Source organism: Vigna umbellata, chromosome 7 (assembly GCF_029865625.1).
Source record: "Vigna umbellata cultivar VRB3 chromosome 7, Vumbellata_1.0, whole genome shotgun sequence".
Classification (NCBI taxonomy): Eukaryota; Viridiplantae; Streptophyta; class Magnoliopsida; order Fabales; family Fabaceae; genus Vigna; species Vigna umbellata.
Window position 1 is genome coordinate 20,964,568 of NC_142171.1, and position 72,089 is coordinate 21,036,656.

The following is a 72,089-nucleotide window of genomic DNA, read 5'->3' on the forward strand; positions in this document are numbered from 1 at the left end:
AAAAATATAAATTTTACAGTCATCCAAAATAACCTTAGAATTTAAAACCTTATCTACAAAAGAGTCTTCCCAAACTATGCACCAAAACAAACAACCTAACTAGACTAAACAACATCATCCTCGCCCTCTAAAGCCTGCTCCAGAGGCACCTCATCTCCCGCTGCTCACATCCATCGGATGATCATTGCAAAGAAAGAACACCAAACATACAAAATAAAAACACGAGCAGAAGGGTAAGCTAAATATAAAATAAAACATACAATTCAATATCACAGAACATACACAAGATAATTCAAGCAAAGTAACTAAATCAAATATCCTAACATGTTATACTCTAGACTTGACTTGTCCGGACTTAGAATGATTGTTGAGCTATGGTGGGTCATGCACTCATGATGGCCTATACTACTTTGCAAAGCCACTGCCAATGGTTCTCACCCTACCACACTCATGAGGTTAGTTTGTACCACACCTTGAAGCATACTGAAAGCCTCTAAGACTAAGACCTCCTGCTACTCCTCACGACATGGTTCAATCCTCTCTACTTGAGAATGAAAGACCATTGGAGTTTCAAGATAACCCCCAAGACTGAGCTCCTGCATTCATTCTAAACAACCTAGAATCTCACCAAGAGATTCTACACTAAAGCTTACATTCACCACTTTGAATCACATACTTTTACTTGTAAATTTACTCATAATAATACTCAATTATATATTATCATACACCATCAAACATACTTCACAATGCATACAACACTTAACTTAATTCAACTCAAGATAAAGAAATAAAGAGTAGACTAACTCAGACTTGTCACTCCGTGCACCGTATTCACAAGGCGAAACCAGGAGTTTCTTGCACAGCGACCCAACTTGAAGTGCGAAATAACTCACAGAGGTAATAGACCTCAACCTGTCGCATAACGCCCCCAGGTCACTAGGTGACAGTCCAGACAGAGACCAAACTCCCCAAACACTCGTTGTGCGCCCCTTTTCGCTATTCGTATAAACCTGGCATTAATTATAGACGAACATCAGTCGCTCAGCGCCCAGATGCGCTATGCAAATCACTAGGCAGAGAGCAACCCTCTCCAACCATTTGCACAACACACCAATGAGAACGGTTGAATTTACCGTTATTTGATACTTAATTTTGATACTAAAAACACCCTTTTTGACTTAGAAACTAGCTTCAAATCATAGTTTTGTGTGAATAAGAGAGTTGAAGGTGAATTTAATGATTTAATGCTAGATTTCCTTGTTTTTAATAAGGAGTTGGAAGTTAGGAAGAGCTGGAAAAGCATCAGAAAGGAGGATCGCAGCAACGCTAAGCACCATTTTAGGGGCCCTAAGCGCCGGAGTACACTTTCTCACGCTTCGTTGCCCTTTTTCTGAAGCCCTCAGCGTAGGAAGTCCCTGGCTCGTGCCTGAGCGCCCATTTTGGGGCGCTGGGTGCCACTTCCTCAAGTCGCAGCATGCTTGCTTGCCTTTTGACCTGACCCTGAGCGCCATATGATTCAGCACGTCGTTTTGGCGCCCTAAGTGGGGCGTTGAGCGAGAGTTTCGTGGGCTTGGACCCATTTTTTGTTATTTTTATGTTCTATTTAAGGACTTGGATGTTCTAGAGATTGGATCTTTTGAGAGAAGAGGTGTAGAAACACACCATTTGACCCCTCGGAGGCGGATTTGGATGCAGAAGGTCTTATCTTCAACTTCTAGGGTTTTATCTTTCATTCTTTTCCATTATTCATCTAGTTTCGTTATGCCACTGGTGAACTAAATTCTATTTCTTGTTGGGGAATGATGTAAACCTTTGTAAACTTTCATGTATTGAATTGATTCTTATGCTCTTTCATTAAGTGTTAGGGTCATTCTTCTTCACTCAATGATTGCTTTGTTTAACTCATTCATTAGCATGATGTATGATTTGCATGAGTACCAGAAGGTATCCTACAATTCAGGTTCTGGAGAATTATTCCCAAAAGCAATATTGCTCAAGATGGGGGTATAAGTTATGGTTGTCTTAAGCTACTAATTGTAATGCAAAATTAATTGACCTAGTAATTAAGGATAGGTTTTCTTCGCCGAAGAATCGGGTTTTAAGTACTTTAGATAATGACATTGACATTAATGAAGAAGTAAAATTTGTATATACATGAGAGTAAACTAGGTGAAATCTAACCCCAACAACATATTCATCCCACAATATCAAATTCATCTGTTAATCTCTGCACTTTTGTCCAATTGATCAAGTTGCATGCATATTTACTTTTTTGTATTTGCATTTTAAACCAAAAGATTTTGTTTTCAAGTCTTATTTAATCAAGAAATCACATAATTGTTTAGGCCGTGAGTCTCTTGGGAAACAATACTTGGTCTTACCATGTTTATTACTTAATATGATTCATTACACTTGTTAGAGTGTTAACAACCAACTTGTTGTGCGAATGCTCAGGGAGAGAGTAAACCTCTCAAGCCATTCGCATAACGCACCAATTCGTTGTACAAATTCCTTTAGTAGAGAGCATCTCGCTAATGCAACTCGCTGTGCGAGTCCATTTGCTCAGCGAGTCTGCATAATCTGCAGAACGAAAATCTGCAGAATTATGCAACTCAGACTCCAATTACCAACTCTATCTATTTTTCCCAACTTCTAACACTCCTAGATTATGTTATATACTTAATTAGACTTGACTAAATGATTCTAAACCTTCCTAACATCAATTTAAAGTGTTTATGGATCAATCCCTACTCTAGAACATCAAATTTATCAACTTAGAGACTCAAATCACAATCTACCACTTTGAACATGTTTTTGACCATTTTGATGACTCAAACAAGTCACCTTTGATATACCTAAATTGTCCCAACAGACCAATTGAGCCCTTAACTTCTAGTTCTCATTTTCACTACCTCACTTCCTCCAAGTTGACTTAAAACAAACATAAACTACTCTAAACCACAACAAGATGACTCAGTTCACAACCAATTCATATTATCACAAATTTCTAACTTCTTACAAAGCCAATCAAACATTAAACATCATTCAATCAAGTTAAATTTATAAGTTCAACGATTGGCACACCATAACATTCAAAATACATCTCAATAATACCTTAAAACAAAAATTTTGTTTAATAGTTCATGCTTCACATGCTGACCATTTATATATACAACAACATTCAAAAATTAAACTACTCTAGCTTCCCTTACCTTAGAGATATATTGCCCAACTCACAGGATTACTCCGAGCTTGCCTTGCACCGCAAGAAAACTCTAGAAACACCTACAAATCACCAATTGGAGATAGAGAACAACTCTTAAAACCTAAATTGAGCTAAGAATTGAAGAAAGAAACTACTAGATACATGCAAATAGAAACAATTGCATGATCAACCATATACAGACCTGATAATGTGCATCTCAATCATCCAATCATTCATCAGAAAAACAATATAACATCTGAATCAACCAATCATCAATAGAACATGTATTTAAAAATGAAACATAAAACAATCTAACATAATGTTCTAACACCCAAATCATCCAATTGATCTAACATCCAAATGATCTAACATCCAAACGTTCTAATATCCAAATGTTTCTATAACAATGATGGGAGTCGCGGCCCATACCAATTTGATGTGCAATAAGAATGCAATATAGACTAGAAAGTGACTCCTAAGTCGTGTCTCAAGGACCAAATGTGGTTCCAGACTTAGGTCAAACAAACTGAACAGTCCTAAAGCAAGGTGTGTAGGAAACCAAAAACTTACTTCAGCCATGGAATCACAAGCATCGAAAATGAACTTCAAAGAAACACATATAAACGCTTCCGCAAATTGAAGCACAATGAAGCGAATTAAATGATCAATGCCAATTGTTTGAACCAATCAGAATGCAACACAATAAATCCGCGAGAACGAAATTTAAATTCAGCTTGCGTAAACCACTTGAATGCTATAGGTGAATAAGGAAACGCATCTACTGCCTTGAGATGCAACGCGTCAGCAAAATGAAGTACTGTGCAACTAGAATAAAAAGAAAATGCAACGCTTAAGCTAAACATGTAAATGCAAACCGAGAATGGAGGCAGCAATTGAAAAGCTGAATGCACCGCTCCAAAATTAATCACCGTATCCACCACTTCTAAAAGAAAGATTCAATTCGTTTTTCTCTTCCAGCATAAATCAAATTGTCCCCCACGTACACATTTCAGGATAGCCCGAAAAATGAATGCCCCGTGCCCTCTGAACGTGACAGTTGCTGGACGTAACCGTGCTCACCGCTTCTTCATCCTTTCCAATCAATACATCACCGCCTATGGTTGTGCTGCTGGAAAAACCAAATTTTCATTGATGAGTCACCGTGCACACCAAACTGGACGTGACAGCCATGTGCCCTCCTCCAAAATAAAAAATCAGTCGTAACCATCCATATCTCCTAAAAGATAAAATCTCCAGGCCGTGACAGCGCTGCTCTCCCATTGAATCATCATGCTACTCTTCTTCCAGCTCCACTTTTCGTGCACACCCTTTCATCCCATAAATCACCGCATCCTATTTTCTAGAAAGCAAAATGGAAGCATTGTCCGCATCTACTCTTTTTAGCTACTCCCATTTGAATGAATCACTGCATGCATCTTTTCTCCAGCAAAGATCAATGACCGAATGAATCATCACGTGCTTCTAAAATTTCCTCATCCGCCGAACAGTGTGCCCCCTTGCCGTCCAAGGGTTTCAATTTTGAAAAAGAAAAATTGTAGCTTCCGGGTGGCGGCTGCACCAAGAAAATAAGGGTGCCAAGTCAGCCACCCTTAAATGGCCTAACCTATACTTTGCCAAAAATTGACTCCAAGTGTAAAAGTTGATCTCAAAAATTCTAAACCGCTAAACTACAATATAATTAATTTTAAAATGTCTATATAGAGAGTCTTGAATTATGTGGTAGTCCTCCAAATGTCCCAAAACATACTTCCAAATAATTTTTCTTGCAATCAATAATGAAAATAATAAGCTCAGATAATTCAAATTAATTAAAATAAGAATTTCTAGTCAAATTAAGCACAATTAGAAAAAATGGGGAAATACTGGACATTCAAACACAATTCCCTAATTAAATCCGGTACAATAAACTAAGTGAAGTCAAGAAAATATTGACTCGTCAACAACTATGTTCAATAACAAAATAAAACTAATAATCTACATAGTTATCAACAGAATGATCTTCATCATCCTACTCCTTTGTAGATAGCTGGACTAATGTGGGCTGGACTGATGTCGTCTGGACTGATGTCGATTACTGAGGGACGGTGGGTGACATGGAGGGTCGTGGCTGGGTCGGAGGGATAATGAATTGATCCTGTGAAGTTTCAAGAAACACTCTCATGATCAGGGCCATAAAGTTTCTAAAATCTGCTCTCAAATCAGTGATTTCCTGGTCACGTTGCTCCAATTCCTGCGTGAGGCGGACAAGGACCACGTCAGCAGTAGTGGTGGAAGAAGAAGGTTGGTGCTTCAGAGTACCTCCTCTCGATGTTGTATGGTTTGCAACAAGTTGTCCTACACCGTACACCCATCCTTTTTTCTTCCCACCAACGATGTTGATCTAGCACTGTGTCCTATGGATGTCGTCGTCTGTAGATAGCTCTTGCAGATGATCACAACACAACATCAAGATTTTCTTTGCCTTGAGTGAATTTTGCCAATGTGCTGGTTAAGTACTCAATTTTCCAAACATGTAGAGGACAACTATCACACTCTATCTCAAAAACTTGTACTTCAGTCTTTACTGTCTTTGCAGATTTCAGAGTTTCTTCAAGATCTTTTTCAAGCTTTTCATTATCCTGCACAAGATTATCAATTATGTATTCATAATCTATTCTCTCATATGATAATCGATTCATTTTGTACTGAAGCCGCATGGCCTCTTGATGAGTGCATATTTATGCCCACATTTATGCTTTAAAATTCAATTTTTTGATGGGATAATTGTGCTTGAATGATTGATTTAAAGAGCATTTGTGATGATTTGATATATTGTGTTTGGAATTAAAAGGGACTTAAAAAGTGATTTTAATTGCATAAATTATTCTTGGAAATTCTTATGTTTATTTGTGCAGCTGAAATTATAAGTTCTATTGGTTGAAATGGCAATTCAAGGCCCAAAATCAGGTTTTATTTGGATAATAATGTACAGATGGGCCAAACAGGCAGACTTTACCCTTGCACCCCCAAAAATCCCTACATACACTCTTATTTCTGAAACAGGCCACAACCAAGCCCAAACACTAAGCCATTTCTACTACACCTCCCTAAGTTTCCTATACACACCCCTCCTAAGCCAAACTCCACCAGATCATGCCACGTGGCAGTCCATCACTAACATATTGAACCACTCAGATGATGCCACAACATTGATCCTTGCACTCACTAGTGAACCAGTCAAAACGCGCCATCTCAGCCCTAACACATGAGCATCATCTTCCACCCACTGAAACCTTAGCCCTAGTCGTCACTGTCGTGCCGCTGTCACCACCACGCTACGACCTCCGTTCATCTTCTCCCTTCTCGGAACCAAATCGCGCCACCATCCTCGCCGCTACCATGACCGAAACCACGCCGCAAGACCGCTGCCACCTTCCTTCTCCTTCGCGCAAGGGTTCGAAGCCACCACGACCGCCATCCGCGAGTTCGTCTTCGCATCACCAGCATCTCGCCGCCGTCTCACAGAGTCACCGTCCTCTTCTCCATCTTTGATCGCAACATCTCTTCGCGGGACACCTTGCCGCCTCCTCTGAAATCACCACCATCAACCACCTTCTTCCACGGCCAATAACCACAGCAATCGCGCAACCACCAAGGCCGCCGCCATCAAACCAGCGAGCTCCTCCTCCATTCGCGAAAGGGCCGCCGCTTTTGAAACCTCCATCTCCAAGTCGCGCCGCAGATCGCAACCTTCAACGCACATCATCATCATCATACCACGCTTCTCGCCATCACCACCATGAACCATCTTCATCTTCTCCATTCTCGGAACCCAATCACGTCTCCATCAACGCCCACCTCCATACACCATCACCGTAACACCATAGGAACCTGCATCAAAGCCAGACCTGCATTCAGAAAACCCAGAGACAAGGTATCATCACTACCGGGAAGGCCGTTGCGCGAGTTAATCTATGCACCATCTCCAAATGGCGGCGCAAATAGAGGCGGAGGGGGAAGCCCTTTCCCCAATTCTGAACCCTAATTTTGGGTAGGGAGGAGCCTGACACGTGTCGACCTCCCATTGGGCGCGTCCTCCTCTAGTCAAAGCTGGTCAATAAGCCTTCTCTGGTCAAAGTCTGGTCAACTGAGGGGCTTTCTTGCAATTTCAGAAATTCAGAAGGGGCTAAAGTGCAGATAGAGACAATTTCAGGGTATTTGTGCAATTTTGGAAAGTCAGAAAAAGCTAAAAGATAAAATTCAGTTGTTGAATTAATTTAATTTGGGAATATCAACAGAAAATATCTTCCACCTAATGTTATAATTATCTAAATCTTTTAGTTATTTGGAAGATATAAGATAAAAGATTTTGTCAACTGAATACTCAGAGTCCAAGCCCAATCAAGCCCTATATAAAGAGATCCGGGGGACTTCACTTAATTCATTCATTCTCTCATACTCCTCTCACTTTTCTTTCATCTTGTATTCAACTCCATTCATGGAGAGCTAAGCATCTAGGGCTATTGTGCTGTAATTCCATGACGGATTTTGAGGTTACGTTCACTTAATGCAATTGTTTACTTTGATTATTGATTTAAGTTGTTCTCTCTATATCTTTCATCTCTCTATCTTGTGAAAAGCAAAGAGTTTTGCATCATAATATGTTTGAATCTACATGCATTTATATGAGTTTTAGGGTTTCTAGGTTTATATTGAGAATCTACTTTGATATAATTTAGGAACTTTCATATGATTAAATGGTTTTTACTATCAATTGAGAATGTACTTTGATTGATTAGTAATAATTTCAATTATAATCAATTGAGAATTTACTTTGATTGATTAACTTTTAATTTGGTTAGGAGATTTAAGAATATACATGATTAAACACAATAGAATTTGATTGAGAATGTACTTTGGTTGAATTTATTGTGAATAATCTAGAAAGGTTTTGCATTTGATTGAGAATTTACTTTGGTTAAATGTATGATTGCCCTCGAATTAATTAAGAATGTACTTTAATTAATTTGAAACTTAAACAATAATCAATTGAACAATTATCCGTGAATAACCGATGATGAATCTATCTTGGAAAAGCAGTGGAATTAGCCTATTTCATCGTAACTATTTTTAAGTTTCATATTTATTCTTTAAACACTCTTCAACCATTACTTTTATTCATAAGCATTGCATAACATTCATAAGAGTCAGATATTCGGAAGCAATTCCGTGTTCATTGGGAGACGACTCAGGGTTACGTTAACCCTATCTACTTTCTTAAATACTACTTGGCAATACTGAAGTTGCCTTGAAAAGTAGTATTAATTTGATAGCTTCAACGACAGCCTATCAAATTTGGCGCCGTTGCCGGGGAATACGGTTAGTATTTTGAATATTTTGATTCTTATTTTTACTTTTATTTTTATTTTTATTTTTATTTTACTTTTTATTTTTATTTTTTTATTTTACGCACATACATTTAATTTAATTTGAGTTATTTTGTAGCCTTTAGTCATTCTTGTTTTAGCAAAAATCTTTTTTCTTGGTTTTAATTAAGAATTTCTCTTGAGAAATACTTGAGGCTAGTTTGAATACACTCTGGCTAGGAAAGACTTGGTACTTAAGTTGTCCATTGTGACGCACCTCTCTTTCCTGGGAGTGGACCCAACAAGTCTCTCTTATCTCTTATTTGAAATCTTTCTCTAAAGTAAGAACAAAAGAAAAAGAGAAGTAACAGAGAAACAACTTCAAGCAGATTGCGTAGTGCATGACCAGAGCTAACCCGGGAGAATTTTATCAAATTAACCCGGAAGTTGAAAGGAATTTGCGTAAGCTACGGAGAAGATTGAAATTTGGGTGTTCTTCAAGTTTGGACAGTCAGGCTTGATATGACCATCATTTCCACATTTATTGCATTGAACATCATTGCTTCTTGAACTCTTCTTTCGTCCTCTTGAGAAACCTGCATTGATAGTAAGTTGACTTTTATTTTTCATAAACCGATTAAACTTTCTTACCATCATATTCATGATTTCTTTTTCTAGTATATTTGCATCTGATTCAGTTTCAGGTTCATGAATCTTTGTAGCTTTCTTGCTTGTGGCTTTTAGAGCAATCAATTTCTTCTCTTCAATTTCTTCTTCCTCCTTTAGCCTTCCAAGCTCCAACTCGTGTTCTTTGAGTTTTCCAAACAATGTGGCCATGATCATGTTGGTCAAGTCTCTTGATTCAGAAATTGCAGTAACCTTGGGTAGCCAGCTTCTATTCAGACTTTTCAATATCTTAATATTGATCTCTTCCTTGTCAAAAACTTTTCCTAGAGCCATGAGGTGATTGACTATATGCATGAATCTTTTATGCACCTCGTAGATAGTCTCACCATCCTTCATTCTGAATAATTTATATTCTTTTATCAGTGAATTTTTTCTGGCTCGTTTGACTTCTTCTATGCCTTCGTGCGTGACCTCCAAAACGTCCCACATTTCCTTTGTTGTCTTGCAAAGTGAAATCCTGAAAAATTCATCCATAGTTAGTGCAGAAGAAATTACATTACGTGCTTTTACATCATATTGTGCTCTATGGTTTTCATCCTGAGTGCACTCAAAAAAAAATTTCAAAACAATTTTTCCATTAATAGCATGAGTTGGCTCAAATGGACCGTTTAATGTTGCATCCCAAACACCTTTATCCACACATTCAAGAAAGATTTACATCAGGATTTTCCAAAATGCATACTTTTCACCAACAAATAATGGTGGTCTATTTGTTGATGCACCTTCACCAAAGGTTAGTGAACTAAAAGCCATTCTCCAGGAATAGTCGACTTAAAGAAAAAAGTAATCGACTTGTTTTTCAAATATCTTATGAAAACCATCTCTGGTGCCAATTCTTGAAAATAGAATGGCTTAGTTTCAATACCAAGAAGAGGGGTGAATTGTTGAAACACAAAAATAATGTTTTCTTTAAATCTTTTTCGCAAAGTAGATGTCTTTAAAAGCTTTCTTGAAACGGAAGGAAAAAGACTTTGTAGTGCAGCGGATTATAATCGAATGAGTAAAATACAAAGTTGACGAATGTAACAGAGTAGGCATAGAAAGATCAAACACTTGTAGAAATCAAATTCGCGTCAATTTATACCAATTCGCAACTCTGACGCATTTTAATCGACTTTTCTACTAATGTAGTCGAATATAACAAAACAGTTATAACAGTTAGCAACAATCAATGCAACTAATTGAATGAAAAATTAATGTAGTCGAATCAGAATAAATGTTTGGTCAACATATTTAAAAATATAGCCATTGTAACATTTAATTCAAGCATTAACAGAATTTCAAAACTGTAACAGACTTAGTCGAATGCAGGTTGCATGTAATCAACTATACAACACAATTAAACAAAGTTTTGAAAAACTTTCTCTTCAAAAATTCTCATAGCACACTTTGAAAGAGTTTGTGCAAAGCCACGAGTTTTAATCGACTTACTTCATAATGAAGTCGACTTAAAACTGTTGTTTTGCCACATATTATAAGTTCAACAAAAGTGCATGTGGTTTTCCTTTTCTCAAATATATGTCATGCATTCACAGATAAGATCTCATGTAAAACACATGAATTGCAGCAATTACAGAATCAACACAAACATGTTCTCAAATAATCATAAACATGAAAGTTATGAACATGTAACATATAAACAACACATGTTGTTATTAATAATGTTGTCATCATCAAAAACCAGAAGTTCTTTGAGATTGTAAGGTTTGGCTAAACCAACACTCCCCTTATCAACAATCTCAACACTCTTCAAGTTGATTGAGCAGGTTCTTACGTTCGTTTGTCGAAGGAAGGTGTTTTCTGTTCTTTATATTCATCTGATTGTAATTGTAACAACAATATTTTAGTGAAAAAGTTAATTACTATTTAAAGTCATTAACGACTGGATGTAGAATCTTCTTATTCGAACCAGGATAAAATTCCTGGAGTTAATCTTCTTTAACTCTATCTCTTTAGCACTCAAACTGTTTGATAAAAGTCTTAGAAGAAAATCAAGATTTTAAAAAGAACCATTTTATCTTTTCTATTGACCGTAACACGCTTTCCACTGTACTAAAACATTCCGCTGCGCGAGACGCTAGTACCAACAGGTCAATCCACTTGCAAAGTTAAAGATAACCACATACAGTTCGGCCAAATGGCCAATCTACAAACTCAAAGATGACCACCCAAAACTTAGTCAAGAATGACCTAATTTAACAACTAGTTTAGCACGGTCAGAGACAAATGATAGGTTCCCAATATTAGTTAATTTCAATGTTGAATATTAACACTTATCTTGCTAGAAATCTATGTAAAATCCATGATAATCACCCAAAATTTACTTGTTTTGCATATATAGAAGAAATTAGAGAGTTAAAGTTGAATTATGAAGAAAAACAGATAAATTCAAGCACTTTTCAAGCAATCTGACACAACATGGCTATAGTGCTAAATGAGGGCTTGAGCTACAAAAAGATATCTGAACATGGAAGATTTTCTCAAGTCCTAACCTGAGGCTTAATATCCACATAAATTCCTTCATCATGAAGTAATCTCAAGAAGGCTTTAGCCAAGGAACGCACAACTTAAGCCTTGGAGAAAACCCACCTAGGGAGGAAACCTCGTGGTTAGAGCCATGAACCATCACTTGAGCCATTATGTCAGAGTCTATAAATACTAGAGTTTCATATATTTTTAGGAGACTTTGGACAAAGCTTTTGGAAACACTTTTTTTAGAGAACTTTTAGAGAGACTCTAGAGAGTCATCTTACTAACTTCCTCTATAATTAATAGAACATCTTTAGAGGATTAAGAGATGGATTATCTTCCTTGTTGATACTTCCACTATAATGATTTATACTTAACATTATATGAAATGATCATTCGTCTTAAGATTATGTGGGAACTACTCTTAGGTTACACTACTGCAATTAAACGAATTGGCACCGATTATTTTTGGCCATAGACCTTGGTTTGGCAACCGAGGCATATGTAGACGAGGTAAAAAGTCATTGCGATTCGCCTCGATTTTCTTTAACAGAAGCAATATCTAGGATTCGACTCAATTCTCTTTGAACCGAGTCATATCAGTTCTTCTTGGTTTCAGATTGGGTATCCTTTCAGATTGGTTCTTCCAAGAGCCTTCAGATTAGTTTCAGATTGGGTATCCTTTCAGATTGGGTATCTAATGTGAATGTCATCCTTTGAACAAGAACATTGTTCACTTTCTCATACCAATTCTCCTTTCCCCCTTCAAGCTCTTTCACTACAAAATACAAAAATCTGAACATAAGTCAGAAGAACACACAATTAACTAAAATAACAACAACCATTTCAACCTGAGAATCCGAACTCAAAAACTGAAAATTCTTCTTCAAAGAAGAAAGGACAAAGCATAGTGGAATTCAGAAGAAAGATGAAGGGAAAATATAAACAGAGGTAGGAATGAAAAAGCTTCAGGCAAGAAATGGCTTTAACACCTTTCTCAAATGCCTTAGTGTTGAGAGTAACGCCGTCACCGACCCCACCAAACTCAGTCAAACAGAAAACCACCGGTCGCAGCTTCGACGGCGGTTGCACCGGAACACCACCCAGCACCAAAAAGTTATTGATTGTATTCCTCTGCCAGACGAAAAGCGAGGCCAACGCCGCCACCCACAGGATCGCGAAGAGGGTCTTGTGAGAAGCGAAAGGTGGCATTTTGGGGTTGAGGAGGAACCACCCGAGAACCACCCGAGTACCCGAAGAGGAGCCCTTGTGCCCCTTGCGCCTCCGCCACAAGAACAAGAACGACCATCTCGCCTTTTTCCCCGTCGCGTCTCCGACGCGCCTCCCTTTCGACGACGCAAAAGAGAAATCCCTCTTTGTGCTAATACAAACGCCTCCCTTAATTTGGGTTTTCTGATACAAAAATCAGAAGAAAAAAAATTAAAAGTTGTTTGTGCTGTGGAGATGAAGAAAGCTCGTGGAGAAGGAAGAAGAAAGCTCACGATGCTTGAGGAGGAGGAAAAACCCTTATTCACGAGGCGTGAGAAGATGAAGATGGTGGTCACGACGTCCATGGAGTTTGGACGAGAACGAAGGCGCTGTGGTGGCGGCTTGCGGGTTTGCGCGTGGTGGCCAGCGGCGTGGTTGAACGGTGGTGCTTGCGACGACCCTAATGGCTGGTGATGGTGGCGGCCTGATGATGGAGTTTGGTGGAGAGGAGAAATCGTGAGGCGGAGGGAGGCAAAGATGAGAGTGAGAGTGCGATAGAGGTTTTTTGATTTTAACCTAAGGGTATTGCCTCAGTTATATTTAAAACAGGTGCCTAAACCCTTTAATGCATCAATTACACAGCGAACCGGTGCCTAAACCTTTTAAAATTTATATTATATGCCTCGATTGGCCTTCTACTCGAGACAGTAACATCTATAGGCATCGGTTCATATATAACTGAGGCATATAACTGCTCAATATTTACCGAAATGCCACCACACTTTTATACGCTTCGATTTTAGTAGAATCGAGGCGTATATAGCGCTTTAAAAAAGTCTTTTTTTACTAGTGTTATGGTCTAATAAGTTATCCTGTGACTTTTAAATTCTAGGAATAGATCTAGGGTTATAGTTAGAGATAGAGTCTTAATCTTAATGCAGGTGATTTATTCAAGGAGTAACTAAGGAATCATACTGAAGGGTGGTGATCCTAGGCTTTAGGTACTAAGGGATAGACCTAAAGTTACACCTAAGTAAATTCCCAAGACTTGATCATTTCCAGTTTCAGATCACCTAAGTAGATCTGACACAAGAGAGGGAAAAGTAGTGAAGTCAAACTCTAACAAAGTTATATCATTTAAAAGTCACTCATGTAGTAATCCAAATTATTTTCCAACTTATTTTATAACATTGTCACCAATAGAAATATGTTTTCAACATATTTCAAACACAAATACTATTTTATAAAGATCAAGATAATTAAAACATTGTGTTTTTTTACCAAATCCTATGGATACGACACTTGTTATGCTACAAAAAGCTAATATACTTTTTGTTTTATTTCGGATTGTACACCACGAGATGCACAATGACTACATATAGTCGAACCAAACAATCAATCCACCTGCAAACATAAAGTTGGCTACGACTCGGCCAAAGGGTCAACAATCCTTATATGTTAATCAATCTTCTAAGCTTAGAGGGCTTATGTACATACTCTACCCAACAAATATGTTAAGTGAGTGGCCTAACAAGGCACGTTCAACTTTACTGACCTAAAGTTGTTGGAAGATATTATAAGATTTATTTCTTGGTACAAATATTTATATATTAGAAGTATATGTGACCAAATATTAGTAGTTTGATTACGTCATTATATTCTTTAATATCACATATTTATAGAATATTTTCTATATTAAGTAAGGTATCACATTATTGCTATCCCACTAATTATCATATATAGAGTAAGTTGTTATATTGGCTGATGTTATCTTGATTTTATCAGTTTACAACAAACCTCATAGGGCCTAGAACACTATAAATACACATGGTATTTCACCAGAAAACACACACACTCATTCTCATTCCCTTTTACTCAAAAGATTCAAACTCTCTTACTGACTTGAGTATCGAATCTTCCCATGTTCAAACCCTCAAGAGCATAAATCAGGATTTTTCAATTCATAGAGATCTTCCCACATGTTTGAAGGTCCACACTTTGGATCTCGTATGAACAATACTAAATCATCCAAAGCAAAACTTTCTAAAAATTAAAAGTCTTTTTTTGGAAAGTGAGAGGATTGACTAATGATAAAAATTTACTATGATGATAAATTTTTTGTTTCTAGTATATGGAGTTCAAAGTATCACTACAAGAAATGTGGGTTTTTCCGGCGGCATTTTACCGAGGGCCTATGACCCCTCGGTAATGCAGTGGTGAAATAAATTACGGACGGACTATGGGCCCTCGGTAATGTCTTCGAAGTATTTTGGCCAAAATCAAGCTATTCCCTCTCTGAATTTCATTTTCCAGTACATTGTGTTTCGTCGTCCAAAACCCTTCCTCAGAAACCCTTCCTCTTTGCTCCTCCAAAACGTCATCTTCCTCTCCTCTCCAACGAGAACACCAAACCCCAAGACCTAATCTTCCTCTCCTCTGCCCAAATTTGGAATCCCTCTGTCCCCAAATTACCAAAATTTTATCCCGCGGTTGCCTTGAGCCAAGCATAAGAAGGTGGAGGTCCATTTCTGGTCACCCTAAGAAGTTCTCCCGCAGAGCTGTGGTCGTTGGTGGCTGGTGTTTTGCGGTTTGTGTGGGTGGGTTCGTGGTGTTTCCGGTAGGGTGGTGGGTCGTGGTAGTTGGCGTTTGCGGTAGTGGTAGGGAGTCATCGAGTTGGCTTGACGACGACGTTGGGGTGAAGTGGACTTGTTAAGTTCGTAGCGGTCGTGGTCTGTAAAGGCTGGCATCGTCGACCATTTTGCTTTCGAGGTAAGTTTTGTTTTCAAAATTGAATGGTTCTCGAGAAGAAGTTGTACTTCAATGATGCCTTCTTTCTTTATTTTTTTTCGTTTTAATTTTGTTTTGTCTCTGTCATTGTACGTGTGGCAGAAATTGTGTTGTTTATGTATGACCTTAGAGTTTCTGAGGTAGTCGGTTTGTGGCAGAAATTGTGTTGTGGTTTTTTGCCTCATCATGTTATAGTGGTTACAACTGTTGATGTAATGAATTTTATCTTTGTTTGTGTGGTGTGTGGTGTGTGGAGTGTACAACTCGATCACCCTTTTGAAAGAGTTAAATCAGAGGTAAAGAAGAGACTAGCTCTTTCTGTCTTGGCAATTGTGGTATTGTTGGTGACTTCACCTACTGCAACATAATAGCAGTTTGATAAGAAACTATGTGTGTCTACACTGATGTTATAGGATAACCAAATGAAAAACAACTTATCGTGCTGTAAATGAACATAAATGGCTAGTATTCTCATAATCATGGAAATAATAAAAGAAAGTAATTAGAAAAGCTTTTTCTGTGAGCTCCAAACCTATGACAAATCCTTGGGAGCTTCGGATATAAAATCTTCAACATATCTAACACTTCACATAATCAATCATAAGCTTTAGCTGCAACCTCTAGGTTTTTAATGTTTTTTCTCCCATTACATAGTCAGCATATGAAGTATCGTTTGAGGAGATCAAATTTGCTAATTAAATTATGAAGTTACTAAATTTGAATATTGCCTCCACCAAATCTCATGAACCTAAACACCACACCACTTAGTCTATGAAAACACAAACTTAACTCCAAAGATATGAACAAGAAACTTGAATAACTAGTCCTTTATGACCAAGAACAACAATCTAGCCTTCTTTGTGTACGTGAGCTTGCTTACTGGAACAAACAACATAATGATTTATCATACATCATGTCTACTAGAGATCTTCAATCAATAAGAGAGATATGAAATTATATTATATAAGTGAAGAACAATCCTATACAAGCAAGTTTTTTGGAACTGATTAAGTTCCAACCTTACATTTTAAGATAGTATAAGAGTCTATGTTTGCAACTATTATTGGGTCTATCATATTACTTGCTATCAAACTACTATTGAACCACTCTTAAAATATCTAGTCCCACACTCAAGATACCTATTTTTTAGCAAAAGAAGGTGTGTTTAAGATTTCATATTAAAAATATAATAAAATGATGATATATATATAAGTGAGGAAAAGATGATATATAATAAAATGACGTTATTAGTCAATTTTATGGGTTGAGCTAGGCATAGACCCCATTCTAAGAATTTTTGTAAGCATCATTGGTTGTTAAATCCTTGTCAATGGTTTGACCTATAATTTTTTGTCGTCTCCCTTTGTGTCTAGCAACTAAGGTACCCTCTATTTGAACTACTCTCCTTACTAGAGCTTATACAAATCCCCTCCACACATGCCACAACACCAAAGTTGAGTTCTTAGGCATGTTTTGTACCATAAGTGCTACCCTATCTATTCTGTAATCCATTTGTAAAGAGAGAAACATTTGTTGAATTCAGTTAATTCTCTAGGCAAGTTCTCTAAAAACTGATGACTTGGGCTAAAGCCTAATAGACAACCATGAGCCCATCACTAATAAAGTCATGCACAATCAATAAGAGTTGTCATCTATGAAGCCTTCCACCCAAGGATGTTTGATTGGACGTGACATCATGTGGTATTCAGAGCCATGGAGCTACTCAGTCCAACTAAGTGTCTAGTTCTCCTATTTTGGAATTTGTCAACTCTGTTTCCTTCACTGTTTCATTACTTCTGTTCATCATTAGAACATGGAATTTTGATTTCTTAGGTTCTGATTATGTTTATTCTTGTGTGCCAACCTTGATTTGCTTTGGTTTCCCCATTTTTAGTGAGTTCATTCTGATTTGAGTCATTTTATTTTGAAATTTGTCCAGTTTTGTCCAAAGTCATGTTATATTACTTGTTTTGTTCTCATTCCAAGTATTCTGTTAAGTGAAATTTTGTTTTGGTGCATCTAACTGATTGATCAATAGTAAGCACACAAAAATGAGCAATGATATGATTATACAGAGCTCGGGTGTGTAATTCACATCATCAAAATCACCTTCCTGGTTCATCCCATAAGCTGTTATAATTTCAACCAGTTAGTGACATTACAACTGATTTCTTCACTGTGATTTGAGCCATTACTAAGTGCAGACCATTTAAGCTATGATTTCCTAAAGCAAGAGCTTGGTTGCACCTTGAGAAATAGCTCAAAATTGCTGGTATAGCAGTTGGGCGATCTGCTTTATATTTGGTCAATCTTTAAAGTGTTAAATTTCTGCCTGTAGCATTTAGACCATTGGTAGCCATGTATACTGTCATTCTGCTTATTTGAGCCATGTATATTATTTATGTTAAAGTCTTAGGCTATTTGGAATGACTGTAAGTTCCTGAAATTGGATTGATGTTAGATGGACATTTAAAGGAGTTTTTAGACGAACTTCCATTTCATGTGTTAGGGTGAGCTTTTAAAGGAGTTTGGATTGTGGCCACAAAGGGAGGACGAGAGTCTACGGAGAAGACTTAACTAGGAAAGGAAAGCAAAGGCAAAGGTATGGGGACCTAAACTGAAATTGCATGATTGTATCTATGTCCTATTATTTTCATTTTTATTTCATGAATTTGATCTTTTTCTTAGATGTTGTGAATGTTGAGTTTGAATGTTAAGTTATACTGATTGAACTTTTATGATATTTGTACTTTAATTTGTGAATGATGAATTTGATAAGATAAAGCATGTACAATGGCCTCTTCCATTGGTTCTAATCTGTCAGAATTAGGAATGACACATGTTACCATGTTTGTAAGATCATAGAATGTGTAGGTTTAGATTAGGCTCTTCAGTTTAGTAATGTCTTCTACGTCAATTAGCTTCTTGACTAGAATCAGAGCAATTGGCCTTCAACAACTGAAGTCAATTTTGTTCCACTTCCCAAGTGTCTTGTACATTAAAAAAAGTTTACAATGTTTCCAAATTGGTTGTTTGAATAGAACACATAAGAAGCTTTAGGTTCAGATGACGTTTTGCCTTGTAGCTTTGGCTAACAAGACAGACTCACCTTTTTTTTATCTTCGATAGGAAATCAATAGCAATATTTTCACATTCTTTAGCACATGATTCTTAGATTCCCCTAAAAAAAGAACAAGAAGTCACTGGTTTGACATTTGAAAAACAATTTAAAAGGAAAATTATCGAAGGAGGAAGAATGGAGAGTTCCCACTACCCAAAACCAGCTCCCTGAGGTCCAAAAATGGTGTTCCAAGCTTTAGTCGCCAAGAAGATGGCACCCTCAGTTCCAAAATGCTTTAAATAGGTCTAGGGTTCCAGGTCAGCAAAAGTCGCGCCCAGCCCCCTTTCTCAGTCGCGCCCGGGCGTGAAACTCTCTGGAAAAGTCACGCCCAGGCGCGAGACTCTCTGTAAAGTCGCGCCCGGCGCCCCATTGTCACGCCCGGGCGTGAGATTCTCGGGCAAAGTTGCGCCCAGGCGCCCTCTTTGTCACGCCCAGGCGCGGGGTGCCTTTCTTACTCCTTTAGCCTCCTGCTTTTGTACCTTTTCCTTGGCTCCCATTCTTAGTAGTTCAGTACTTCTCCAACACACGTAAATTGCCTACAAATTTGAGGAGTTAGTGATGAAAACTCAAATGTAAATCTTAAGCTAGACTTACTCACAAACTTAGATAAAAAGGGAGGATTAAACATGTTTCAAGCTTCAAAAGGGTCGATTTGGTACGAAAGTTGGTTCAAAAATAATGGTAAAAATTACCGTTATCAGGCAACTGTGATCTGGGATCGAGGGAAGAGGAAAGATCGAAACATGTTTTCTTAAACATAAAGTGTTTCATGTGGAAACATAAATACTCTTTTTTTCAATATAGATAATAAAACATATTATATAACCTAAGACTTTAACTAATGTAAAGTCAAGTCATATTAAAAAACACAACAAACTAAGGTTTTAATATAATAGAATTTCTAATCTTAAACCACCATATTTAGATAGTTTACTCTGTCGTTACAAACCTGCATTTAGACCATCAGTGAATGTTCATCTATATGTTGTATGTTGATGTATATATTGTATGTTCCTATATATTGTATGTTGATTTATTAGGCTACGAATTGATTAAGTTAAATAGTCATTTAAAGTCCTATGGTGTTAAAAACATTCTCAGTAGAATGAGAAGGGTAACACTACCTTAACCACTTACAATTGACAAAATATATGAAAGTACTCTATAAAAGAGAACTTTAGTAATGTCAAAATATTGCCAAGTTTTATTTACAACCACTTAGGATGTCAAAGGCATTTCAATACTGAGGACTTCTCTTTGGATTCCCTTATTGAATGCCTATGACAATAGTGTTGAAATTGCCTTCCATGTTTGACTTGAGTAGTAATAGGTTTATTACTTATGTCACATGGAGTGTTGCTGTTTTGGCTAAGTTTTTTTTTGTTTGGCTTGTCACAGAACATGACCCATTTTCTCAACCATCATGGATGGATGTACGACCATTGTTATAGTGGAAGGAGAGGTTTGAAGGAATCTTTTGTCATCGGAGTTGAAGAGTTTGTGGAGACGGCCCGACGATACCAGTATTATGTTGTTGATGGAGGGATTCGATGTCCATGCATCAAGTGCGAATGTACAAGGATTTTGAAAGATGAAGTCGTCAAGCTTCATCTATACCAAAAAGGGTTCATGCCAAATTACACGGTTTGGACATTTCATGGTGAACAAATTCCTTCGACCTCCACTGCAACTGAAAAGCGGCTTGCATCAGGTTCGAATACTATTGTACATACATCTGAGATAGATCAATTCGCCGATATGCAAGAGATGGTCGACAATGCTCTTCGTCGCCATGCTAAACAAGAAGCAAACGATACTAATTATGAAGAGCCTCCAAATGAAACCACTAAGAGGTTTTACAATTTACTAACAGAGGCAAATCTACCTGTATTTAAAGGTTCAACTGAGTCAAAATTATCAGTGTGCATTAGACTCATGGCTGGCAAATCTAATTGGAACGTGCCCATTCAAGCAGTGGACTTTTATACAAAATTGATGTTAGATATGACACCACCAAACAATTTTATGCCGAAGAATTATTACCAAGCCAAAAAGTGTGTTTCAAAGTTGGGATTGGAAGTGAAGAAGATTGATTGTTGTGTTAATGGATGTATGTTATTCTACGACAATGAAAGTGGAAAAAATGATGCATTGTTGGTTGAATGCAAGTTTTTTGGCTCACCTCGATATCAGACGATGCATGCTGGCCGGAGGCAAAAAAAACCCATTCCCTTAAAGTCCATGTTCTATTTGCCTATAATTCCAAGATTACAAAGAATGTTTACTTCAATCCAAACATCAGAACACATGACATGGCATGATGGTAACAAAACTGAAGGATTTTTGCGTCATCCTTCTGATGGTGAAGCTTGGAAGCACTTCAATCGTAAACATCCAGCCTTTGCTAGTGAACCGCGTAACGTCAGACTTGGTCTATGCTCTGATGGGTTTACCCCGTACATTCAGGCGTCTGCATCACCATATTCATGTTGGCCCGTGATAGTTACCCCATACAATCTACCACCTGAGATGTGTATGACAAAGCCTTACATGTTTTTATCGTGCATAATACCAGGTCCATCTAATCCCAAATCATTGATTGATGTATATTTGGAGCCTTTGATTGATGATTTGAAGAAGTTATGGAATGGTGTTTGGACGTATGACGTTTCAAGGAAGCAAAATTTCCTAATGAGGGCAGCCTTGATGTGGACTATTAATGACTTCCCAACGTACGACATGTTATCTGGTTGGAGCACGCATGGTCGATTAGCTTGTCCACATTGCATGGAACATACAAAGTCATTCCAATTGAGTTATGGCCGAAAAAGTAGTTGGTTTGACTGCCATCGACGGTTCTTGCCCATTGATCACCCCTTTAGAAGAAACAAAAAGGCATTTCGCAAAGGGCAAGTTGAAACGGATTTGCCCCCACCCAAGTTGACTGGATCACACGTTTGGAGAAGAGTTAAAGACTATCCAAAAGTCACTGAATCTGGTCAGAATAGGATAGAAGGGTTTGGAGAATGGCATAATTGGACTAAAAGAAGCATATTTTGGGAACTTCCCTATTGGAAAGACAACTTGCTAAGACACAACCTCGATGTCATGCACACAGAAAAAAATTTCTTTGACAATGTCTTCAACACAGTTATGAATGTTATAGGTAAGACAAAAGATAATGAGAAAGCAAGAAAAGATTTACCTTTGTATTGTGGACGAAAAGACTTAGAGTTGAAGGTGCAAGGTAACGGCCGATTATTTAAACCAAAAGCAAATTACACAATGCCAGATGGATATGCTTCTAACTTGTCCAGATGTGCCAATGTTCAGAACAGTACTATTCAAGGGTTGAAGAGTCATGATTGTCATGTATTCATGGAGACTTTCATCCCTCTTGCGTTCAGTTGTTTGCCAATACACGTGTTAAATCCACTGATAGAAATGAGTAACTTCTTTAAAGATTTGTGTTGCACGACACTAAAGGAGAATTCCCTTAAAAAGATGGATGAAAATATCCCAATTATTCTCTGCAAATTGGAAAGAATATTCCCTCCTGCATTCTTTGATTCAATGGAGCATATTCCAATTCATCTTGCATATGAAGCTTGGCTTGGGGGACCAGTGCAATACAGGTGGATGTATCCATTTGAAAGGTTTATGGGAGAATCCAAACGTTCAGTTAAAAATAAAGTTAGACTAGAAGGCTCAATTTGTGCAGCTTACTTACACAGAGAGACAACGTATTTTTGTTCACATTATTTCAAAAACTTCATGTTATCCCCCACTCATGTCAGAAATGAAATGCAATGGAAAGTTGAACCACGTGAAGGTGCATTATCAGTTTTCCGACAATCTGGCCGTCACGTAGGGAAAGAATTCACACATTGGTTAACTGATGCCGAATTCAATTCTGCTCATGTCCATGTCTTAATCAATTGCAGTGAAGTTAAGCCGTATCTTGAGTATGTCATCATCCATCTATTATCTTTCCATAGATTAAGATTTGTTATACACTAATGAATTTCATTTGTACCAGCTCATTTCTTGTAGTTGAGCAAGTCGCAGAAGGAAATGCATCTGCTAGAATACACTCTGAGTTTCCCCAATGGTTTAGAAATCAGGTCTGTAGTTTTTCCTACGTTTAGAAATCGGTTAATTTGACTCTTGCTTTTATAATTTTTGTAGTGTCTTTGTAGGTTTTTAATCAGGCATTGACTCCCACAGTTCAAGAGTTAAGACATCTCTCGAATTGGCCAATGAGATGTGTCAAAGAATGGCACATTTACTTCACCAATGGTTACAAATTCCATACACATGAATGGTCTAAAGGAAAAAAAACATCAAATTATGGTGTGTATGTGAAGGGCCTAACAGAGGGTTGTTATGATGATTTCTACGGCATCATTCATAAAATATATGAGCTAGAGTACAACAGCACTACTTCTCCGAACAGAGTAGTACTTTTTTATTGTGAATGGTTTGATCCTTCTAGAGCTGGTACTAGAGTTGATCCACGCTTTAATATTGTCGAACTCAACCAGAGATTAAGATATCAACCGTTTGATCCTTTCATTCTACCAACTAATGTCAGACATGTTTATTATGTGTCATATCCACCATTCCGCAATATTGACAAGCGTGGTTGGGCTGTAGCAATACAAACCAAGCCTAGAGGTCGCATTGACTCAAATGATGTTGAGGAAGATGTTGCCTACCAACTTGACCAAATGTCACAACCACAAGAAATTATTGAAGTTGAACGTATAACCGCATTGGTCGACCCTGATGGTGATGGAGATGATTTAGAAGCAATAATACAAGGTGATGAAGAACAACAAGAATAGGAAGAAGAAGAAGAAGAAGAACAAGAAGAAGAAGAAGAAGAAGAAGAAGATGATGATGATGATGATGACGACGAAGAAGAAGAAGATGATGATGATAATGACGAAGATGAAGAAGAAGAAGATGAAGATGAAGATCATGATGACGACGATTGAATGTTGCACATCTATTGTAGCAAATTGAACTATCATTTCAATAGAGTTATCTAAAATACTATCTTAAAAGTTGTATGCAATTATATTTACATAGCTATTTAAATACCATTGATCCTTCCTTATTCATTTCTTTTTTTTTTCCTTTATTTGTAACCATTTCAATGCAGTAATGACAGGACAAGGTTCAGAACATCCTGATAAAGGAAAGGGGGTAGCAAGGCCTAAAAAGAGGCAACGACAGGCACCAAAGTATGTACTTAGGGTGCCTGCTAGACTACCTACCATTGCAGCCCCCAGTACATCATCTGTGGGGCCTCCTCCTACCCCTACTACAGCCTGTTACCCATGCAGTACACCCTTCTCCTACTCCTGCAGCACACCCTTCTACTACCCCTACAGCACACCCTCTTCCTCCTCTTGTGATTATAACCCCCACTCCTCCCTCTGTGGTTTACCCCCACTCCTCCCCCTGTGGCTATTACCCCTACTCCTCTCCTTGACCCTACTTCTATACCTTCTCATCTTCTATACCGCCTTCTGAGACTGTCACACCATCTGCTGATCCAGATTCAAGTGGTGATGGTGAAGGTCTTGACCCGCCCCTCCATGATCGACCATGGATTGAGCCGTATGGTAAAGGGTAAGATTTTAATCTCTTCATATAATTTGATCTTTATACCTTACTGTAATTGAAATGACTTTTATTATGCAGGTTTATTCCATCTAGGGTTGCTTCCTAGGCCATCACACGTTCAATTAAGCAACAGTTTTTAAGTCCATGGCCTACTTGGGGAGCAATACCTAATGACGACAGAAAGCCATTCTGGGAGCACTTTCAGGTGAAAAATCCATTAAACTAATTGTCCCTCTTATTTTAGTATGTTCATTAATCCATGTTTGTTCTGTTTAATGTTACAGATAAAGGTGCAGTGGAAACCTGAACATGAAACACAGATACACAGAAATTTCCACATGAAAGCATCTCATCGGCTCTCAGAGATGTTCAGAGATGCCCGCAATGCAGGAGAGCGCCCTTACTGGCTGGGCGAACAAATTTGGAACTCTTTACTGGCTCATTGGAATACAGTAGAGTTTCGCAATAAGTGTGCCAAGGCGCAGAGAAACAGAGCATCTGAAAAGGGTGGCACCCTGCATACTGGTGGGTCGATAACCATTCATGAGCATGCCATTCGTATGGTAAAATTTCATTGCCTAACATTTTCTTTCATATATAAGTTATGTATTTTCTATTTCATATGTACACTTCTAATGATGATGATTATGGTACAGGCACAAGCTCTGGGACGGGCGGTCCATGTTGATGAGGTCTTTGCACAGACTCATGTTCGGAAGGGCACTAATCAATTCGTTGATGAAAGATCTCGGAAGACTCATGTAAGCAAATAACACTATAAGACTTACTAATTTTTCATTTATGTTATATCATTTCCTAACTGATAACAGTTGAAAAACTGTTATTTTCATCCTTAAAATTGACACAAAAAGCAACCTTTACACTTGGAAACTAGCTTGAAATCATGCTTTTCTTCATATTTTCATAAATAAGAGAGTTGGACAGGTTTATGCTTGATTTCAGTGTTTTTGTGCAGGTTTTAAGGTGAATTTGGTAAAAGAAGTGAAGAAGGAGAGAGATGGAATCAGAAAAGACATCAAAAAGTGCAAAAGGAGAAGCCGAAGTCACCGCTCAGCGGCAGTTTACCGCTGAGCGGCACTCAGGAGCTTACGGGAGGTCCGCTGAGGGGCAAAATGGCCGCTGAGGGGAAGAAACTACTCACGCACTTACCGCTGAGCTGCACTTTACCGTTGAGCGGCACTTTTATGGGCTTGGACCTAATTTTCTGTAATTTACGAATAATATATAAGCTTTAGGGTTTCCTAGGGTTAGGTATCCTTGGCAGAAACGAAGAAAACACTCTCTCTTCCACCCCTTTGAAGGAGGATCTTGGATGCTCAGGCTTCCTCTTCACCTTTCTAGGGTTTTATCTTTCATTCTTTCATTGTTATTCATCTAGGTTCACCATGAACATGGTGAACTAAACTTTGTATGTTTGTTGGGGAATCAATGTAATCTTTTGAAGCTCTCATATATGGAATTTGTTTTTACATCTTTTATTTAAGACATATGCTTTCTTTCATCATTAGTTAGGGTTTTTCCTCTTTGCTTAATGCTTGCGTTGTTTAACTCATTCAATGGATGATTATTGGTTTTGTCGATACGGGAACGTACGGGGAAGTCTAGATCCGGGGAATTTCCCCCAATAAGTATATTGGTTGCCTTAAGCTCCTGTGCTAAATAAACTAATTATTAGGAATGCTAGGAATTGTATGAACTCGTAATTAGGGAGAAGCCTTCTTGAAAGGTACTTTAGAGAGTGGCATTAACAATGATGATTTGAATGTTGAATTCCGAAAATATATGAGAGTGGATGAGATGAAATTGATCCCCAACAACATATTCATACGTATATTTCGTTGAAAGTGTTTATCTTTTGCCTTTGCCATTGATCAAAACTTCATGCATACATGTTTATTTTCGTCTTTTGCATAATATAATCCAAATATTTCGTCTTTAAGTCTTAGCTAATTAACAAACCACACAACTAAACTAGGTCGTGAGTCCTTTGGGAAGAACGATACTTGGTCTTACCAAGTTTATTACTTGAACGATTCGGTCATACTTGCCGATAGTAAAACAAGTTTGTGACGCCGTATTTCGGTGTTCATAAATTTGTCCATCAAGTTTTTGGCGCCGTTGCCGGGGACTCGTGGTTTAACTGTTTAATTTGTGTGATTATTGATTATCTTTGACTTTAATTTTTAATTTCTGTTTTTATTTTCTATTTTTATTTTTTCTGTTTTTATTTGATTTGGTTTTATTTTATTTTATTTTATTTTATTTTTATTTTTATTTGATTTTATTAGATTTTATTTGATTAGATTTTATTTTATTTTATCTTCTGAATCTATATCTTTTCCTATATCTTTTTGTGCTAACAAATTTTTTCTAGGGTTTGGTTTTCTTGTGTATGCAGGAGGCAATTCGAACAAGGAGCAAGAAAACAACAGAACCTCTTCTTGAAGGTCTAGACGAGAGTAGACGGAGGAGAAGAATCCGAACATCTAGAGAACTTTTCCTTCCTCCGGAAACTCTGTTACAACCATCACCACAAGGTTCTGTTCATAGCACAGAAAATATGGAGAACAATAATATCAGAAGAACTCTTGCTGACTACACCAATATAGCTGGACCTCAGCACTTTAACAGCATAGTGATAACAGTTGAAAAACTGTTATTTTTATGATTAAAATTGACACTAAAAGCAACCTTCACACTTAGAAACTAGCTTGAAATCATACTTTTCTTTATATTTTTGGAAATAAGAGAGCTGGACAGGTTTATGCTTGATTTCAGTGTTTTTGTGCAGGTTTTAAGGTGAATTTGGTGAAAGAAGTGAAGAAGGAGAGAGATGAAATCAGAAAAGACATCAAAAAGTGCAAAAGGAGAAGCCGAAGTCACCGCTCAGCGGCAGTTTACCGCTGAGCGGCACTCAGGCAGTCACGGGAGATCCGCTGAGGGGCAAAATGGCCGCTGAGGGGAGAAAACAAGACACGCACTTACTGCTGAGCGGTAATTTACCGCTGAGCGGCACTTTAATGGGCTTGGACCTAAGTTTTTGTAATTTACGAATGGTATTTAAGCTTTAGGGTTTCCTAGGGTTAGGTATCTTTGGCTGGGAGGAAGCAGAAACACACTTTTCACCCCTTGGGGGTAGATTGGGAGATGGTGACGGCTCTCCTTTTCTCTTTCTGGGGTTTTTCTATCTCTTTCATTCTTCCATTATTATTCATCTAGTTTCACCATGAATATGGTGAACTAAACCTTGTATGTTTGTTGGGGAATCAATGTAATCTTTTGAAGCTCTCATATATGGAATTTGTTCTTACATCTTTTAATTAAGACTTATGCTTTCTTTCATCATTAGTTAGGGTTTTTCCTCTTTGCGTAATGCTTGCATTGTTTAACTCATTCGATGCATGATTATTGGTTTTGTCGATACGGGCGCGTACGGGGAAGTCTAGATCCGGGGAATTTCTCCCAATATTTTATTGGTTGTCGTTAAGCTCCTGCACTTATGAACTGATCATTAGGAATGCTAGGAATTGTATGAACTCGTGATTAGGGAGAAGCCTTCTTGAAAGGTACATTAGAGAGTGGCATTAACAATGATGATTTGAATGTTGAATTCCTAAAATATATGAGAGTGGATAAGATGAAATTGACCCTCAACAACATATTCATATATATATTTCATTGAAAGTGTTTATCTTTTGCTTTTTTCCATTGATCAAAAACTTCATGCATACATATTTAATTTTCGTCTTTTGCATATATAAAAATCCAAATATTTTGTCTTTAAGTCTTAGCTAATCACTAAACCACACAACTAAACTAGGCCGTGAGTCCTTTGGGAAGAACGATACTTGGTCTTACCAAGTTTATTACTTGAACGATTCGGTCATACTTGCCGATTGAAAAACAAGTTTGTGACATCATAATTTGGTGTTCATAAATTTGTCCATCACATAGCTAGACCAAGAGTCAATGCAGCTAATATGGAGGTCAAACCAGCACTGATCCAACTGGTAAAAAGCAACCAATTCAATGGGTTATCACATGAAAGCCCATATGAGCACCTCACTACATTCAATGAGATTTGCAATACAGTGAAAATTAATGGGGTGCTAGATGAAGCGATCAAACTTAGTTTGTTTCCTTTCTCATTGGGAGGCAATGCTAAACTTTGGTTGAATTCTTTCCCAGAAGGAAGTTTCACAGAATGGGAAGCAGTGGTAACAAAGTTTTTAAACAAGTACTTTCCACAATCAAAGGTGACAAAAGGCAAGCAAGAGATTTCTTCATTTAGGCAAGGCATGGAAGAATCACTGGGGCATGCATGGGATAGATACAAAAGTCTGCTAAGAAAAACACCCACGCATGGCTTTGAAGAACAGGAAGTAGTCTTAACTTTCCTTGGAGGGCTTGGTTCACAAACCAAGATGATGCTGGACGCCTCAGCAGGAGGCAATATTAAATGGAAAACTCCAGAGGAAGCAATAGAGATTATAGAAAACATGGCTACTAGTGATAATGAGCTGCACAGTGAGAGAGGAGCTCCTATGCAACAAAAAGGAGTTGTCCAATTACAGACACATGATGCCTTGCTAGCTCAAAACAAAATTCTAACTCAACAGCTGGAGACTCTGACTAAAACTCTTGCACAATTACCCAAAGAGTTGAAAATTACTGCACAGGTACAAACCCAGTTGTGCGAATTATGTGGAGGTGACCATATCAATGGTCAATGTGCCTTTCCAGTTGAAGCTGTAGAGGATGTTAATTTCATGGCCAATCAATTTCCATACCGTCAAGGGAACTACAATCAAGGGTGGAAACCACATCCAAGCATTGGTCAAGGACAAACTGGGCAAGTTAGTCAATATAATAAGCAACAGCAACCCACCTTTTGGCAACAGTTATCTATGCTTAATGAAAGATCAACAAGGTTGGAAGAAACTCTTCAGCAATTCATACAAAAAACTGAATCTTCTCAAAAGAGCACTGAAGCTGCTATAAAGAACTTGGAGATTCAAATGGGTCAGATTACCAAGCAATTGGAAGAAAGGCCAAATAGAAATTTTGGGGCTAATACTGAGGTTAACCCCAGAGAAGAATGCAAGGTGGTAAAGAGTGTTGATGATGAGAAAGTTGAGTTAGATACAAAAGAAAGAAGAGAAATAGAGAGCAAAAGTACTTTTCCTTTTCCAATCCATAAGGGAAACAACTGGACTTCACAGAATTATTCAGAATGGTGGATAATGAAGCACCTTGGGAACAGATTCTACAGCAAATCAAAGTTTACACAAAGTCTGATGAAAACATCTCTACAAAGAAAAGACGAAGAGATGATGAAGCAAAGGAGTGTATAACTATTAAAAAAGAGTCATTCCCTCCTAAAGCAACAGATCCAGGCAGTTTTTCTATCCCTTGTACCATAGGGAAGAAAAAGGTGAAGAAAGCTCTCCTTGATTTAGGTTCAAGTGTTAACTTGATACCTTATTCTTTACTGGAGCAAATCGACAATGTTAATGTGAAACCTGTAAAGGTTAATCTAGTAATGGCCGATGGATCTTCAAAGGAGCCATGTGGGATTGCAGAGGACATTATAGTTTGTGTTGGCAAACTTCAGTTCTTGGCAGACTTTGTGGTGATGAAGATGGAGACAGAGAAGATACCTATCATACTTGGAAGACCGTTTATGAAAACGGCCAGAGCTATCATTGATGTAAATGAAGGTATAGTAGTGCTTCAGGACAGAGAGGAGAGAGTGGTTATAGACGTCTTTAAAGATGAGACGCAAGCACAGGAGGAGGAAGCTAGTTATAAAGCTGCGTTTCAAGATGCACACATGACTAGCCGTAAAGATGAAAATATCAAGGTTACAGGTAACCATTGTTTGTTGTTTCAGGTACCCAAGGAAGAAAAGATTGGAAGAGGAGGAGAAATTCCTAGTGACTGGGAGAAAAGAAGACTCCAACTTGGCACACCTGTAAGAATCAAGAACAAGTTGTGGGTTGTGAAGGGCTTTAAAGAGAAGGAGATGATAGAGATAGAGTCTCCATATTCTAGAAGGACCAAAACAGTTCACAGGAAATAGCTGAGGAGTTGGTGGAATGACAACATCAACTATAAAGAAGATGGAACTTGAACTTTATTGGGTCAAGCTAATGACGTTAAAAGAGCGCTTGCTGGGAGGCAACCCAGTGGATTTAAAAACTTTTGATTTGGCTGTGTAATTTTTAATTTGTGGACTCTATTTTTGTAACTATTTTGTTGGAGATAGTATCTACTGCAGGATACTATGTTTGTAACACCTACTGATGGGTGTTGGTAAGAAAATTTTGCACCTACTGATGGGTGTTGGTGGATTTTGGGTCAGGCTCGTGACGTTAAACAAGCGCTACCTGGGAGGCAACCCAGTTGATTGAATATTTCTGTTTGTTTATTTTAATTAGGGTTTGCATAAGCATTTTAAACATTGAATTGCAGGGAACCAGTGAGGGGCATGTATGGGAGGCACGTAGGTTAAGAAAAGAAGGAGAAGAGCACATCACGAAAGTGCCGCTGAGCGGTAATTTACCGCTGAGCGGTACTCTCGCAGAATGGGCTTTAGTTCCCCTTAGCGGGACCCGAGCCCATTAGGGTATTTTTAAACCCTAAGCTGCGCAAGTTCTCATACTTTCAGGTTTTTCTCTGCACAAACACTCCCACATACCTTCTCCAAGGTTTTCCACATCTTTTCACTCTTCCCTCTTAAGAAAATTTCTCTTCCACTCACTTTTTCACTAGTGTGCCATCAAAGTTTGGGGTTGGAAGAGAGCATTCTAGCTTGGAAGCATTCTCATTGCATCTAGTATCTCCACCCAAGTAAGTAAAATGCATTTTGTTCATTCTAGGGTTCTTGAATTTGAATGTGATTGTCAAAGCATGAATATTTAGGGGTTTTGATTTCTATGCATGATTTAATGATATATTTGATGTTTGAACCGATTAAACTGCATGATTATGAACTGGAAAACTGAAAATTGCATTTGGGTGGAGTTAGGACAGTTTTAAAACAAGATTTTCAAAAATCTGCAGAGTTACCGCTGAGGGGTAAACTGCCGCTGAGCGGCACTCTGCCAAATTTGGTTTTTCTGATTTTTTGTGATCTGGAATGTGGCACTGGTGGCGCTGAGGGGAACTTCTGGCCCTTAGCGGTGGTTTAGCTTCGAAAGGAATTGTGTTCTATGTTGTACTAATGATTAACATCATGTTCTGTGGTTTTGTATTTGTGTTTGAATGTAGGAATGGCATCCTCTTCAGGAAAGAGATTGAAAACCATGGCAACCAAGAGAAAGGAAAAGGAACCAGAGCAACCCCACTCTAGCAGGTTCCTCTCTAGGAAACATGAGAAGCACTTTAGGGTGGTTCAGGACAGGAGACTTCTGATGGAGAGAAAGGTTGGAATGATACCTAACTTTGCTCCTCAATTTGGAGAACAAGTGTTAGGGAATGACTGGGGAAAGCTAGCCACCTATCCTGCACCTGCCAACATAGCTGTGGTAAAGGAATTTTACACCAATGCAAAGAAGATTGGTCATTATCCAGCTGAGAATTATTTGGGCTATGTCAGAGGCCATGCTATCATGTGCTGATTATGAAGATGTGGAGAGAGTACTGTGTATACCTGGAGGACACTTCCAAAGGAATCGATCTGGCTCAGTGGTTAACATTAGGAGGACGGATTTGACTCCTCTTGCAAAGTATTGGATGGCGTTTTCTCATGCCAACATTCAGCCATGTTCACATGTGTCAGATATTACTCTCAGCAGGGCACTATTCATCTATTGTGCTATCAGAAACTTGAATGTTAATATTGGGCAGGTGATAGATGATGAGATTAGTGTGTGCGCCAATACCTCAAACAACAAAGCACCACTAGGACATCCCTCTTTGATCACTCACCTTTGCAAGATAGCTGGGGTGGACACTTCTGCTCCACCATTTGAGAGGCCAAGAAAAGCTATTGATGAGGCTTATTACAGACAGTATTGTGGAGGTGAGGAAACAGCTCAGCCAGTTCCACCACGCCATGCTCGTAGAGAGAGAGGGCCAGCATAGAGCCAGACATCTGCTGAGACACATGAAGCAGAACCATTCCAGATGAGGGACATGTATATGTCTCTTATAGGTGCTCAGTTGCAGTCCATTCACAGAGGGCAGGTGGCCACTACTGAGATGATTGTGGGGATGTATGATACACCTCCAGCCCACAGGTGGACTATGGATGAATTCCATAATGTGGTAGCTTGGCCAGAGGAACCAGTGCATGGAGGAGGAGCTGGAGCAGCTGAAGCTTCAGTTAGAGAGATGGAGGAAGATGAAGCTGATGATGATGATGCATTTGAAGATGATGAAGATGAGGAAAAAGAGGAAGATACAGAGGACAGCTCAGACTGATGAGGAGTTGAGATAGCATTTACTGATAAATGCTATGATATGATTATGCTTTTGTGGTTTAAGTTTTCTGAACTTATTTGTTTTTGTTTTTAGATTAGGGTTTGATGTACTCTATTGAACACCTCGTTTGTTATGATGGTTTGCTATTAACTGTGATTGTTTGATAAGTAATGCTTGATGATGCTTATTGATTGATTGATGTTGAGACGATGTGCACATTAAAATGCTTATACAGGTGATTCACAAGCTTTGTGAACAAATGCATGATATTATGATTGTGATTGTGAAATTAAGCAGGATGTGTATGTCAAATGTGAATGAGCTTATATGTGAGGTTTTGAGCTTCAGAGATTGAATGCTATTACTTTGGAAACATGAATGATTTTGCCTAGGTTTTCTATGATTGAATCAATTGTTTGTTTTTGCATCATGTGATCAAGGCCGTTTGTTGGAACCCTTTTTATTGGCCTAATTCATAAAGTTAGCCCACTAAAAGAGAACACTTAGTGTTTTATCCTTTGAACCCTTAGCCTTGAACATACACTAAAAATCCTTGATTGAAAATCTGTACCTTGAGTTAAGTAGAAGATCTTGTGTGGTATTGTTAAATGTTCAAGTTTGGGGTTGTTGGGAAAACATGAAAAAGGAAAAGCATTGAGCTAAGAGCTAAAAAGTAAGAATAAGCAAAGAAAAAGAAAAGAAAAGAAAAAGAAGCAAAGCTCGATGCAAATGCAAAGGCAAAGTTGGGAAAAATAAGAATAATTGTGTTGTTATGATTCTCTTAACTCAAGGATTTTGTGATCCAGAAAAACCAATTTTCTTGTTAGCCCAGCCACATTATAAGCCATTGAAAAGTCCTTGTGATGATGCATGCTTGTGAATGTTTTTGATTGTGGTAAAATGAAAGGCAAAGTTGATTCATGTGACATTGTGATAGTAGAGTGAATGAGTGAGTACCTCCTATACACTTGTGTGTGAGTGAAACACTTTACCTAGTGAGGAAATATTCCATGAAAACATGAACATCCATGCTTAATTGATTGATCATTCATGAAAAATAGCATTTGTTGGAATTTAAATGACTTTGTGAACACTAAAGCATGTGCACATCTTGATTGAACTCTTGGTCATAAGTTTGAGTGAAGTTGTTACTTATCTTGAAAAAGAGGATTTTTGAATGAGTGAACCATCATATGAATTGGTTGAAGATTGAGTTACATTTTGTTTGCTTGAGGACAAGCAAAGTTCTAAGTTTGGGGTTGTGATAACAGTTGAAAAACTGTTATTTTCATGCTTAAAATTGACACAAAAAGCAACCTTTACACTTAGAAACTAGCTTGAAATCATGCTTTTCTTCATATTTTCATAAATAAGAGAGCTGGACAGGTTTATGCTTGATTTCAGTGTTTTTGTGCAGGTTTTAAGGTGAATTTGGTAAAAGAAGTGAAGAAGGAGAGAGATGGAATCAGAAAAGACATCAAAAAGTGCAAAAGGAGAAGCCGAAGTCACCGCTCAGCGGCAGTTTACCGCTGAGCGGCACTCAGGAGCTTACGGGAGGTCCGTTGAGGGGCAAAATGGCCGCTGAGGGGAAGAAACTACTCACACACTTACCGCTGAGCGGCACTTTACCGCTGAGCGGCACTTTTATGGGCTTGGACCTAATTTTCTGTAATTTACGAATAATATATAAGCTTTAGGGTTTCCTAGGGTTAGGTATCCTTGACAGAAACGAAGAAAAACTCTCTCTTCCACCCCTTTGAAGGAGGATCTTGGATGCTCAGGCTTCCTCTTCACCTTTCTAGGGTTTTATCTTTCATTCTTTCATTGTTATTCATCTAGGTTCACCATGAATGGTGAACTAAACTTTATGTTTGTTGGGGAATCAATGTAATCTTTTGAAGCTCTCATATATGGAATTTTTTTTACATCTTTTATTTAAGACATATGCTTTCTTTCATCATTAGTTAGGGTTTTTCCTCTTTGCTTAATGCTTGCGTTGTTTAACTCATTCAATGCATGATTATTGGTTTTGTCGATACGGGAACGTACGGGGAAGTCTAGATCCGGGGAATTTCCCCAATAAGTATATTGGTTGCCTTAAGCTCCTGTGCTAAATAAACTAATTATTAGGAATGCTAGGAATTGTATGAACTCGTAATTAGGGAGAAGCCTTCTTGAAAGGTACTTTAGAGAGTGGCATTAACAATGATGATTTGAATGTTGAATTCGAAAATATATGAGAGTGGATGAGATGAAATTGATCCCCAACAACATATTCATACGTATATTTCATTGAAAGTGTTTATCTTTTGCCTTTGCCATTGATCAAAACTTCATGCATACATGTTTATTTTCGTCTTTTGCATAATATAATCCAAATATTTCGTCTTTAAGTCTTAGCTAATCAACAAACCACACAACTAAACTAGGCCGTGAGTCCTTTGGGAAGAACGATACTTGGTCTTACCAAGTTTATTACTTGAACGATTCGGTCATACTTGCCGATAGTAAAACAAGTTTGTGACGCCGTATTTCGGTGTTCATAAATTTGTCCATCACTAACATTGCTTTTAATGTTTCAACAGGAGGAATTTTCTACGAGACTTTCACAGGTTAGATCTGAACATGATTCAGCTCCTACACCGGATGATGGCAGTAATGTAGAAGACGACATACGTAGGACACAGTGTTGGGTCGAGATCATTGGTGGCAAGAAAAAGGGTCGACTGTACGGTGCAGGACAACTTGCTGCAAACTATAGCACATCGAGAGGAGGTACTCTGAAGCACCAACCTTCTTCTTCCACCACTGCTCCTGACGAGGTCGTTCTCTGCCTCACGCAGGCACTGGAGCAACGTGACCAGGAAATCACTGATCTGAGTGTTGCCTGAAACTTCACAGGACGTACAAAATATCCCTCCGACCCAACCACGACCCTCCTCGTCATCCGCTGCCCCTCAGCAGCCCACATCAGTCCAACCCTCATCAGTCCAACCCTCATTAGTCCAACCCTCATCAGTCCAACCCACATCAGTCCAGCCATCAATTGAGGAGCAGGATAATGATGATCATTCTGATGATAACTATGTACATTATTAGTTTCATTTTCTTATTACTTGTTATAGAAACATTTGGATATTACAACATTTGGAGTTTAGATCATTTCAATGTTAGATGAACTTGGTGACTTTGGATGTTAGAACATCATTAAGATTGATTGTTTTATGTTTTAACTATAAATATATGTTCTATGGATTGATGGATAGTCTATATAGATTAATGTATGTTCTATGGATATTGATCAATGATTGCATCTTTGAGATGCACATTATGCAGGTCTGTTTGTGATTGAAAACTGTTATGCAGGTCTATTTATGTTGTTGGTTTCGCCATAAATACAATTTTTCCTTACATTTCCCTCCAACTTACCGAAGGCTTTTGCCCTTCGGTAAATACCCACGTTAGGTAATTACCGAAGGCTTTTGCCCCTCGGAAATTACCGAAGGTTTCTGCCCTTTGGTAATTACCGAAGGCTTCTACCCTTCGATAATTACCGAAGGCTTATGACCCTCGGTAATTACTGAAGGCTTTTGACCCTCGGTAATTACCGAAGGCTTTTGGTCCTCGGTAATTACCAAAGGACAGAAGCCCTCGGTAATTGTTAGCGACAAGGGATTTACCGAGGGCTTATTGGTCGTCGATAAGCCGTCTGTAAATACCCTTTTCCGAGGGCTTATGGCATTTTCCGAGGGCTTTTGGCCTTCGGTAATACCCTTATTTTTTGTAGTGTATGAAAGGATTTTCATAAAAAAAATCATGGATTTTCTTTTCATAATAGGTTTTTATTTCCTATATGAGTTTGGTGTGATCCTATTTTTTTTTTTAATTTTTAATAAAATTTTCATGTAATGGAAGCATATTTTTGAAATATATTCTCAATATTTATTTAATTTGAGTTATTGTAAATGATTTAAAAAAATCCTATACAATGCTTCTGTCTTTAGCATAAATAAAAGAAAAATATAATAAAACAGAAATGACTATATATGAAAGAAACGAGTGTAAATCAAAAAGATAAATGTGGAAGAGATAAGTAAAGATGAGGAATTCTTAAGATATATATATATATATATATATATATATATATATATATATATATATATATATATATATATATATATATATATATATATAATATGGGGTTTGTTAACGCGCGTACGCCTGTTTTTCAGTTGGTACATTTTAACAATGTGTACCGGGTTTTAGTAGACAAAAATATCCTTATATACCATGGATTCTAAGTTTTAAGGTTAAGGGTATTTTAATAATTTTGATTCTCAAAACTAAAAAAAAAAAAAAAGAAACCCCAAAACTCTTACTCACCTCTCTCATTCTTCTCAATCCTTTCTCTTTCATCTTTCTCACTCCAATCTTTTCTCTGTCATCCCTACTGTAGTCCCAATTGAAAAAATCAGAAACACCCTACTGTAACCCCAATTGAAAAAAATAAGAAACACTTGCGGTTAAACAATCTTACAAAAAAATGATTTTATAATGAGTTTTGATCTTATAATTTTGTCTGATCTAATTTTATCCAATTTTCACAAGCATAAGGAATTGGTAATTGACCTGGAAAAAATCAGAAATACTTGTTGTTAAACAATTTCTTACAAAAAATGATTTTATAATGAGTTTTTATTTTATAATTTTTGTCTTATCTAATTTTATCTAATTTTTACAAGCATAATGACATCAAAGAAATTGGTAATTGGCCTGGAAAAAATCAGAAACACTCTGTTGCTAAACAATTTCCTAAAAAAAATGACTTTATAATGAATTTTTATAATTTTTGTCATATATAATTTTATCTAATTTTCACAAGCATAATGACATCCGAAAGAATTGGTAATTGGCCTGGAGGGTTTTTTTTAGAGATGATGATTCAACATATGCAGATGATGAAATTAGAGAAATTAGGGAAGATGGTGAAATTGAAAAGATCTTGAATGAACCTTGCCTAAAGGTGAATATGTCAATTACTCAACTCTTTACAAAGGCAAATTGTTTAAAGCCAAGTGTTTCTGATTTTTTCAATTGTGACTACAATAGCGATGACAGAGAAAAGGTTGGAGTGAGAGAAGTGAAAGAGAAAGGATTGAGAGGAATGAGAGAGGTGAGTAAGGGTTTGGGGTTTTCTTTTTTTTTTTTTTTAAGTTTTGAGAATCAAAATTATTAAAATACCCTTAACCTTAAAACTTAAAATTCATGATATATAAGGGTATTTTTGTCTACTAAAATCCGATACACATTGCTAAAATGTACCAACTGGCAAACCCCTATATATATATATATATAATATATATATATATATATATATATATATATATATATATATATTTATATATATATATATATTATATATATATATATATATATATATATATTTCGAGAATTTAATTAACTGCCTCCGAAATGTTTATTAATTTATTATTTAGTCGATAAATGCTGAGTATGTGGGAAAGCAACAACACGTTCAGATTTTTGAATTTCATTTTCAGTAGGATCCCGTTCAAATTGTTTGCTTTACGTAGCGTGCGAGATTCTCTAGTGCTAGTATGAACATTCACTTGAATATAGGTAAAATAAAAATAAGGTTTAATAGGTTCGAAGGTCCCTATATTTGCGGGTTCGTTTCACTTGGGTCCTCTAATTTTAGAAGTGATCAATTAGTCCCTAATTTAACAAAATTGAGTCAATAATACCCTTTCCGTTAAATGCAAGGGAATCTGAATGCAAATTAAACAGGTGGCATGCTGAGGCATCATTTTATTTGCAGGTGGCAGAGTTTGAGCTTAATACGTGGCAATTTCTGCAATTTTTAATTTGCATTCAGATTCCCTTGCATTTAACGGAAAGGGTATTATTGACTCAATTTTGTTAAATTAGGAACCTAATTGATCACTTCTAAAATTGGAGGACCCAAGTGAAACGAACCCGCAAATATAGGGACCTCCGAACCTATTAAACCTAAAAATAAATATAAGATGATACGTATATATAAGAATCAAAACCAACCCATTTGAGCAAGTTGCAAAACAAAATAAGTAGTTTAGTCAAGATTATGCTTGAACTGAAAATTAGGAATTAAAATAAGCAATTGCGAACTCAGTCAGGTTGTTATTATTCTTGCTGCTTAGTTAAACTATTTTGCATTCATAATGGTTCGTGATCTATTCGATTATAGATATTTAGACCAGTACATATTTATAAATGTAGGAAAAAAAAAAACCTACAAAATTAAAATCTTCTTCTGGTAGTAGAGACGAAAACGAAGTATTAAAATATTTTTCTCAATTTTCTATGAATTTGTAACGTTTTGATTTTCACCAACATTTGTTTTTAATTTTTCAAAAAATTTACTCTTAAAAATCTAAAGAAACGTGAGATTTCTGATAACTTTCGAATTACGAAGCATTTTCTGAATATTTGCCTGATCTATTCTTTTTATTATAAATTTTAAATAAATATATATTATTATTATATATATATATATATATATATATATATTATATATAATGTATAATTAATTTATGTTCCAAACATGATCAATATGTTCGATCATCTTGAAGAAGATAATTTAATTTCTTTAAATCTTCCAGAATACGATTGTGCTAATTTCTACAAGAATAATCACTAAAAGATATTATTTTTGTGACAATTAAAATTGTAAATTTTAATAATTAAAAACTGTCATAAATAAAATTTTAAATAGTTAAAATAATCCTTTAATTATATATGTTAAAAACACTTTGTAACAAGAATATTTTAACTACTGATATTTTTGCTAGAAAATGAAAAAATAAATTTAGAGATTAAAAACCATTACAATTTAGTCTTTTGTTTTTATAATCTTTTATTATATTCTAATAATTAAAAATCTTTCAAAATATATCATATTTTATTATTATTTAACATTTATTAAAGGTCTTGAACCACCACAAATTATTTAATTTTTTTATTTATATTTTCAATCATTATTTTTTACTGATTTTATAATAAATAATTAAATTATTTATTTTATTTAGAATTATTTTTTAAGGTGATAAAAATAGTATTAATAATTAAATTTTCATTTAAACTAAACATGCCATTTTTTTATATACTACATAATTATTTTTTTTGACTGATTTTATAATAAATAATTAAATTATCTATTTTATTTAATTTTTTTAAGGTGATAACAACATTTAAACTAAACATGACATTTTTTTTTATATACTACACAAAACAATATACATTATACAGCAACTATAATATGTAAACTAATCGAGAATCAAAATGACAAAAAAAAATGAAATAGGCTATCAAATAACAAACCTTACATATTTTCCATTCATGTTTTACAGTATGATATAGAAATAAAAAATTTATTGAATCGTATATAAGTATTCTCACAAAAGTTTACATTATGCGTAGTACTAAAGAAAAATGTTAATTCTGATTGAAGAGCAACACCTACAATAGTTATTGAATTGTATATAAGTTATCTGTTGGTTCCTAAAAGGGTAACTATAGAACTATTAAGTACCATAATTCCTTACAACTGGTATACATATGCTTACACCTAAATTGGCTGACTATCATTTATGGGATGTTAGAAGGTAATTTAAAGACTAAAGTGAATAAACAGATAAAACGTAAGAGTTTATAGAAAAAGAAATCACTGTATGAGTGTTTGGATATATTATGTGGTTTATATATATATATATATAGAACTAGTCTGACAGGATAAAAATGGAAGGATATAATGTCTCCAAACTAGCGAGTTAAAATAAAAAAAAAAACTATAAATAGTCAAAATTATTTAAAAAGAAAAAGAAAAATAAATAGACAAGTTGATATTGTTAACTATTCATACTAAGTCAGGTCACCTTCACTAGTAAAAAATTGGGTTTTTACAGCGCACATTATGCCACGGTTCAACGGAAACCGCAGCATAATGGTGCGCGGTGGCAGTTTTGTAAATAAATCGAACACATATGCCGCGGTTCAGAGGAGAACCGCGGCATATACTCCAGTCAACCATCCCCTTTGACGCCACGTGTGAATAAAAAATTAAATAACAGCGTATATGCCGCGGTTCTCTAGAGAACCGCGGCATATACCCCTGCCAATTTATTGCAGGGGCTGACTGGGTCAGAGAATTTCAAAAGTTACAAGGGTATATGCCGCGGTTGTCCAGAGAACCGCGGCATATACCGCAGTCACTTCTCAACTTCCCTACCAGTCAGAGAATATCAGAAGTTACAGGGGTATATGCCGCGGTTGCTCTGCGAAACCGCGGCATATACCCCTGTCATCTACTGAAATTCCCCAAAAGGCAGTTGGGGAGACAGTTGTGTTCAGCACGTCACAGACGTATATGCCGCGGTTCTACGAGCAACCGCGACATATTCTCCTATCTGAAATTAATTTAATATGTATTTGAAATATTTCGAGGTATATACCGCGGTTGCCCGCTGAACCGCGGCATATCGTTTGAAAATAATTTCAACAATGCCATTTAGGATTATTTTTTTAATCAGTATATGCCGCGGTTGGGCGTGAAACCGCGGCATATACCCTTATTATACCGCGGTTAAGTTGGGAACCGCGGTAGATTCCCCAGTTCAGAGTTAAAAATTAAAACTTGGAACAATGTCGTCTTCTTCGCGTGCCCGTCTCTGTTTCGCGTTTTTCTTCTCCCTCTGACTCCGTTCATCTCCGATTCCTCATTTTTCACCGTTTAAACTTGATATTGTTCGGTCATTATTCATTTTTGACGAGAAAAAACAGTTTTAGCCGATTAAAATCGTTTGAAACGCGTCATTCCCTCTCCGCTGCGATTTCGTTTTTTTTTCACCAAGCGTTTTCGCCGTTCCTCTTCTAGGTATTTATGCCCTTTTGCATTCTTAACATGATTTCTTCATTAGTTTTTGCATAATGCTATAGTTTTGGTAATGTATGAAGTTTCTATAGTTTTGGTAATGTATGGTATAGTTTTTGCTTTAATTTTGGTAATGCATGAAATTGCTATAGTTTTGGTAATGTATGGTATGGTTTTTGCTATAGTTTTGGTAATGTGTGTTGTAGTTCTTGTATTATTTATAAACCTTAAAATATTATTCACTAAGTTGCAATGATATGTATGAAATTGCAAGTTTGATTTTTAGTAGCTTATCTTTTTATGTAATATTTAGGAATATGGATCGAAATTGGATTAATTTACCACGTATTAGTGCTGAGGGGAGAAGTGATGATGAAGTGAAGTTTAGATGTCCTTGTGTGAACTGTTTGAATGGGAGAAAGTTGAACGCAACTCAAATTAGAGAACATCTTATATGTGATGGTTTTCTAAGATGCTATACAACATGGATCTGGCACGGCGAAGAAATACATTTTCCCACTGACTCTCAAAGTGTAAATGTTACTGATTCCACCATGGAAGAAGATCGACCGGATGAAGACAAATTGGAGGACATGATCCGCGATGTTGGAGCAGAAAATTTTGCCAAAGCTCATGTGTATGAGACGATGTCGACTGATGCGGAAACACCTTTGTATGTCGGTTCAACTAAGTTCACACGTTCTGATGATTATGGATTCATTGATCCCCAATCAATTCATGAATCAAATGATTTTGAGCAGATCAACATGAGTCTGATAAGAAGTTTTGGAAGGGGCAAGAAAATATACTTTTTGCCTTATATATCCGGGTAAGTGAACTTTGTTAACATAATAATGTTCCATATGTGATTTTAATATTTAATAGTTACGTTATTATGAATTTCAGGCGCCATTGGCAACTTCTTGTTATGTCTATGCAAGACAACTATGCTTTGTGGTTCTGCTCATTGCACAGGCCTCCTCCCACACAACTCAAACAAGCAATTGATTGGTAAGAACCTCAATGTTTGGACTTTCTTTGTTATATAAATGAATGCTAAAACCTTTTTTTATATACAGTTCTATTCCAGCAAGTATGATGATGGGTGGGAGATCAATTGTTAATAGTAGAAAGATTGCTTGGATTTCTCTCAAGGTTTGACATATGCTAAAGTCATACTTTGTTATAATTGTTTTATTTTAATGTTATTCACTAACTATTATCAACTGTGATGATATATTGTAGTGTAACAGACAAAATGGGTCATATGAGTGCGGATACTATGTAATGTATTGGATGACCCATATTGTTCGTTCTCACATCACAAGTCGCTGGGAAACGGTAATATTTAACTTTAACAAATTTTGATTTTTTCCCAAATGTTGAATTCATATACACTAATTAATATGAATTGTCTTTTGCAGAGATTCAAGACTACTACACCAGTTCCTGAGAAGTCACTATTATTCATTAGGAACGCTGCTGCGAAGTATATAATTAGATTATACAATAGCTCTTAGATTTAAACATTGCATTTGATTAGATTGAATTTTCTTAGACTTTGTACTTTATTTGATGTTGAAATACATTTGAACATGTGTTTGTTATGTTCAAATTGAATCTGTGTACATGTTTTTATATGCAGGTCTGTTTTTGTGGTAGTGGATATCACAAAAATAGACCTGCAATTTTAAAAAACTGCAGGGGAATATGCCGCGGTTGTGGTTAGAACCGCGGCATATACGAGAGTTTTTAACACCAACCGCGGCATATACGAGAATTTTAAAAAAATCAGACATATGGCCGCGGTTTTAACACCAACCGCGGCATATACGAGAGTATATTGCCGCGGTTGACCCGCGGCATATAGGGTATAAATTTTTTTTTAAAAAAATTGAATTTAGGCGGCGGTTCCAAAGACAACCGCGGCATATTCCGCAAACTATATACCGCGGTCATAACCGCGGCCTAAAGTCTCTGACTTACTACCGCGGCTGAATATGCCGCGGTTCGTAAACCGCGACGTATAGTGAAAAATAACCGCGGTAAAAGCCCCTCGCTGCACTAGTGCTTATTGGACCATGGCTTACCAAGAAATAATATAGAAACGCGTTGCATACTTTTACTTTTTCCCCTATAAATATACCATCATCAACTTCAACTTACCACTACCAATCACAAAATCCAAAGCCTAATTTTTCGTCTATCACAGACTGCTGCATTATCCGATAACAAGAGAAAATCTACTTCAACTTTCTTCATGGCTCCTTCTGATGTTACCTCAATACTGCAAACGTCTGAATCTAGCACACAAGAACCTACCACAGTGACCACGTAAGTGTTTGATCAATAATATATTGTCTCTAAAATTTATATTCATTAAGTTGTATTACTTTGCATATTTCTTTGATACGGTTAATTATATACTAACGTTAATTAAAAACATTTGTTGCATGTTCTTTTGATAAATATTAGAGAATACAGTTGTGAGAACACCGAAAACACTACTTTTACATGTGACACTGTCGTCGAAGAGGAAACAGAAGAGAGTGATTCAGGAGACGAGGAAAAAGCGAATCACAAGGGAGATAAAGGGACAGGTGCACAAACAACCGCAGATGGAATTGGAAATGCGATAGTTGAAGATAATACTGAAACTGAAAACACTCCTTGTACTTGTGACACTGTCGTTGAAGAGGAAACAGAAGAGTGATTCAAGAGAAGAAGAAAACGAGCAAAATGGGACAGAAGAGAGTGGTTTTAATGGACCAAGAAAACCGATTCACGTAGGAGATACAGGGAAACCGCCACAATCAACCAATTAGATGGAACAGAAAATGGGATCATATTATAAACACTTCTTATATATGTGAAGATGTCACCGACGAGTGATTTAGAAGAACGTGAAAAAACGACACCAAATTTAGAATGAACTCACGCTCTGGTTTCTTAATTTTCTCAATTACTTTCGCTTCTCGTTTGTTGTATTAGTTCAATTGCTACGGATATTTTTGTTGACTGCTGGTTGTTTAGAAAAGTTTTAGGTTTCCCCTTTTCAACAATAAATGATTACTTAAATATCACTTTGCTCTCTCTTCCTCTCTTTATACAAACTGTCACTGTTGTTATTTTCGACCAACAACCCAATAATCATTCTAAGTCAAACAACACGTGGCACTAAAGTTTACTATTAATAATCTATAAAAATAATAAGTTCAAGACGTATCTCGGCCAAGCAATATAAGTGGAACTTAATTTGCAATTTATATATAGAAATCACATCTTCGAAGCTTACATGCTGTACTTTCTTATACTACGTGTAATTTTTCTTCCTTCCGAGTGTCACGTCTCATTAAATGCACTACTGAGTCACCTGGTTACTCTCATAAATGCACCCACATCACACGCTCAGTGCCATTAAAACGCACTCACACACTCTCTGTGATAATGCCAAGTGTCACAGTAGAAGCTTCGGAAGTCAGTTAGTGGAGTGCAGGTGTCAACGAGAGAGTGCACGACCGCTTGGAAAGATGGTAAACAAAATGATTTTTTTTGAAAAACGCCGCCCACTCTCCTGCACGCACCTTCTTCTTCCTAACTTCAGACCTCCATTTTTCTCCTCCTTCTCTCTAGAACCCTCTTCCTCCTTCTTTCTACTGAAACTCATCATTTACCTTCTCCTTTCTCTGATCAGACACCATAGAAGTGCTCCCGGCACCGTAGACAGCAGTTTGGACCGAACAGTTTCAGAATCTGAAGCTGGTAAGTCTTCTTTTCAAAGCGTTCGTTCATGGGTGACATGCAAAACCAAGACTTGGTTGCATGCAGTGATATTATCTAAATCTTTTCATATTTTGGTTATGGTTAGCCTGAGTGGAAGAAGTAAGAAACCATTGGGGTAGAGAACTGTAAACGGACCACCGAAATTCCTACTCTTAGAACGTTCATCACTGATCCAGGTAAGGGAAGCTTATTAAATTTAATTCCTATGGTTGCACTGTACTGTACGTACGTTCTGTGTGTTGGATGAAGTATGAATTTGTGATAATTAATTTTTGGTATATGAGTATGATCATGAGTTGATGTATGAAAATGATGAACTGTGTTATGACGTGAATAAACTGAAATATGAAATGTATGATGAGATGAATAATTGAAAGTATATGCTGGGAAATGTGTTTAATATAAATGAAACTTTGATTATGAAATTCTTATGATAATGAACGTTCGTCATTCAACGGTCTTTTACCGTTCGGTATTAATAGTAGATTTTATTGGAAAGAGAATTCTTTCATTTGGAAAGGATTCCAGCTGAGGACGAACGCCCTCTTATATTAGTCTTACGTTTGAGCGTTCGGCCAAACGTAGATATCCTGAGTGTTGTGTGAGAAATTGAGAAGCTTGAAAGTATACATTCGGACACTTAGTCATTATGTTAAAAACATAACTTTACCATCTCGCCATATATAAATCCCTCTTTCTATAATTTTGAATCAGCGATGGGTCTCGACCCAAAGCGTACGTTATGAGTGGCGCTCGGTCTTATACCGAACGCTCGTTCTTTCCTTTAATTGCCAAACTAGAGAAATAGCGTTCGTCCAAAACTTCAATAAATATCCATTACCGCGTTCGGTCATTGACTGGCGGTTAGTCTCTTTGATTAAATTGTACTCTGTATAAGTATCTAAACACCTTGTGGTGTCTCTATCCATTTGGATTCGATCTATAGTTATTGTACTTAAATTATTCTAAGTATCATTTGAATTGTTCTAGAATCAGTTCATTTAACTGATTCAAGTGGTCACAACGTCCGTCATTGGAAAGGTGTTCGTTTCCTTCTGTTCAGAAATGAGTATTCCTCTGTATAGACTTAACGTTCGTCCTCATTTTGAAGAGGGCTGAACGCTCGTCATTTTATGAAAGTGGAACGAAAGATTGAATTGATATTTATGTGGAAAACTGTAATGTGCGAACGGTATAAGAAATGAAATTATGGTTGTGGATTTTGAACGAGCGTTCGAGGGAGGAACGACTCTTGGATGAAAGTTGAGATTTGTAAAGTATGAATGTGGCAAGCTTAGCTGGAGGTTCATCCTGATATTCCGTGAGTGCTCGTTCTGAAGTAGAGAGGAGTATGTCATGTGTGGGAATGGTAGGAGGTCCTAGTCCATAACTGTAACTTGGACGGAACGGACTAACCTCGGGTGGAAGCTGATGAGAATTCCAGCTATTCCACCTGGGTGCACGAACGTCGTAACTACACATAATTCATACAGTCCGGACGGTCAGTCTAGTATCAGGAATTGATTGAGTTAATGAATGGATTAAAGTATATGTTGTGAATTATTGATCTGATTGATATGTTGTGAAATGTATGTTTTACTTGAATTAAATTCAATAAGCTTACCCTTTCGTTTTCATTGTGTTGTCTTGTATCTGTACGTTCGTCTTGTCCTTGCAATGATCATCCGTGTGGATGTGAGCAGAGGGAGATGCATTATTGGAAGAAAGGCTTGAGGAAGGAATCCTGGCTGAAGAGAACCTAGTCGAGGTAGAAGTGAAGGCCGAACAGTAGTGCGTTCGGTTAAAATGTTTAGTTTAGTCGTGTTAATATACTGTATTAGATCGAACCTCTTCTTTTGCTTACTTTGACCGTTCGGTAATTATGTTTTGTAAACCGTTCGGTCATCTATGTTATTGAACGCCTGTAATATTCGTATCAGTGGATTCAAGGCCGTTCGGCCATTATCGAGCTGTACTTCTTTAGTTGTAAAACTGAATTGATATATTAATATATGTGATTTTCTATGATATATGGTTTATTACTGTATTTTATGGGATGTTACATTATTGGTATCAGAGCAGTTTTGTTCTTTTAAGGACACTGTAGGTTATGAGTGCACTATGTTTTTGCTGTGTGCTTAATGTGTGTTTAATGAGTTAATTTTTCAACTCTTTGAACATGACTAACGCTCGTTTTTCTCTTTTCCCAGTGAACAAATGGCACCTAGACTCCCTCCTCCACCACAGCCAAATGAACCTGACGCGCCCAACAACATTAGGTTGTTGGAATCAGTAATTGATAGACTACAACAAAAAAACACTACCCTAATGGAACAGAATGCAGCTACTCTATAGAGTTTGGAGGCCGCACGCGCCAACTCTGAAGCTACTCAAAGGCAGTTAATGGAGATCATTGCTGCTACCAGAAATACATCGGGAGCGTCCTCTTCTACCGCTACACCACATGCTGAGTGGAGCTTGGAAAGCTTCCTCCAACATCACCCAGCCAAGTTCAGTGGGACGTGCCTTCCTGATGAGGCAGATCAATGGCTGCGTGACATGGATAGGATTTATAATGCAAAGAGGTGCCCGGATGAAAATTGATTGGCTTTCACAGAATATCTTCTGACTGGAGAAGCGAGCCACTGGTGGGCGAGCGTGAGGGCTATATTGACGGACGCTCACAGTCCTATTAATTGGGAAGTGTTCAGAAACAAATTCTATGAAGAGTATTTTCCAGACAGTGTTCGTTTCGCCAAGGAGGTGGAGTTCCTACAGTTGGTACAGGGGGGAATGTCTGTTTCTGAGTATACGAACAAATTCAAGCACTTGGTTCGTTTCAATACCATGGCGACCAGTGAGGAGTGGCAGTGTAGAAAGTTTGAAAATGGGCTGAGGAGTGATTTGAAGGTGTTAATTTCCAGCTTATGTATTCGGTCATTTCCTGCAATGGTTGAGAGGGCCAAGGTATTGGACAAAAATATGGCTGAGGCAGAACAACAGAAGAAGCAACAAGCAACCAGAGGACCAATTCTATCAAGGACGAACCTGAATCGGAATAGGACATCGTACGCTCGTCCAACTCAGTCTAGTGGTTCTCAAGCTTTGGTGGTTGCTGGACAATCAGGACAACAGGGGACGGTCAGATGTTTTCAATGTGGGGGACCTCATTTTAGATCCGTATGCCCTCAGTTGGGTGGAGGAAAATATTGCACTCGGTGTAGGAGAAACGGCCATTTGGAGAACGAGTGCAATATGGGCGGACGTACTGTTATGAGGCCACCGAACACTGGAAGGACCCAGTAAGGGAGAGGTGGTCGAGCCCAAGCTGTTGGGCGTGTGTATGCAATTAAGGGAGCGGAAGCAACAAGCTCAGGTACGCTCATCACCGGTACCTGCTTAGTTCATGGAAAATCTTGTTGTGTGTTGTATGACTCGGGGGCAACACACTCCTTCATCTCGAAGGCATGCGTTGAGAAATTGGGATTAGCAGAGAGTGAAATGCAGTTTGACTTGGTGGTGTCAACCCCAGCAGCTGGAGAGGTTAGGACGTCTACTATGTGCGTTAGATGTCCTATTGAGATAGAAGGGCGTAGATATAAGGTGAACCTCATATGTTTGCCTCTCAAGGAGTTAGAAGTGATTTTGGGAATGGATTGGCTGACTACCAATCACATTCTCATAGACTATGGTGCTAAGGAATTAATTTTTCCTGAAGAAGATGAAGAAGACTTGAGTGTGACGCTTGGTCAGTTGAAAGAAGATATCATGGAGGGCACTAGCTGCTTTTTGATAATGACGCACGAAGACAAGGAAGTTGGAGATGTGAATTTTGAACGATCGTCCAACAACGAACACAGTGGAGGACGATTGGTTGTGAGCGAGTTCCCAGACGTTTTTCCGGATGAAGTGCCCGGACTACCTCCCGTTCGTGAGGTTGAGTTTACCATTGATCTGGTGACAACTACAGCACCCATCTCTGTTCAACCATACCGAATGGCACCAGCGGAGTTGGCTGAACTTAAGAAGCAAATTGAAGATTTAATGGACAAAAAGTTCATACGACCGAGCGTATCACCGTGGGGAGCGCCTGTACTGTTAGTGAAGAAGAAAGATGGCAGCTCTTGGCTCTGCATTGATTATAGACAATTGAATAAGCTGACCATCAAGAACAAATATCCCCTGCCTCGAATTGACGACCTGTTGGATCAGTTACATGGTGCGAGCGTATTTTCAAAGATAGATTTGAGATCAAGTTACCACCAGATTCGAGTTAAAGAAGAAGACATTCAGAAGACGGCATTTAGATCTCGTTACGGACACTACGAGTATGTAGTGATGCCGTTCGGTGTGACGAACGCCCTAGCTGTTTTCATGGACTACATGAACCGCATTTTCAGGCCGTATTTGGATAAGTTCGTGGTGGTGTTCATTGATGACATCCTTATCTACTCCAAGAGCTGTGAAGAACATGAAGAGCACTTGAGGCTGGTACTTGGAGTTTTGAGAGACAAAGAGCTGTACGCTAAGTTGTCCAAGTGCGAGTTTTGGATGAAAGAAGTACAGTTCTTGGGCCACGTGGTATCAGCTGGAGGTATCTCAGTTGATCCGGCAAAAGTACGAGCGGTCTTGGATTGGGAGAGTCCACGTTCGGTCACTGAAGTTAGGAGTTTTGTGGGACTTGCGGGCTACTACAGGCGTTTCATAGAAGGATTTTCTAAGATAGTAGCACCGTTAACGCAGCTGACTAGGAAAGACCACCCGTTCTCTTGGACCGATCGGTGTGAATCCAGCTTTCAAGAATTAAAGCGAAAGTTGACGAGCGCTCTAGTGCTAGTTATTTCGGACACGGCCAAACCATTTGAAGTCTACTGTGATGCCTCTCATCAAGGTTCGAGCTGTGTATTGATGCAAGAGAGACGAGCAGTGGCGTACGCTTCTCCACAATTGAAGATTCATGTGAAGAATTACCCAACGCACGACCTGGAGTTGGCAGCGGTCGTCTTTGCTCTGAAGATTTGGAGGCACTACTTGTATGGATCAATTTTCCAAGTCTTCAGCGATCACAAGAGTCTCAAGTACCTCTTTGATCAGAAGGAGTTGAATATGAGGCAGAGGAGGTGGCTTGAGTTCTTAAAGGATTATGATTTTGAGCTACTCTACCATCCAGGAAAGGCGAACGTGGTAGCGGACGCTTTGAGCAGAAAAGTGGTACATGTGTCGTCCATGATGGTGCGTGAACTGAGCTTGGTGGAGAGCTTTAGAGACCTAAGGTTACAGTTCAAATTAGAACCGGACAGCATCAAATGCTGTAACCTTAGGATATCCAGTAACGTATTTGACCGGATCAGAATGAAACAACTGGAAGATGAAGAATTGTTGAAGATCAGAAGAGCGCTCGGCACGGATCAAGCAAAGGAATTCAACGTTGGGACGGACGGCCTATTACGCTATATGGGTAGGACGTGCGTTCCAAATGATGGAGATCTGAAGAGAATCATACTGGAAGAAGGACATCACAACCGTCTTAGCATGCATCCTGGCATGACTAAGATGTATCAAGATCTCAAGCAGTCGTTCTGGTGGCCAGGAATGAAGAGTGATGTCGCACGTTTTGTGGCATCGTGCTTAACTTGTCAACGTGCCAAAGCTGAGTATCAAAGACCGGGCGGCCTACTACAACCTCTGGAGATTCCCGAATGGATGTGGGACAGCATTTCTATGGACTTCGTGACACACTTACCCCGCACAGTCAAGAATCACGATTCCATTTGGGTGATAGTGGATCGACTGACGAAGAGTGCTCACTTCCTAGCGGTCAACCTGAAGATGTCTATGACTAACTTGGCAAAACTCTACATCAAGGAGATCGTTCGTCTACATGGAGTGCCGTCCAGTATCATCTCTGACCGAGACACGAGATTCACCTCTCGGTTTTGGCAGTCCTTGCAAAGCGAACTGGGCAGCAAACTTCAAATGAGTTCAGCGTACCATCCTCAGACGGACGGTCAGTCCGAGAGAACCATCCAGACGCTCGAAGACTTACTGAGGACGTGCGTGCTAGATCACATGGGCGTTTGGGATGAAATCTTGCCGTTAGTGGAGTTCACCTACAACAACAGCTTCCAGTCCAGCATTGGAATGGCCCCTTCGAAGCTCTGTATGGACGAAAGTGCCACACGCCACTTTGCTGGTTTCAAGAAGGAGAGAACGTATTGACTGGACCTGAGCTCATTCAACAAACGACTGAAAAGGTGAAGTTAATTCAAGAGAGGTTGAAGACGTCAAGGAGCAGGCAGAAGTCCTATGCAGACAAGAGAAGGAGACCGTTAGAGTTCCAAGCTGGCGATCACGTATTCCTTAGACTGAATCCAACCACAGGAGTAGGCAGAGCTATGCGATCAAAGAAGTTATCTCCCAAATTCGTTGGGCCGTATCAAATTCTAAGGAAGATTGGACCAGTAGCGTACGAACTAGCCTTGCCTCCCCTATTGTCCAACCTTCATCCGGTATTTCATGTTTCCCAACTCCGGAAATACATAGCAGATCCCTCGCACATATTGGAGCTAGAGGGCGTTCGTCTTCGTCAAGACCGAACATTCGAGATGAAGCCAGTTCGTGTTGAAGACTTCCGCACCAAGTTATACAAGGGAAAAGACGTTCGGTTAATAAAAGTGGTGTGGGACGAGAAGACGGGCGACTCTACATGAGAAGTGGAGGATGCCATGAAGGACTTATACCCTCACTTGTTTCCGGGTAAGCCTTAATTTTCGAGGACGAAAAGTTTTGTAGTTAGGGGGATTGTCACGTCTCATTAAATGCACTGCTGAGTCACCTGGTTACTCTCATAAATGCACCCACGTCACACGCTCAGTGCCATTAAAACGCACTCACACACTCTCTGTGATAATGCCAAGTGCATAGTAGAAGCTTCGGAAGTCAGTTAGTGGAGTGCAAGTGTCAACGGGAGAGTGCACGACCGCTTGGAAAGATGGTAAACAAAATGATTTTTTCTGAAAAACGCCACCCACTCTCCTGCACGCACCTTCTTCTTCCTAACTTCAGACCTCCATTTTTCTCCTCCTTCTCTCTAGAACCCTCTTCCTCCTTCTTTCTACTGAAACTCATCATTTACCTTCTCCTTTCTCCGATCAGACACCATAGAAGTGCTCCCGGCACCGTAGACAGCAGTTTGGAACGAACAGTTTCAGAATCTGAAGCTGGTAAGTCTTCTTTTCAAAGCGTTCGTTCATGGGTGACATGCAAAACCAAGACTTGGTTACATGCAGTGATATTATCTAAATCTTTTCATATTTTGGTTATGGTTAGCCTGAGTGGAAGAAGTAAGAAACCATTGGGGTAGAGAAGACGGACCACCGAAATTCCTACTCTTAGAACGTTCATCATTGATCCAGGTAAGGGAAGCTTATTAAATTTAATTCCTATGGTTGCACTGTACTGTATGTACGTTCTGTGTATTGGATGAAGTATGAATTTGTGATAATTAATTTTTGGTATATGAATATGATCATGAGTTGATGTATGAAAATGAGGAACTGTGCTATGACGTGAATAAACTGAAATATGAAATGTATGATGAGATGAATAATTGAAAGTATATGCTGGGAAATGTGTTTAATATAAATGAAACTTTGATTATGAAATTCTTATGATAATGAACGTTCGTCATTCAACGGTCTTTTACCGTTCGGTATTAATAGTAGATTTTATTGGAAAGAGAATTCTTTCATTTGGAAAGGATTCCAGCTGAGGACGAACGCCCTCTTATATTAGTCTTACGTTTGAGCGTTCGGCCAAACGTAGATATCCTGAGTGTTGTGTGAGAAATTGAGAAGCTTGAAAGTATACATTCGGACACTTAGTCATTCTGTTAAAAACATAACTTTACCATCTCGCCATATATAAATCCCTTTTTCTATAATTTTGAATCAGCGATGGGTCTCGACCCAAAGGGTACGTTATGAGTGGCGCTCGGTCTTATATCGAGTGCTCGTTCTTTCCTTTAATTGCCAAACGAGAGAAATAGCGTTCGTCCAAAACTTCAATAAATATCCATTACCGCGTTCGGTCATTGACTGGCGGTTAGTCTCTTTGATTAAATCGTACTCTGTATAAGTATCTAAACACCTTGCGGTGTCTCTATCCATTTGGATTCGATCTATAGTTATTGTACTTAAATTATTCTAAGTATCATTTGAATTGTTCTAGAATCAGTTCATTTAACTGATTCAAGTGGTCACAACGTCCGTCATTGGAAAGGTGTTCGTTTCCTTCTGTTCAGAAACGAGTATTCTTCTGTATCGACTTAACGTTCGTCCTCATTTTGAAGAGGGCTGAACGCTCGTCATTTTATGAAAGTGGAACGAAAGATTAAATTGATATTAATGTGGAAAACTGTAATGTGCGAACAGTATAAGAAATGAAATTATGGTTGTGGATTTTGAACGAGCGTTCCAGGGAGGAACGACTCTTGGATGAAAGTTGAGATTTGTAAAGTATGAATGTGGCAAGCTTAGCTAGCGGTTCATCCTGATATTCCGTGAGTGCTCGTTCTCAAGTAGAGAGGAGTATGTCATGTGTGGGAATGGCAGGAGGTCCTAGTCCATAACTGTAACTTGGACGGAACGGACTAACCTCGGGTGGCAGCTGATGAGAATTCCAGCTATTCCACCTGGGTGCACGAACGTCGTAGCTACACAGAATTCATACAGTCCGAACGGTGAGTCCAGTATCAAGAATTGATTGAGTTATTGAATGGATTAAAGTATATGTTGTGAATTATTGATCTGATTGATATGTTGTGAAATGTATGTTTTACTTGAATTAAATTCAATAAGCTTACCCTTTCGTTTTCATTGTGTTGTCTTGTATCTGTACGTTCGTCTTGTCCTTGCAATGATCATCCATGTGGATGTGAGCAGAGGGAGATGCATTATTGGAAGAAACGCTTGAGGAAGGAATCCTGGCTGAAGAAAACCTAGTGGAGGTAAAAGTGAAGGCCGAACAGTAGTGCGTTCGGTTAAAATGTTTAGTTTAGTCGTGTTAATATACTGTATTAGATCGAACCTCTTCTTTTGCTTACTTTGACCGTTCGGTAATTATGTTTTGTAAACCGTTCGGTCATCTATGTTATTGAACGCCTGTAATATTCGTATCAGTGGATTCAAGGCCGTTCGGCCATTATCGAGCTCTACTTCTTCAGTTGTAAAACCGAATTGATATATTAATATATGTGATTTTCTATGATATATGGTTTATTACTGTATTTTATGGGATGTTACACCGAGCATTGAATATTCAATTTATTTTTAAAATTAATATTAATATATTATCAGTACAAGAAAATTTGTTTTTACTCAAATTTATATTGAGCATTTTCGAGAGGTATTAATTCCCCTTACGTTCATTACTTGCGATTTGACTTTTTTTTGAAGTAAAACCAATGTCGGTAACACATAGGCACGGTTTTTCTTTTACTCTTAGAAAATAAGAGTGGTGTTGCTCCCTCCACCATCACCCTATACTTCCTCCACCTCCCCACACTATTTTAAATACAATTATATCCTTAAGTTAAAAAGATTTTTACTTTTATCCTATTTTAAATGATTTGAAACCCTAATTTTACTTTCCCACACCCACTCACGGAACTTTCTTCCCCTTTCCCCATTTCCGTTTCACCTCCCCTCCTCCCGCACTTCCATTCCTTTTTCTTCCCAGTTTTTTTTAGTTTGAAAGTTTCCATTGCCGACGTAGTGTGAAGGAGCGTCGCCGCCGTGGTTTTTTTTCCTTAAACGGATGTTGACATCCGTTGAACGATGTCACCTCCGTTTAAAGGTTACGTTTTTTATTTTAGGGTTTTATTTCAAGGTTTATTCAAATACGCGCTTGGAGGAAGCACGACATGCACTACACCACTCCACGCACTGCACCACGAGAACGACATTGCACGAAGAGAGCGACACTGCACCACGAGAGGGAGACTGCTTGATAATTCTTTCCACCACCACCAACCTTTGCAACTTGTAGTATCTCACAATGACGAAAGAAAGAGAGGAAGAAATATAATGTTAAAATGAAAGAAAAGTATTTTACTCATGTACGGGACTAGAATAGGTTATTAGTGAAATAGGTTGTGAATGGGTAAAATTAAAAAATAATAACCCTAAAAATAAAATTTTACTGAGGGGAAAAATAGTAAAGGGGAGGTGGAGGGAGCAACACCCAAATAATAGAGCTGTCAAAACGGGCTACCCGGCCCGATCCGGCCCGATCCGGCCCGGTCCACCACGGGTTGGTTACTTAGTAAGTCAATCTAACCCGACTCATTTATTAGTGAGTTAGAAAAATTCAAACCCGACCCGATCCACCAAGGTTTGGTGGGTAAACGGGTTGGCTCACTAGCTCACTTAATTACAATTTTTTTAAAATAAAAAAAATTACAAACTTTCTATAATTCAAATCTAAACAAATTTCACTCCCAAATTTCACTCCCAATATGGATGTTTAATTAATTTTGAAAATAAGGAACTTAAATAATTTTTTCAAGCAAAAACAAAATAATAAATATTTTTTTATAAAATTAAAGTTTAATAAAATAAAATTAGGTAGGTGGGTTGGTGGACCAACCCGGCCCACCACGGGTTCAACTCGCATGAGCCAGGTTTAAATGAACCGGGTTTAAATTTGACCCACATAAAAAAAATACAATTTTTTCAAACCCAACCCGACTCAAACCAGTGGTGGATCGGGTTAGCCCGCGAGTTGTGACCCATTTTGACAGCTCTAGAAAAGAATATATAATTAACCCCTAGTATTTCTTAACAGTTTCAAAACCCCATTACTTACCGGGGTTTCAAATCCTATTACTTTTCAATGCTTTTCATTGGAGTTTAAAATCCTTATTAATTTCATTTGTTTCTTGTTTTTTAAATGCACATAAATCCTGAGATAGCGAAAATAATGATAGAGAAATATTTTAAAATTTTAAAACTTTGATATTTAGAATTGAATATAACATTTATTAAAGGAACAAAGTAGAAAGTTCAAAACTTCAAAGTAAAATAATGTAAACGATAAAGTTTACAAGGTGAAACTAATAAACATTACAATATCTTGAGACTTTCTCAAGTCAAATACAAGTTTATTGAGAGTTTCTTTGACTCTGTACACTAGTGCAGTGAAGGGAAACGACGGTGGTTGTTTTTTAATATATGCTTTGGTTTTAGAACAACGACATATAAAGGCGAGGTAAAAAAGTTTGACACTTTAGGTCGTGGTTCCAACCGAGGTATAATAACCTAGGGATATGACAGCGATTATTGCTTGAACCGCGGCCAAAACCCTGTTCTTTTTTTTCATTTTCGTGTAACCTTTGGCCTCGGTTTTACCACAACTAAGGTAATTTGGGATATGACAGTGATTCCTGCTTGAACCGCGGCCAAAACCCTTTTTTTAAAAAAAAAAATTCGTGTAACCTTTGGCCTCGGTTTTAGCACAACTGAGGCCTATTCTCCTACAATATTTTTTAATAACAGGTATGTTTTTGTGATATCCACTATCACAAAACAGACCTACATATAAAACAATATCATAACAACACAGATTCAACATCATAGTCAATATTTACATCACATAATGTATAAAGTCTATAACTATAAATCAACATGTTCTAATGTATTTTAAATCTAATAACTATGAACTATTATATAATCTAACTAAATGTTTTGCAATTACTTTTCTCAGGAATGTAAGTGGCTTCTCATGAATTGGAGTAGGAGTCTTGAATCTCTGCCAAGACAATTGTTATGAATTAGTGTATATGAATTCAAAATTCATTAAATTTAAATATTACCGTTTCCAAGCCTCTTGTGATATGGGCACGAATAATGTGGGTCTTCCAATACATTACATAGTATTCACTCTCATATGACCCATTCTGTTTGTTACACTACAATATATCATCACAGTTGTAAATAGTTAATGAAAATCATTAAAACAAAATAACTAACTATAAGAAAGTATGGCTTAGCATATGTCAAACCTTGAGAGCAATCCATGCAAGCTTTCTACTGTTAGCAATTGATCTCCCAACCAACATCATACTTGCTGAAATAGAACTATATATATAAAAAAGGTTTTAGCATTCATTTATATAACAAAGAAAGTCCAAACATTGAGGTTCTTACCAATCAACTACTTGTCTGAGATGTTTGGGAGGAGACTTGTGCTATGAGCAGAACCACAAAGCATAGCTCTCGTGTACAGAAATAACAAGTAGCTGCTAATGGTGCCTGAAATTCATAATAACTTAATCATTATATATTAAAATCACATATGAAACTTTATTATGTTAACAAAGTTCACTTACCTAGATATATAAGGAATAAAAAGTATGTTCTTCCCGCTTGCAAATCTGCTTGTGTGATATGTTGTGATCTTATCAAAATCATTTGCGTGGTAAATTGTATAAATTCCTCTACCCCTCTCTCGTACTCAGCATTAATGCATGGTGAATTAATCCAATTTCGATCCATACGTAAATATTCTACAAAATTACAATCATACAATTATACAATATATTCAACATACAATCAATTCAATCATACAATCAAAAAATTAATAAACATTCAAATTATTAATTCAAACATTCAATCATACATAATTATTCATATTCAACACACAAAAAATTAGAAATTAACAAAATGAAAATTAATAAACAGAATAATACAATCATACAATCAAACAATTAATAAGCATTCAAATTATCAATTCAAACATTTAATCATACATAATTACTCATATTCAACCTACAAAAAATTAAAATTTAACAAAATGAAAATTAATAAACAGAACAATACGAACCTGGGAGCGTGAAAAACCACACAATAATGGAGAAGATGGAACAACCCGCGGTCTGAAACAGAACAAATTTAAAAGAAAAAACACAATACCTACAAAAAAATACAACAAAATGTAATTTTGATAATTCGAATCAATAAAAAAACGTATCAAACCAACCCAAAAACTAAAAAAAAAACGAAAAAACTCCAGCGACCAAAGCCAAATTTGATCGGATACAAACGTAGGTGATGAAAAATGAGGAAGGAAGTTCTTCTACAGTGACGATGGCGGCGCAACGGTGGCGTAAGGAAGAAGGGAGAAAGATCGCGGCAGAAGAAGAACTGTTCGCGTTCGAGGAAGACGAAACTATTCACTCTCTGTAATATTTTTGTAACCTAATCAAATGTTACTACCTCGGTTCACTAGAAAATCGGGGTAATAGAGGGGATACGGCCTCGATTCCCAACTTAACCGAGGCCTATTCTTCTAAAAAAATTTAAAATTGATCTGAAATGACAATTTTGAAATTTTTTTCAGCCTTTATGCCGCGGTTCCCCGCCTAATCGAGGCCTATTGTCTTTAATATTTAAAATTTGTTCATATCAGGGAATAGGTCGCGGTTCCCCAAAGAATCGAGGCCTATTCCCTGACCGGTCTGACTCCAAATTTATTTCAGGACTGACTTAGCGGAAATGCTAGAATTTTGCAGGGACAATAGGCCACGGTTCCCCTTAGAACCGAGGCCTATTCCCCTACAAATTTATTTCAGGACTGACTTGGCGGGCATGTCAGAATTTTGTAGGGATAATAGGCTGCGGTTCCCCTCAGAACCACGGCCTATTCCCCTACAAATTTATTTCAGGACTGACTTGGCGGGAATGTCAGAATTTTGTAGGGACAATAGGTTGCGGTTCCCCTCAGAACCGAGGCCTATTCCCCTGCAAATTTATTTCAAGACTGCCTTGGGGAGAATGTCAGAATTTTACAGGGACAATAGGCCATGGTTTCTCTCAGAACCGAGGCCGAAAGGCATATACTGAAGCGGTTCTGTAGCAACCGAAGCCTATACTGTCGATATAATTTTAAAAATGCCACCTTGCAATATTATGCTTCGGATTCTGGTGAACCGAAACCTATATTGTCGATATAATTTCAAAAATGCCACCTTGCAATATTATGCTTCGGATTCTGGTGAACCGATGCATAATGTGCGCGGTAATAAATCAATTTTTTACTAGATTGCATTGTTTTCATCTACAAAATCCCCTTTCTCTAATTTTGGATTCAGAAGGAATCTTCAGATCATAAGCCATTTCCTGTAAAATTCCTGTAACAAAATTACTTCTTCAATTTAGCTAATGAAAGTAATTAGATCCATATTGGACAAGAAAATATTACCATTGAATGACCATAATTTACTCTAGAAATCAGTTGTTGAAAGAAACATCTTGCCTATTCCAAGAACAGAGAAATAAAGATTAAATTTTTCTTTTCAAGTATCTAGCATGTGAAATACCATGGATAAAATAAAATAAAAAGCACGAAGTCAAGTAATTAGATATTAACAGTTTGTTAAATGCGAACATGATTCAACTTGCCATTTTGGAAAATTCATGCAGTAGTATTATGTGTATTTGTTTAAAATAGAAACAATACTCCTGTTTTAACACAATTTAACTTAGTGAATGTTTTATTTTTCTTTTTATTTGCGAAGGTTTTTATTCTTTACAAATTAATTTACGAGAATTTTTTAAATCTCCACTGTTAAAATCGCCACAAGTTATTTGCGAAGATTTTCTGTGACTCTTATTATGACATTCATATTGTGAAGGTTTTCTTGCGAAAGGTTTTAATCTCCTTTATTATTGACTTATTTTTTTTGAGATTTTTATTTATAATTACTCACTTATATTTATAATTTCTTAATTTAATGAAATTTGTTTCTTATAATAAAAAATAAATAAAATATATATAATTGTAAAATATACAAAAATTAATCAAAATTAATTTCATTGATTATTTAAGATAAAATACATTGAAAATTACAATGTAAATATATATTAAAAAATATATATAATGTTTAAGGAACATTACCATATTAATTAAAAAATCTAACATAGGTCCAAAACAACCAAGCAAATTAAAAATATATGGACTAATGTTGGTGAAAGTTTAATATCATACCAGTAATTGCATTTCTTCCCTGCCCTTCCAAGTAAAACAACTTCACTTCTTTAACTACTTAACTTTAACTCATTCCTCCACCACTACTTTTTTCAAATTCCCTATAATTTGATTCCAAGAGTATGGCTAACAAGTCATTGTTCGTATCCTCCCCTACTTCCATTACCTTCAATGTTCGGTTGATGACTAAGTGATGTTCTTATTTTTTTTTGTCAATTGCTTTCATCCTTTTATTTGTGTACGTTGGCAGAAATTTGACTTTGTAATTAATAGAAATTTTGCCCCTCCAATTGTAAATCATAGTACAACATAACATTTTTCAATTATGCATCTTTGATATCCATAGTACCTGATATCGAATCAATAGCTAATAACTCATAATTTGAAACAACTCTAAATTGTAGTGTCAAAAGAAGTAGAAAAAGTTCAAAGAGGAATTGAATCTAGTCCAAAATAGAAACCCAAGTATGTTTAAGTTTTTAAGCATTAAATTACTCAACAAAGCACAAAAGAAAAAGAAAAAGTGAGGGGAACAAGAAAATTATCAAATTCTAGCTATCATCAATTAGGTCTTCTGTTGTAATCTCATAGTACAAAGTTACGAAATATATATATATATATATATATATATATATATATATATATATATATATATATATATATATATATATTCCTCCATCTGCAAGATTCTTTTTAGAGTGGTCCTTCATTACAATTTGAGAAGTTGGAAATATTTATTCTTAAGAGTCATGGTCATCAATGATTGGTTTAATAAGAAATAACAAAGTGTTAGAGTTTTAGCCTTTGGTTTCTATGTAAGAGTAAGTAGCAATCAAGCAAATCTATGAATTGTAGATGGCATAGTGAATAAACTAAACTAGCTCTAGTATGGCCTATTAAAATTCATTTGCTTTGTTTTCAAGTATTTATTGATAGGGGAGCTATGTGTAGTTGAACTCATCTCACATACATGTTTTTTGTGATGAATAAAAGAAATGTTTTATATAGTTTTTTACACAACAAAATGGCAAAACAATTGCTTGATTATATTTGTGTTTGTGCTTGAACTGTTTGATATATGTATTCATTGATTGGAAGTGAATGATTGATTGAAACACATTGCACATTGCATATCTGATAGAAATAATCAATTACACTATTTGCATAATTTGTTAAATTTCGTCAGATATCAGTATATGCTTATCAAGGACAAAACAACTATGTTTTAATCGATTAAAACACGTTGTTATGCCAGTACATGATTGCTAACTGCATTGAAGTGTTTTGAATATAAAATGTTTTCAAATTTTCTTAAGTATGGAACTTAACTTATTACACTATTTTCCTAATCGGTTAAAATCACTAGTACAAAAACACCGTATAACGTCGTTTTTTTTTTGGCCTTTCATGTCGACTTCATGATCGACGTCATATCGAGAGATGTTAAATTGACATCGAACATAGAACAATTCGATGTTAATATTCGACGTTAATCAAATTAACATCGAATTTTGTCAATATTCGACGTTAATCAATTTCTTTTAATTAATTGTGATCATTTTTTACAACTCTACGAGACCTAAAAAGTAGGAAAGCAACAAATTTCAGTTTTTGATATTTTGTAAAGCATGAACTATGAACGTGTACTTTAGTATCAACAACAAACAATAATAACAAACACTACAAGAAATGTGGGTTTTTCCGGCGGCATTTTACCGAGGGCCTGTGACCCCTCGGTAATGCAGTGGTGAAATAAAATACCGAAGGCTTATGGACCCTCGGTAATGTCTTCGAAGTATTTTGGCCAAAATCAAGCTATTCCCTCTCTACAATTCATTTTCCAGTAGCCCAAGTTTCGTTGTCCAAAACCCTTCCTCAGAAACCCTTCCTCTTTGCTCCTCCAAAACGTCATCTTCCTCTCCTTTCCAACGAGAACACCAAACCCCAAGACCTAATCTTCCTCTCCTCTGCCCAAATTTGGAATCCCCCTAATCTTCCTCTCCTCTGCCCAAATTTGGAATCCCCCTAATCTTCCTCTCCTCTGCCCAAATTTGGAATCCCTCTCTCCCCAAATTACCAAAATTTTGTCCCGCGGTTGCCCTGAGCCAAGCATAAGAAGGTGTAGGTCCATTTCTGGTCACCCTAAGGCGTTCTCCCGCAGAGCTGTGGTCGTTGGTGGCTGGTGTTTTGCGGTTTGTGTGGGTGGGTTCGTGGTGTTTCCGGCAGGGTGGTGGGTCGTGGTAGTTGGCGTTTGCGGTAGTGGTGGGGAGTCATCGGGTTGGCTTGACGACGACGTTGGGGTGAAGTGGACTTGTTATGTTCGTAGGGGTCGTGGTCTGTAAAGGCTAGCATCATCGACCATTTTTCTTTCGAGGTAAGTTTTGTTTTCAAAATTGAATGGTTCTCGAGAAGAAGTTGTACTTCAATGATGCCTTCTTTCTTTCTTTTTTTCCGTTTTAATTTTGTTTTGTCTCTGTCATTGTATGTGTGGCAGAAATTGTGTTGTTTATGTATGACCTTAGAGTTTCTGAGGTAGTCAGTTTGTGGCAAAAATTGTTGTGGTTTTTTTCCTCATTATGTTATAGTGGTTACAACTGTTGATGTAATGAAATTTATCTTTGTTTGTGTGGTGTGTGGTGTGTGGAGTATGGAGTGTACAACTCGATCATCCTTTTGAAAGAGTTAAATCAGAGGTAAAGAAGAGACTAGCTCTTTCTGTCTTGGCAATTGTGGTATTGTTGGTGACTTCACCTACTGCAACATAATAGCAGTTTGATAAGAAACTATGTGTGTCTACATTGATGTTATAGGATAACCAAATGAAAAAAAACTTATTGTGTTGTAAATGAACATAAATGGCTAGTATTCTCATAATCATGGAAATAATAAAAGAAAGTAATTAGAAAAGCTTTTTCTGTGATCTCCAAACCTATGACAAATCCTTGGGAGCTTGGGATATAAAATCTTCAACATATCTAACACTTCACGTAATCAATTGTAAGCTTTAGCTGCAACCTCTAGGTTTTTAATGCTTTTTCTCCCATTACATAGTCAGCATATGAAGTATCGTTTGAGGAGATCAAATTTGCTAATTAAATTATGAACTTACTAAATTTGAATATTGCCTCCACCAAATCTCATGAACCTAAACGCCACAAACTCTAACTTGAAAACACAAACTTAACTCAAAAGATATGAACAAGAAACTTGAATAACTAGTCCTTTATGACTAACAACAACAATCTAGCCTTCTTTGTGTACGTGAGCTTGTTTACTGGAACAAACAACATAATGATTTACCATACATCATGTCTACTAGAGATCTTCAATCAATAAGAGAGATATGAAATTATATTATATAAGTGAAGAACAATCCTATACAAGCAAGTTTTTTGGAACTGATTAAGTTCCAATCTTACATTTTAAGATAGTATAAGAGTCTATCTTTGCAACTATTATTGGGTCTATCATATTGAACTTGCTATCAAAATACTATTGAACCACTTTTAAAATATCTAGTCCCACACTCAAGATACCTATATTTTAGCAAAGGAAGGTGTGTTTAAGATTTCATATTAAAAATATAATAAAATGATGATATATATATATATATATATATATATATATATATATATATATATATATATATATATATATATAAGTGAGGAAAAGATGATATATAATAAAATGATGTTATAAGTCAATTTTTTGGGTTGAGCTAGGCATAGACCCCATTCTAAGAATTTTTGTAAGCATCATTGGTTGTTATATCCTTGTCAATGGTTTGACCTAAAATTTTCTGTCGTCTCCCTTTGTGTCTAGCAATTAAGGTACCCTCTATTTGAACTGCTCTCCTTACTAGAGCTTATACAAATCCCCTCCACACATGCCACAATACCAAAGTTGAGTTCTTACGCATCTTTTGTACCACAAGTGCTACCCTATCTATTCTGTAATCCATTTGTAAAGAGAGAAACATTTGTTGAATTCAGTTAATTCTCTAGGCAAGTTCTCTAAACACTGATGACTTAGGCTGAAGCCCAATAGACAACCATGAGCCCATCACTAATAAAGTCATGCACAATCAATAAGAGTTGTCATCTATGAAGCCTTGCACCCAAGGATCTTTGATTGGACGTGACATCATGTGGTATTAAGAACCATGGAGCTACTCAGTCCAACTAAGTGTCTAGTTCTTCTATTTTGGAATTTGTCAACTCTGTTTCCTTCACTGTTTCATTGCTTCTGTTCATCATTAGAACATGGAATTTTGATTTCTTAGATTCTGATTATGTCTATTCTTGTGTGCCAACCTTGATTTGCTTTGGTTTCCCTATTTTTAGTCAGTTCATTCTGATTTGAGTCATTTTATTTTGAAATTTGTCGAGTTTTGTCCAAAGTCATGTTATATTACTTGTTTTGTTCTGATTCCAAGTATTCTGTTGAGTGAAATTTTGTTTTGGTGCATCTAACTGATTGATCAATAGTAAGCACACAAAAAAATGAGCAATGATATGTTTATACAAAGCTCAGGTGTGTAATTCACATCATCAAAATCACCTTCCTGGTTCATCCCATAAGCTGTTATAATTTCAACTAGTTAGTGACATTACAACTGATTTCTTCACTGTGATTTGAGCCATTACTAAGTGCAGACCATTTAAGCTATGATTTCCTAAAGGAAGAGCTTGGTTGCACCTTGAGAAATAGCTCAAAATTGCTGGTATAGCAGTTGGGCGATCTGCTTTATATTTGGTCAATCTTTAAAGTGTTAAATTTCTGGCTATAGCATTTAGACCATTGGTAGCCATGTATACTGTCATTCTGCTTATTTGAGCAATTTTTGAGTGGTATGTTTGAGTCAAATACCTGGTTTGCAACCTGTTTCAATTTCTGAATCAAAATTTGGATGGTTGAGTTGAATATATGAAGTAAAATTAGGTTTGGAACATTGCCTTTGTGAGTAATTTGAAATCTGCATGAGTTATCTTATCAAATCAGTTCTTAATCATATACCAAACTTGTTGTTATACAAACATTTGGATATTAAAACATTTAGAGTTTAGATCATTTCGATGTTACATCAACTGGGTCACTTTGGATGTTAGAACATCATTTCGTACATTGTTTTATGTTTTAACTATAAATACATGTTCTATGTTATAATGGATGTTCTATGGATTAATGGATGTTCTATGGATATTGATCAATGATTGCATCTTTGAGATGCACATTATGCAGGTCTATATGTGCTTGAAAACTGTTATGCAGGTCTGTTTGTGCATCAAAACTGTTATGCATGTCTGTATATGTTATTGGTTTCATAACAAATAGAATTTTCCTGCACATTTCCATCCAACTTACCGAAGGCTTTCGCCCTTCGGTAAATAACCACGTTAGGTTATTACCGAAGGCTTTTGCCCTTCGAAAATTACCGAAGGCTTATAGCCCTCGGTAATTACCGAAGGCTTACCGAAGGCTTGCGGCCCTCGGTAATTACCAAAGGCTTATGGCCCTCGCTAATTACCGAAGGCTTATAGCCCTCGGTAATTACCGAAGGGCAGAAGCCCTCGGTAATTGTTAGCAACAAGGGATTTACCGAGGGCTCGTTGGCTGTCGATAAGCCGTCTGTAAATACTATTTTCCGAGGGCTTCTGGCATTTTCCGAGGGCTTTTGGCCTTCGGTAATTCCCTACTTTTTTGTACTGAAACAACAAACAAGTTCAATCAAACAATAACAACAAACAGGTTCAACCAACAAAAACAACAAACAAGTTCAAAAGAAAAACAAACAAGTTCAACAAACAAATTCTTCAAAACGAAAAACGAAAACTAACCTTCAAAAATGGGTTCGTCGAAATAAAGTATTGCCACCAGTGAGAGAGAAAGCAGAATGCGCCTATGAAGGACAAGAACACGAAAATAATCAATCCAAACAAACAAAAATCATACCTAAAGTAGTTAATTAACATGCAATTGGAACAAATGAAAGAAAGATTACATGTGATGGTCGTCAAACTTCATTCTAGAAAAGTGAATGAAGTGAATGAATTTTCAATCTCCAGCTCAAATTTTTGTTGAATTCACTAACTTTTTAACCTCTCACGTTGGGGCATTGGACGTTTTATATCCTTTTGACATCTAATTCTAGGGAATTCGACGTCATACGTAAATACATTTTCACCTTCGCGCCAAACATTTTCGCAAAATTTACCCAATATAACAAATTGACGTCGAATTACAATTCTAAACAACGTCTAATAATTGCATTTATTTACAAAAATGCCACCGGTCATTTTTAACGTTGGTTATTCAATGGTTGGACGTTGAACGCGTGACATTATACGCTATTTTTGTACTAATGAATGCACATATCTTGTGAGAACCATTTTCTTGAAAAGCCATAACTTTCAATAACGGTCATATTTTGAATATTGTTGGCTTGTATGTTTTGTATAATCGATTGCATGTGATTTTAATCTATTAAATATGATACAAATTTAAAACTGTTAAAGTAGAAGAAAAAACTTAATAAATTACATTAAATGGTTAATCGATTAAACTGTGTTAGAGTTGAAAAGTCTATAAATTGACGCATTGCTCTCTGCCTCAACATAATTCTATGATCTTACACTTTCATAACTAACTTGGTTGTTAAGATATAATTAGGAGCGTCCTAGAATTCTTGGAGCTCACTCATTTGGAAGGAAATTCATAAAGATTCTTGCAAGAACATTGTGCTAACACATTGTTGATCAAATCTACACATCTGGTGTGTTCTGTTTGGATCAATATTCATCTGCAATCAAGAAGACTGTGTTTCCTTGTTGCTGTGGGCTAGGAAGAGGACCATGTGTGTTCTAGTTCTTAAAGTTGAGATTGCTCTAAGGTGACAGAGATTGGGATAGTTTTTTGGGTTGAGACTGTGTGGTGTTCACGTATTATGCTATAAGGGATATTGAGTTTGGGAAAGGAGAGTGCAGTGAGAAGGGAGTTCTCTATATTCTTGCTTGTATAAACTCTATCAATATAGTGGTTCCCTTCAACTCAGGTTTATTGAAAGAAGACTGGATGTAGGCTTGGCCGAACTAGTATAAATACCTGTGTTGATCTTTCTATCCCTTCTCTTTTCATATTGTTCATATACTTGTTTGATTGCATTCCGAGAAAACTTCAAAGATTTCAAAAACCTTTTAAAAGAACTAAGTTTTTAAAGGGATAACCAATTTAGCCCCCACCCTCTTTAAGCTTTATTTTATTGAACACTTTTAATTAATTATTGAAATCTTGCCATGTATATTTTATGTGAGCAATAAAAAATTCATAATCAAATTTTTCTAAGTTCTTATAGATTTAAATATTTTTAACCTAGTTTATGTGAAGAACTAGAAAATGGTATTTTAGAAGTAGTAATGAGTTAAAAATAGTGAGATCGAATATTTTAATATTAAATGGTTTTAATATAAATAATTTGTTATAAGCGAGTTTCATTATTTTAAAACACATCATTTCTTTATAAACCACTTTTCTAGAGTCCTCTGCCTTCTCTCTAAGGGTTCTTTCACCCTATTAATCTGTTTGAAGATAAAAAACCACCTGTGTGATCATTGCGGTAAGATCTTCAAGTCTACCCGATCAATTTCTAAAAAAAAGTAAGTTAGTTTTCTACCATTTTTCTCTAGTTTCACGTTTTTCAATGCATGTTTGTTTCGCTCTATCGCATGTATTGTTCAAGTTGTATTTTATGTTCTTTACTCATGAGTGGTTCTAACGGCGTACCCTGATCATGATTATGTGGTTTGTAGGTGCAGATAGAGCTCTTTGACCTTTGAAAGTAGTATAGGGACTTCTAGAACAATTTGGTTTTCTTAAAAGGTAAGGGAAGCTAGCTTATTTAGTTTGGATTAGTATGTGATTGATATTTGATGTTTGTATGATGATGTGATAATGCATTTGTGAACTTTAATTGAATAGTGAAACTTGGTATGTTTGGTGATTGAAAAAAGGTGATTTATTCAATTGAAAACTTATGCATGCTAGTGTGTAGTTGATTTGCTGATGTGAAAAGTTGTTTATTGATGAATTTGTGAATGTAGATTTCGTGAATTTGAGTTGTTATATTTTACATAACTTTGGTTTGGAATAAATTAGAAGAAGGGTGAGTTTTGGGCATAAAATGGGAAAAGTTTGTAGTTTTGGGAATTGTCTTAGGGTCATTTAAGACTTAGTTGACCTCTTTTTGCTAATAAAAATATGGTAGTAAGCGTCTGGTAAGAAATCGTCTGATAAGGAGTCATCTGGTGAGAAGTCGTCGAGTGAGGAGTCGTCTAGTGGTGAGCATTTCGTAGATCGTTTGGTAAGGAGTTGTCTAGTGGTAAGCATTTGGTAGATTGTCTGGTGGTACAAGTTGCTTGGCAATAACAAAGTTGTTGAAACCTCAAATTCGGGGTTCTAGACATCCGTTTTGGACATTCTTTAGGTCGTTTTGGGGGGGTTTTGGACCTTCTTGAGTTGTTGGTGAGGGTTTCCAAGTTGTTTTCCATGCCTAGTATGTTCCGAGTTGCTATGAAGAAGATTGTGTTATTGAGTTGTTTAAACCGCTTTTTAGCCGCCTAAAGCAGAAGAAAATTAGTTTCCCCACTAATAAAGCATAGGGTTAACCATAATATCAATGCTTGGACTCAACAAAATTAGGTTTACGGTGTAAAGTTAGGTCTTGCTTTTATTTACTATTTACTAACTAAAAGGTAAGGTGGGGAAATAAAAAGAATAAATTAAAAATAAAATATGTTTAAAGAAGAAAGAAAATCAAGTGAAATAAAAGAATAAGAAACAGAAATCTAAACTACGGGAAATGTAATGGTCCAAAATATACGTGGACTATATATGTATATTTACAAGCAAATTTGGTAAAAACAAAGAGTTGTAGCAATGAGAAACTAATGTGAAAATGAATAGAAATGGTGACTTAAGATTCTAAACTAATGAAAATATAGACAAAAACCAAAACTTTATTTAAAAGAACACATTCAAATTAATAGGAGATTTATCTAAACTAAAACTAAAATACACATAAGTTAATTAATTGTCGTGTTTGTTGCTAACTGTTATAACATAATTGTTATATTCGATTACTTTAGTAGCTTAGTCGATTAAATTGCGTCTGAGATGTGTTATTCTATAAATTGATGCAAATTTGATTTTTGTAAGAACTTTTGGAAAATCTAATAGTGTGATATCTTTTATAGAAAGTTGTGATCTTACAGGAAGAGAGAAAAAGCTCCAAGAAACAAGAGTGACAGTGGTGATCAACTACTTGTGATTTCTTGAAGAGCAAGACTACTGTGTTTTTAAAAGGCTGATCAACTTGCACATTTGGGTGTCATTGAGCGATCAGATTCTGCAATCTTTTGAAGATTGGTTTGAGGTTCCCTATTGTGATTATAGGAAGAAGAGCGTGTGGCGTTCTTGACTTTGAGAGTATCTCAAAGGGTTTAAACGGCAAAAGAGGAGATTCTTGCTGCTGGTCTAGTTTGTGTATTGCCTATATTTTATTTAGAGGGTTAGAGAGGTGTTTTACATTTTTGACGTGAGGTCTTCTGTAGAAACCTTGTTGTAAAAACCTTGATCATTATAGTGCATTTGCTTCTTGTGGTTGGAAGGACACTGGATGTAGGCTTGGCCGAACCAGTATAAGAACACAGTGTTTGACTTTTCTGAACCTTACTCTTTTATTCAATCGATTGCATTGTTTACATATTCGATTAAGTTTTCGCTACATTGTGTTGAGTCACCAGCAAGTGTACCGGTAAGACCATGTATTGTGTCTCAAGAGAGTCTCGGCACTAGACAATTGTCTGATAAGTCGATTAATTAAGACTTAAAAGGAACATAATCATTGGTTTAGAATGCAAATACAGAAAATTAAATACGAATTCAGTTTTGATCAATTGAAGAGTAGCACAACGATGAACGGATGATGTTTATGTTATGAGATGAATATGTTGTTTGGGTTAGATTTCACCAAGTTTACTCTCATGTATATAAGAATTCTTCTTCTTTCATTAAAGTCAACGTCACTCACTAAATTACTTAAAACCCGATCCCTCGATGAAGAAAGTCTATCCTTAATTACTAGTTCATACAATTCCTAGCATTCCTAATAATTAATTTTGAAGATCAAGAGCTTAAGACGAGAAAGACTCATACCCCCATCCTTGAGAAATACTACTCTTGGGAGTAATTCTACAAGAACCTGAATTGTAAGGAAACTCCCGGCACTCATGCAATTCACACATCACGCTATGAATGAGTTAAACAAAGCAAGCATTGATCACAGAAAAGTTACCCTAACAGTTAATGAAAGAAGCATAAATTATTAAGAATAAATTCAAATACATGAGAGTTTACAAGGTTACATCATCTCCCAACAACAAGTAGAAGTTAGTTCCCCATTGTCACAGTGAAACTAGATGTACAATGGAGAAGAATGAGATTGAAAAACCCTAAAAGTTGAAGATGGAAGCTCCCACATCCAAATCCGCCTTCAAAGATTGGAAGAGTGTGTTCCTATGCCTCCTCTGCCAAAGATACCAAACCTAGGGCATCTGGCTCCTTTAAATATAGCGAAATCATGATAACAGTTGAAAAACTATTATTTTTATACTTAAAATTGACTTCAATTACAACCTTTATGACTTAGAAATTAGCTTGAACTCATGATTTTGTTGCATTGTTGGAAATAACAAAGTTGGACAAGTTTTATGCTTGATTTCCTTGTTTTTGCAGGTTTTTAGATGATATTGATGAAAGAAGTGAAAAGGGATAGAGATGGAATCAAAAAGGGACACAAAAAGTGCAAAAGAAGAGAAACCGCAAGTATCGTTCAGCGCCAATTACCGCGGAGCGGACTCTCAAAGACCTGTTGGCACTATGGAGGGGAGAAAAGCCGCTGAGGGGAAGAAGTGGTCATGCGTTATTACCGCTGAGCGGCACTTTTCTGGGCTTGGGCCTACTTTTATGTAATTTTTAGAATATTATATAAGCTTTAGGACATTCTAGGGTTTGTATCTTTGGTTGGGACGAAGCAAAAACGCACTCTTTCACCCCTTGGAGGAGGATTTTGGATGCTAAGGCTTCTTTCTCAACTTTCTAGGGTTCTATCCTTCACTTTTCCATTGTATTTCATCTAGTTTCATCATGAATATGGTGAACTAAACTTATTTTGTTTTTGGGGAATCAATGTAAATCTTTAGAAACTCTCTTGTATGGAATTTGTTCTTCAAGATCATTTTTATGATACATGCTTTCTTTCATTAATAGTTAGGGTTTTTCCTCTTTGGTCAAAGCATGCATTGTTTAACTCATTCGATGTCATGATTATTGGTTTTGTCGATATGGACACATACG

The 72,089-nt window shown here is 36.9% G+C and overlaps 2 protein-coding genes and 1 pseudogene across 2 annotated transcripts; all 3 read left to right on the forward strand.

Moving 5' to 3' along the window:
* Window positions 1-20,245: 20,245 nt before the first annotated feature.
* On the forward strand, window positions 20,246-23,083 carry LOC148195399 (uncharacterized). Its single transcript, XM_088095190.1, has 3 exons — window positions 20,246-22,091; window positions 22,898-22,968; window positions 23,072-23,083. Exons 1-3 carry the CDS (start codon window positions 20,246-20,248, stop codon window positions 23,081-23,083), a joined length of 1,929 nt encoding a protein of 642 aa, XP_087951316.1.
* Window positions 23,084-23,103: 20 nt separating this feature from the next.
* LOC148195400 (uncharacterized) lies at window positions 23,104-23,844 on the forward strand (annotated as a pseudogene).
* A 694-nt stretch (window positions 23,845-24,538) lies between these two features.
* LOC148195401 (uncharacterized) lies at window positions 24,539-35,817 on the forward strand. The gene is made up of 4 exons (XM_088095191.1): window positions 24,539-24,556; window positions 24,763-25,041; window positions 25,135-25,239; window positions 35,512-35,817. Exons 1-4 carry the CDS (start codon window positions 24,539-24,541, stop codon window positions 35,815-35,817), a joined length of 708 nt encoding a protein of 235 aa, XP_087951317.1.
* Window positions 35,818-72,089: the final 36,272 nt, after the last annotated feature.

What these genes read in the sequence shown, in the direction of transcription:
- LOC148195399 (XM_088095190.1), top strand. Translation starts at nt 20,246, where the DNA reads ATGACCCATTTTCTCAACCATCATGGATGGATGTACGACCATTGTTAT. An exon ending in CTTAGAGTTGAAGGTGCAAG is followed by an intron (nt 22,092 to 22,897) that starts GTAACGGCCGAT and finishes CATTTCTTGTAG; the next exon opens with TTGAGCAAGTCGCAGAAGGA.
- LOC148195401 (XM_088095191.1), top strand. An exon ending in ATGAGCATGCCATTCGTATG is followed by an intron (nt 25,042 to 25,134) that starts GTAAAATTTCAT and finishes ATTATGGTACAG; the next exon opens with GCACAAGCTCTGGGACGGGC. An exon ending in AAAGATCTCGGAAGACTCAT is followed by an intron (nt 25,240 to 35,511) that starts GTAAGCAAATAA and finishes ATGTTTCAACAG; the next exon opens with GAGGAATTTTCTACGAGACT.